This window comes from Pongo abelii, chromosome 6, assembly GCF_028885655.2.
Source record: "Pongo abelii isolate AG06213 chromosome 6, NHGRI_mPonAbe1-v2.0_pri, whole genome shotgun sequence".
NCBI lineage: Eukaryota > Metazoa > Chordata > Mammalia > Primates > Hominidae > Pongo > Pongo abelii.
The window spans coordinates 42,659,591-42,731,679 of NC_071991.2; the positions used below are offsets into that span (position 1 = coordinate 42,659,591).

Consider the following 72,089-nt stretch of genomic DNA (forward strand, 5'->3'; position numbering starts at 1 on the left):
AACTAGACCAAACTTACCAAATATGTCACTGATCATAAGTGGTCTAGATTACTTACTAAAGGATAAATGCTCTTGGGTGAATCTACAGAGAAATAAAATAAAACCCAACACTGTACCTACAACAAGTAAACAAAATAAGCCAAAAATAGAGTCAAGCACTTACACAAGACAAATAGTAATATAAACATCTGAGGTCAAGATAATTCCAGACAATGTATAATTTATGTTACAGGTAGTAACGAGACATAGGGGTCATTTTATATTGGCAAAAGTACAATATATTCATCATAAAGGTTTATGTGACAAATAATCTTATGTCGAAGTATTCAAATTAAAAATGGAAATAAAAAATGACAAAAACACAGTTGTAGAACAAATGAACACATCTCTCAGCCTTTGTCAAGGAAGTAGGCAAATATTTTAAAATATTAATTTTATTAACATAAGGGGTTTGGATCATAATCCTAAAAGACACAATCCAGAATACTGAAATCCTGAAAGATCAAAATCCCTAAAGTCTAAAATCCCTAACAGCTAAAATCCCCAAAATCATAATCACAGGATAGTTGCATCATGTTGGGTGGAACTATCACCTCATTATTGTCTTCATGCAGAAGAAAATGGATTTCAATGGAATCCCCAAACCATAATGACAGATTTGGAATTAGGTGTGATCAAGGCTTCTAAAAGTAAACATCAAGGTGTTACCTATAAAGTTGGTTTTTTTCCATTCACTCCAACGCATTTGGCAGAAAATTCAAATGAGTAGATTGGCCATGCCATATGACAACGACAAAAACTTCAGTTTAAAAATGTGTCATTTGCCTGCATTGCATTCCTTCCAGCTGATGACATTCCAGGAGCTTTTAATGAATTAAAGCTGTATTTACCTGAAAAAGCCAGCGAAGTTACTGAGTGATTCAAAAATAATTATGTGCATGATAAGATAAGAAGACACGAAACATTGTTGCTGTACTATCACCTGTATTGTTTCCACCAAATCCGTGGTCTACAATGAGTGTACCCAGAAGGAATGGATTCACTGGTGTTGGCTTCTGGACATGTTTCAAGTGGCTCTTTTCCCTGAGAGATGACATGTGGGTGCTTCCAAGAGGTCTCATAGAAATGAGTTCCCTGACATGGGTATGAGACGGGCATCTTCAAATGGCTTCTTATACCCTTCTTTTTGCCTCCTAGTTCTCTGCTGACCCCACCCACTCAGACCTTCTCTGTTGAAATCCCATTACCTTTCCTGATGAATGGATTCCCACATACCTGAGACAACATAGAAGCATGGCATACAAAATGGGAAAACGTACTAGAAAATGCTCATGTTGGTGTATGTTGAATCACAGAACAATTTTAAAAAGGAGGCCAGGCGCGGTGGCTCATGCCTGTAATCCCAGCACTTTGGGAGGCCAAGGTGGGTGGATCACGAGGTCAGGAGATTGAGACCATCCTGGCTAACACGATGAAACCCCGTTTCTACTAAATATACAAAAAATTAGCCCGGTGTGGTGGCGGGCACCTGTGGTCCCAGCTACTCAGGAGGCTGAGGCAGGAGAATGGCGTGAACTCGGAAGGTGGAGCTTGCAGTGAGCCGAGATAGCACCACTGCACTCCAGCCTGGGTGACAGAGCGAGACTCTGTCTCAAAAAAAAAAAAAAAAAAAAAAAAGGAGCAGCACCACATAGAAAATGAATGTGAACATATTCTCCCAGGAAAGCCATGTCCTAAAAGAAAAAAAGCCCCTATTCATCCTGATACCAGACTTCAAAATATACAAGTTAATGATAGTGAAAGTCTTATGACTTTCTTATGAAGAAAGATAGTTCCTATGAGAAAGATAGTTCTTTTGGACTATCTCTATGCCCATTATCCATCCCTTTAATACACTTTTTCATATGCAGGATTTTCTATTTAGTTTTTGGGGTTTTTTTTCCTTTATCTTTTTTTAGATTTTTTTTTTTTTTTACTATTTTAAACTGTCAGCATTTTCTTTTACAATTTGCTATGCTGTTTATTTCATCTCATCATTTCCAATACTTGAGGTGTAAATTGTGTAAAGACTTTGAGAAAGTTCCAATTGACTTTATGCAAATGTGACTCTATGGAAGTGCATTATCACAACATTGACTTTGTGTGTAAGCATTGTGTGTATATGTAAAAGTGTTGAAACTTTCTCAATAAATGAAGAGATGTCCTTTATGTACATCTGCAGTTGTGAAAGATGAAATTTCTCGAGATCTCAGGTCTTTGGGCAACTGGTGTGGTGGTGACCTATCAGGTTTTTGTTCAATTTTGTGTAAAGGTTTGGGTTGTTCATCACAGTATTTCAAATGACTGCATTATAAATCTGGGTGCACACAATTACCAACCATAGTGATATGTATTTATACATTTTGCTTTTCAACCTATTTCTTTATTATAAATAGGGTTCATTCGCTCATAGCTGTTTTATCTGTTAGTATACCTGAATGTCGATGCCTGCAAAAATATGTATGGTTTTAGGCCGGGCGCAGTGGCTCACGCATGTAATCCCAGCACTTTGGGAGGCCGAGGCGGGCGGATCACGAGGTCAGGAGATCTAGACCACCCTGGCTAACACGGTGAAACCCCGTCTCTACTGAAAAATACAAAAAATTAGCTGGGGCATGGTGGCGGGTGCCTGTAGTCCCAGCTACTCGGGAGGCTTAGGCAGGAGAATGGCGTGAACCCGGGAGGCGGAGCTTGCAGTGAGCCGAGATCGTGCCCCTGCACTCCAGCCTGGGCAACAGAGCCAGACTCCGTCTCAAAAAAAAAAAAAAAAATGTATGTATGGCTTTATTGCCTATGTTATTGTGTAAAGTGCCCCATGAAGTGGTCATTTGTGTTTTTATATGTTTCTCAAAAAAATCCCCTTTTAAAATGTAAATAAATATCTGTTAAAGAGTTTTTAACTTTTTTCTGTAGTTATATTCTCAGAATTTTAATCTTTTGAGATTGTGATTTTTGAGATTTAGACTGTAGGGATTTTTGATCTTTTGAGACATCAACATTGAGGGTCATAGCATTCAGGATTGTCTTTTGGGATATGATTGGCTCCCAATGTAATGAATAACAATTAGTTAAAATACCTATTTTTGGCCAGGTGCGGTGGCTCATGCCTGTAATCCCAGCACTTTGGGAGGCCGAGGTGGACACATCACTTGAGGTCAGGAGTTTGAGACCAGACTGGTCAACATGGGGAAACCCTGTCTCTACTAATAATACAGAAAAAAAAAATTAGCCTGGCATGGTGGCGGATGCCTGTAATCCCAGCTACTCAAGAGGCTGAGGCACGAGAATCGCTTGAACCCAGCAGGCAGAGGTTGCAGTGAGCTGAGATCACGCCATGGCACTTCAGCCTGAGCAACAGAGTGAAACTGTATCTCAAAAATAAATAAACAAATAAATAAAATACACATTTTTAACTTTTTACCTTACAAATATAAATTATTATTTTGTTTGCAGTGTTTATTAGTAGCTTTTAGAAAATAATCTTATTTTAAGCCACAAATTAAATCTCAATTTATTTGGGAAAAAACAGAATCTCTGCCTTCAATAAAATAAAATTAGAAGTAACAGTAAACGTTTAGATAAAGAATTCCACGAGTTAGAAATTTTACGATGGTCTTCTACAAAACTACTGGGTCAAAGGGAAAATAAAAGCTGTATATACTTGTATAAATAATTTGTTCATATTGGCTTTTAAAAACATCCATATCAATTTCTGATGAAGTAAATATTTTTAAATCACTAAGAGAAAAAAAGAACATTTATATTAATATGATAATGCTAATATTAACAAAAGCAAAAGCAAAATTCAAAAGGTTAAATATTGGAAGATTGAGAGTTTCTCTGCAGCTGACTGTGGATCCAATTGTGATCACTGCAGACAGAGTTAATAAGTGGAAGAAAGAACAAATTACTCAATATAAAGCCAATTAACATCTCATTCAATCAGAATTGAGACAGGACTTCCACACTAGCCTGGATTTGGTTGTGGTTATTTTCACTGATGCCATTTCCAAAGACATATAAAATACTTAAGGCCCAACAGGATAGATTTTCTATGAGTCAGCCAGACCAACTATCTCAGACTCATCACATGTGTGCAAAGGCTTGTTTGCTTGTTTTTAATAGAGTTTATTTTTTTCGAGCAGTTTTAGGTTCACAGCAAAACGGTGGAAAGTACAGAGATGCCAAGGTCAAATGATGTCATCAGGACATGGGCTGACTCCTGTCTCTCAGCTCTACTTTTCTCTTTGTTGGTTTCATGGTCAGCCAAGCTCTTCCCACTTGATAGCAAGAATGGCCCCTAGGGTAGCACTAGGCTACGTTATGCCAGTCCTTTCCTCCTGTAATACCTCTTTCAGAGTAAAGTCTTTGTTGAACAGAACCCTTGATGGGCCATTGTGAGTTGGAAGGACAGCCTGAGGCTTGGCCAACAGGGCTAGAAGTGGAGGGATTATATATTTTATTATCCAGACCATGACACTTTGAAGGGTCAGAAGATCCCTATTAATAATTTCACCAGGACAACAGGCATAAGTTGGTATGGCTCCCTGTAAATCTGAGCATCTGATCTCCTTTTGAAGAAATGAAGCCACTCTGCATTTAAGAGAAAAGGCCTACCATGAGATGGCTAACTTTAAAGTGACTGACTATACATCAAGTGTTGGTGAGGACACAGATGAACTGAAACTCTCAGAAGATTGTATAACCAACCACTTTGGAAATGAGGGTTAGGATGAGATTTGAAAGGTGAATAGGAAATGATGCCCTAATGCCCAATTCTTCAATCCTTATAAAGTAACACCCCATTTACCTAATGAGATTCAGTCAGGCTGCTGACAGTGACCTTTGAACATTGGTGCGTTGGTCAAGCTGGATGTTGTCCTGAATATAGGTGTGATAAAGCAACATCTCCCATTGGTGTTACCTCAAGAGAGAGTTATCATCCTCTTCCAAAGAAGGCTCGCTCCTCGTGTTCCCAAACTGATGAATCTCCAGGTATTGGCAGTCCACTTGCACATTCTAAATCAAATCCTGGTTCATTGGAAGTTGTGGCAGAGGATGGCACAGAATGACCACAGACAGGCACCATGGACAGTGGTAATGAACAGACAAACCTTCAGCCTCCACACACAGGCATGGAATTCTGCTTTCTCTTTTACTCCTGTGTACACTCAGCCAGGAATCCCACCACCAGGAGCATTTCCTTCCACTTCTCTAAAGGAGTCCAGTGATCTGCTGCATAGCAGTGTGTGATAGACTGTACATGGGTGCCCAGTGGGTCCAGCCTCCCCTCACTCTCCTGCCTGTGTTATCCCTCCCTACATTGACTCTGGAGTTGGCCATGTGATTTGTGAGAATTAGGCAAGCAGAAGTATAACAAGCACTCATCTATTCCTCCTGAAATGTTCCCTGTTGGAACCCAGCTGTCACACTGTTGGGAAGTATTGACTCTGCTGTTGTGATTGAGAGGCCACAGGAAAAAGAACTGAGGTACCCAAGCCCTCAGTCAGCACCAAGGCCACAGAGTGTGAGAGAATCCTCTGGGATCTTGCAGCCCAGTTTGGCCCCCAGCTGGATGTCTTCACAGGCCCAGCAGAGACCACAAGGAGCAGAACAACCACCTAACTGAGCCCAGCCATATACAGGATATGAGAGAGTATACACCAGGATTGTTTGAGGCTTATTCACCTCAGAGTGGCTGTCTCACAGCAGTATTTACCATACAGACGTGGCCCTCAGGCCTTGTTTCCCAGCAAGAAGAGCCATCACCACAGCTCCAGAGAAGGCCCCTTTACAGCCATTGACAATTATCTCCTCTCAGGATGCTGTCCCTTGGCTTTGATTTTCCTTGAAGAATGTGTTTTAGAATTTTTTTTTAGAGGGTCACAAAAGAATTGCGAAAGACTTAGGGTCCTTCTCTTGTAAAGTTACAGAAACTGCTTGTGACAACTATAGCAAGGCCTTTTCTTTAACTATTATATTTAAACCTAATAAATTAGCAAATATTTCCACTTATTGATTATGGTTGTTTATTTCTATAGAACCTTCTCCCTTTCCAAATAAAAACAGAAGAGAAGACAGAAAGGAGCAGGGGAGAGGAGAAGAGCCCCAGGGGAAGCAGTCCAGTCTCTGAAGTTCCCCTAGCTGGGGCAGAGAATCTTCCCTCCATGCTTGTCACCAAGGTGGCTTCTGGCCAGGCTTTCAGCTTAGCACCTACCTTGGGAACAATGCTTTCAAAGGACTTGGAGGTATGGGATTTCCTCCTAATCTGATTCTATTGGGCAAAGCCTGGCAGTTTGCACACCTGCACGTCCAGTGCAGGACGTCCTCTGAACCAGGCAGACTGTGCACAGCAGCATGTGCTTCCTGCTCGCTCCCACCTGCAAATGTTTGCATCCAGCACAAGCCCATCTCCTACACCATTTTGGGCTCTCTGGAGCTCAGGACCTCCCTGCTTCATGTAAAGTGCAAGGAGCTGGCTTCACCTCCCCTCATGCTTTCCTGTGTTCATTGCTGCCTTGCTGCCTACCATCTGAGGTTTCACTGTCTCCACTCTGCTTTCAGCCTCATGCTGGTTCTTTCTGGCTGACCTGGAACATAGGCCTCTGCAGAGGAAGGTGGAGAACCTCCCTGTGGCCACTTGCCGGCTCTAGCTGTTTCCAGAAGGAGAGACTGGGGTCATATCTTGAGCAAATGCTGCTGGTCCTGCACCAGTCTGAGCTGCCCAGCATGTCTTGGTTTCATTTGGAGGAGACACCCTGGGAAAAGTTGGCTCCAACTGGGGCTCCATCACTGCTGCAGGCTTGCGGGTGGAGGGGCAGGTTCTAGGGCCTCACTGTGGGGCTGTGCAGGGGTGGGTGATCCTCTCTCCAAGCCAGGTAGGGGACTGGCAAGCTCGTTAACTGTGCTGCTGGCTTCTGCTCTGGCTTCTAGCCCTCCTCAGGCCTCTGACTCCTGTGTCCATAAACTATTCTCAGAGTAGGAATTAAAGGTGGGAATAGCAGGCTCACTGAACCTCTGCTGCTTTGGGTTGGTAGAGATGATATGCTGTACCTTGTGGATGGGGAAGGAGGGCAGCTGGTGGTGGGATCAGCTGAAGGTGGATGCTTCAGGGCAGTGGTATAGCCCTCTAGCTCAGATCTCTTATAGTTCCAGAGCAGATTGGCGGCCAGCCCTTCGTTGCACTTCTGGCCCTGCAACTAGTCCTGGATCTCTTCCTATGCACAATCCATGGACACCATTAATTCTGCCTTCTTAGGGTCTTTGTAGTCAGGAATGACTCAACACAAGGCTTTAGTTTCTCCTTATGGCCCACATTCATCCATGGATTCCTCATACATTCCTCTAAAGAGCCCCTCTTGCTGGATTGAGGATGAAGATTCTCTTGAACAGGTTTTCATACTCCATGGAGAGGTAGAGGGGAATATCAAATGTTCCCCTCAGTTCCCACTACTCCTGCAGCTCCTTGGAGTTCTGTCCATCAAAAGGCTGGTATGCGATGACTAGATATACAGGCTGCCCCTAGGCTCCACGCCTCCCCCCTGGGGCCATTATACTTTGGCCCTAGAAGAGTTCTAGGCAGCTCAAGGGTCATTGCCACAGAAGGTACCCAGTCAGCTTGTTGCCAAAGAAGCCTAAGTCTGCAATCTTGATGTTCATATCATCATCCAAAAGTAGTTATTCTGCCTCCAGCTCCTTATGGGCAATACTTTCTGGTGGCAATACTATCATATAGCACAGCCCGCACTATCTGGTGGAACTTGATTCAGGCCTTTTGCTCTTTCAGGCTGCCACGAGCCACTAGGTACTCAAACACCTCTCTGTCTCTCACTAGCCTACTCTATGACAGGGTAAAGTGTTTCATTGATCTCCATCAAGTAATTTCACATTGTTGGGGTGATTCAAGACCTTCATGATATGGCCTTCACAGGATAGTCTCTGGAGGCTTGAGTTCCAATGAGTCTAGTTAATGACATTCACAGCCATCTCTGTCCCAGTCAGGATGTGCTAGGCCAACTTCACCTTGATGAAGGTACCCTTGGCAATGGTCTTGAGACGTTGGTAGTTGTCAATATGGATCTCCTCCTCAGCAAAGATGGCCCTACAGCATGTTGGATTTACTGCTAACAACACAAATTAACAATGTTAACAAATGAAAAAAATAATGAGAAAAATGAATAAAGCAAAAAGAAATCAGAAATAAAGAAAAATGAGGAAAAGAAAAACTATAGAAAAAGAGATAGAGAATTCCCACTTGTATTATTTTCAGATTTTTTTTCTTTTTTTCTCAGTTTTGGAAGTTTCTATTAACAGATTCTGCAGCTCAGACATTCTTTTCTCGGCTGTGTGCAGTCTCCTAATGAGCCTATCAAAGAGAATCTTCAATTCTGTTATACTGTTTTTAATTTCTAGCCTCTCTTTTTATTCTTTCACAGAATTTCCATCTCTCTGCTTATATTATGCACCTGTTCTACTTTTTCCATTACAGTCCTTAGCATATTAATCACAGCTATTTTAAATTTCTGGTCTGATAATTTCCCATCCCTGCCATATTTGACTCTGGGTATGATGCTTTCTCTGTCTCCTCAAACTGTGTTTTGCCTTTTCATATGCCTTGTAATTTTTTGCTGAAAACCAGACATGATGTAGTGCAGGGGTCCCCAACAAGTACTGGTCCATGACCTGTTAGGAACCAGGCTGCACAGCAAGAGGTGAGCGGCAGGGAGCAAGTGAAGCTTCATCTGTATTTACAGCCACTTTCCATCAGTCGCATTACCGCCTGAGCTCCACCTCCTGTCAGATCAGCGGCAGCATTAAATTCTCACAGGAGCACAAACCCTGTTGTGAACTGCACATGTGAGGGATCTAGGTTGCATGTTCCTTATGAAAATCTAATGCCTGATGATCTGTCACTGTCTACCATCACCCCCAGATGGGACCCTACAGTTGCAGGAAAACAAGCTCAAGGCTACCACTGATTTTACATTATGGTGAGTTGTATGATTATTTCATTATATATTACAATGTAATAATAATAGAAATAAAGTGTTCAATAAATGTAATGCACTTGAATCATCCCGAAACCATACCCATCCACTGGTCTGTAGGAAAATTTCTCCCATGAAATCAGTCTCTTGTGCCAAAAAGGCTGGGGACCACTGATGTAGTGGATGACAGAAACTGTGGTAAGTAGTTATGCTGTGAAAGGAGTTGGGGCAGGAAAGGCATTTTGTAGTCCTATAATTAGGTCTCAAGTCTTTTAGTAAATCTGTGCCCCTAGACTGTGAACTTCACAAGTGCTTCTCAGTTTCCCACCCCAACCTTAGGTGGGGCAGGATGGTGAGAGGAGGCTTGAGTTGGGTGTTTCCATTCTCCCATGTCTGCTGGGCTCTAATAAAACCTGAAAAGGTTAGGCTTTGGTAACACAGTTTCTCTTGAGGGAAGGCCTTGTTAAGAGCACAATACTGTGATGTATTTCAACAGGGGTTACTTTTCCCCTCCTCCTGATGGAAGCACTAGGGAAATTTTCTCTGATCTTCACTGTAAGGACTTGGAAATCTAGAATAAAAGTATGGCTCTGTCCCCTAAGATTGGGCCCCTCTAGACTTCCTAACTCTTGTATTTGTCTACACTGAGCTCCTAGCTATCTGTCAATCACAGCTCAAGTTTTCCCATCCTCATACTGGTTCCCATGGAGGTTTCTGCTCAGGGGTCTCCACTCCAGTCAATTGCAATTCTCTGTATCTGCCTGTCTGTACCTCCAATTTGGGGGCAGTGTTTTTCCCTGTGACCTCAATTCACTGATGAATCTAAAAAGAGCTATTGATTTTTGTCTGTTCAGCTTTTTACTTGATAGGATGGAGTGACAGTTTTCAGCCTCCTTGCATGCCAAACTGGAAACTGAAATTCAAATACTTGTTTTATCATTCAGAGTATGGTTTTTTTGATACATATTTTAAACTATTTGTTTAATATATCAATAGTTGACTTTATTTTTTTTTCTACGGTTTCTTAGAACAATTTTCCTAAGGCTACTATGCCTTCTGGTGCAAATCTTGAGTTGATTATAGGCTTTACCTGAAGGCAGATACCCACCAATTTTAATTCTATAGTTGGAATTTTCTATGCCACAGGAAGCCACTGTGTAAGATGCTCTTTTAACAGATGCAGAATTTGCCAGCCTGGCTAGTAATGTCCTCAAGTGGAAGTGATCAAAATACATGTCTTGCCACAGTACCTACACAATTCTCCCACCTGAAAGTCGGCTTCTATTGCAGGTGCAAATCAGAAATAAGTACAGGTGGATTCCACCCCTTCATCTCCTTCAGCTTCACTAGATGGGATTGGTGGCTACAATGAGGTAGTGTGGAAAGATTCAATCCATCATCTATTTTTTTATTGGCCCTTCTTCCTCCCCCAACTGATTTCTCTGATGAAAAAATATAGTCTCAGAATAACTGTAGAGGTGTTGATGATAGCTTTGGCTTGGGAATAAAGAGATAAAATGACTCCCATTTCTTTGGAAAGTAGAATTTTCACAGGAAGGAACAGGTACTGTTTATATAGAAGTGCAGACTTAAATATCCAAGTATATTAACTAGAGTAATATCAGCTGCCACGAGAGATAAACTCAAAATATTGGATGTTTAACACATTAGAATCTCATTCACAAATCCATTTGACAGTTAAGTGAGGAAGGGAGTGAGGAGGAAAGTTCTGCTCCACACAGTCATTCAGGGACCCAGGCATCCTCATCTTGTGGTTCCAACATCCTCTAGAGACTGAGTCCTCTCCACTCAGTGAGCAAATTGGAGGGACTGGGAAAAGAAAGTAGAGAATCATGCAAGAGGTTTTAACAGGCTAAACTTGGAAGTTGATGTATTATTTCCATCCATGTTCTTTAAGTTAGAATTCAGTCACATGGTCACAGCTAACGAAAAGGGAGGTTGGAGAATGTAGTTTTAATCTTGATGGAAAGAGAAAAAAATGGCTTTGATAAATATCTAATCAGTTTCCCTTATAGCGAGATAAGAGTAGACAGTAGCAGCTGGCCAAAGTCTATTACTTCCTACTTCCCATCAAATTAGCTACTGTGGTTTAGAATATTAGTGTACATTAGTCACTGATTGTATTTCTCAGCATAGCCTTATCTAAACTGTAATTGGTCAAAATTTCCCATGAGAAAACAATGTTAGCACATATATTTTACAAGGAATTTTATCCTGAATATATTAATAACTCCTAAAATCAATAAGAAAAAAGAACACTCATTTTTCTAATCTTCAAAAGATTTGAAAAGGTATTTCATAGGAAATATCCAAATATCAAATAAGTGTATGGAAATGTAGCCAACATCATTTCTTATCAGGGAAATCTAAATTAAAACCAAAATGAGATACTACCATAGACCTCCCCAGAAAGCCTAAAGTTAAATTTTAACTGTTGTTTTGAATTGTCGTTTTTAGACAAATGTCTACCTATGTTGCCCAGGCTGGACTCAAACTTTTGCTCTCAAGGCATCCTCCCACCTCAGCCTCTGGAGTAGCTGGACTATAGGCATGCACCATGCCCAAATTGGTGCTTATATTGTTATTTTTTAAAGACTCAAAATACCAAGTGTTGGAGAGGATGTAGAGTGATTGGAATTCTCATATATGTTCATGGGAGAATAAAATACTGCAACCACTTTAGAAAATATTTTGGCAATTTGTACCAAACATGTATCTAGACTGTAACAGCAATTCCTAGCCTCGGAATTGAGTGGATTCCAATTCCAAAATATTCAAGAGCCTATATGCACAACAAGCCTTGTGCCTGAGTTTTCACAGCACTATATTTATTATAGCAAAACCTGAGGTTAAAACAGTCTCCATTAGTAAGAGAATGAACAAACTAATTGTGAGTGGGGTGGTAACTACACTGAAGATTTGTGTATTTTACTGTATGTAAATGTTTTTAGATGAGAATTTTTAAGTGAGACCTATTGAGAAACAATTTATATATACTAGAACTTTTCCCTTTTGTTCAGTTCCATGCATTTTGACAAACGTGTACACCACTACAATCAAAATATAATATATTTCTATCACCCTAAAAAGTTTTCTCATGGCTCTTTGTAGACAATTCACTTCTTCCACACTCTTGGCAACCACTGATCAGATTTCTGTTTCTATAATTTTGTCTTTCCCGGGATGTCATATAAACAATACCATGCTTTATATAGACTTTTGTGTCTGTCTTCTTTTACTCAACATAATGGCTTTTCAGATTCATTCATGTTGCATATTTTAATAATTTGTTCCTTGTTATTGTTATATAGTATTCCATTGTGCTGTTGCATAGTATTGCATTGTAAAAAGGAACTTATTTAAATATTTTGTTCCTTTTTCATTGTTGTATAATATTCCATTGTGTGGATTTAGGACACATTGTTTATCCATTCACCAGTTGATAGATATTAGAGTTGTTTCCAAACTGGGACAATTACAAGTAAAATTGCCATTAAGATTTACACAAAATTGCCATAAATATTTACATATGACATATGTGTGGACATATGTTTTTATTTCTCTTGGATAAATACCTAGGAGTAAGATTGCTGGATCATAAGTTAAGAGGATGTTGAACTTTATAAGAAACTGCCAAACAATTTTCTAAAGAGGCTGTAGCATTTTTCACTGCCACCAGCAACGAATGAGAGTCCCAGTTGCTCTGCATCCTGCCTAGCACCTGGGGTTGTCAGTTTATTTTAATTTTAGCTATTCCAAAGGTAGGTAGTACCAGTTTGATTTTAAGTTGCCTGTACCTAAAAGTAATGATAATAAACATCATTTCGTTTCACTTATTTGCTGTCTGTAAATTTTTTTGGAAGTGACTGTTCCAATCTTTTGCCTATTATTTATTGAGTTGTTTGATTTCTAACAAATAATACGTAAATGGTCTTACATATTTTTGTAAATAAACTCTTTTTCAGCTTCCGAGATCAGATGAGATCAGACATGTTCAGAATGGTAGACTATAAACCCTTTTTCAGATATGTGTTTTGTTAAAAAACAAACAAACAAACAAAAACTGTCTTTTCATTTTCTTAATAGTGTCATTCAAAGAGCAAAGAATTTCGATTGTAATAAGGTCCCATTTATCAAATTTTTTCTTTTATAATTTGTGCTTTCTGGGTCCTAAGCTAAGAAATATTTGGTTAACCCAAAGTCACACAAGTTTCTTTCATGTTTTCTTCTCAAAATGATAAAATGATACGTCTGTGCCAGTTAACAATTTGTTACCTCTCAGCTTCAAATTCATACTCTTTGCCTGCTCTGTGAAAATGGATCTGAGACCATTTGATATTTTCCTCTGCCTGATGGCACTGGAGCCTTGTCAGGAGAGGGTGCTCAAGAGACATTGCAGGAGGAAAACGCTTTTGCTTTCTGGTTCTAGAGTGCCTGCTCAACAGGCTCCTCAGTGCTGGCCCCTGAAGGGCTCATCGGTCAGAGCTCCCAGCAGCCAACATTGTCCCCTGGCACACCCGGGGCAGTTGTGTAGGAGAGTGCAAGTGAGACGTCCTCCCATGAAAAAGTTCTAGAGAAAGATTCCAGCATGTTTCACCAGCACGCACCTCACTGACTTCTCTGCCATCCAGGAAGCCACAGGCGTGCCCTGTCCAGCGAGGTCTAGCTCTCAGCCCTGGGGACAGGGGCCTCTTTTGGGGCACTCTGTCTTAGCCTTGAGAGTAGCGGCTGTTCTTTATGACTGGTATGCCTCTACTCTTCAGATATTTTATTTTTTACAAGCCAAACCATTGTTATTTTAACCTTCTGTTAGCATCAATAATTCTTTATGTTAAACTTATCTTGTTTTTGTACGATAGAAGACATTAGTATAAAATCCCACGTGGGTATCCCTTGTCCTACAATCATTTCAGAAAAGATTATTTCTTCTCCATTTAATTATCTTGGAATCTTTGTCAAAAATCAACTCACTGTATAAGTGTGGGTCTATTTCTAGGATTTACATTCTATTCCATTGATCTATTTGTCTATTATTTCATTGATACTATACTATCTTAATAATGGTAACTTTATACTAAATATTGAAATCATCTAGAGTGAATCTTTCAACTTCATTCTTTCAATATTGTTTTGAACACATTGACTCCTTTGCTTTTCCATGTGGAATCAGCTTATCAATTTCTACCAAAAAAAAAAGGATGTTGATTGATATTACCTTGAATCTACAGATCAATTTGGGGTAAACTAACATCTTTACAATATTAAGATTTGCAATCCATTAACATGACATAGCCCCCATTTTATTTAAATCTACTATTATTTATTTCATGAATGCTTTGTAATTTTGGCACACATATCTTGCACATATTTCATATAAAGTATTGAGTATTTGAGTTTTAAGAATTTTATGTTTTGTTATGTAAATACGGTACTTCAACATTTTTTAATTTTCAATATTTTGATCTTTTGATGTTTGCTTTGTATCCTATCATCTCACTAAATTTACCTACTTTTAGAAGGTTTTTTGTAGATACTTTGGGGTTCTCAACACAGGCCATCATGTAATCTGAAAATAAAGACAAATTTATTTCTTCCTTTCTAATATGTATGCCTTTTTTTAACTTTTTCTTTCCCTATTGTGTTGGCTAATAACTCCACTAAAAAGGTTGAATAGGTGTGGTAACAGCAAACAACTTTGCATTGTTTACAATCTTAAAATAAAAGCATTCATTCATTAATACATAATCAGAAATATCAGCTATAAGCTTGTACTACATGTCTTTCATCAGGTTATAGAAATTCTTGTTCATTCTCAATTTCCTGAGAGTTTTATCATGGTTCTTGAATTCTGCCTTTTATGAATTTATTGAGATGATTATATGTTTTTCTTCCTTACAGTCTGCTAATAATGGTGAATTATACTTCTTCATTTTCTAAACATTGAACCAATCTTGCATATCAGAGATTGCCAGCCTTTTGCTTAACCTGAAAGTCCTATCTTTTGTTCCCAGGGAGACAGCATTCATATTAGTTATAAACACATGATCAGTTGTTATTAGTTATGATTAGTTATGACACAGACTTCGAAGTTCATTTATTCATTCCTTCAGCAAGTATTTATAGAGACCTGCTATTCTCCTGTATTGGGTAACTAAGGAAATCTATGCTTGGCTTTCTCATAAGGTAGTCTTGGCTCTATCAGTTTTTACCTACATGACCTTCAGCAAGTCATGTAACTCATCAATGCCTCATTTTTTAAAATCCATCAAACAGAAATAATTTCACTTGCCTTTCCCACAGGGCTCATTTCCTCTCTCCTTTTAGTCCTACTTCATGGCTTCCTCTCACAGAAGGCTTCCATTATCACCCCATGAAATCATAGCCCTCTTCTGAGCCCCTTACTCCCTGTTCGCCTTATCCAGGCTTTTTCTATGACACTCAGATATAGTATCAATTCCTAGTTTACTTTTTGAGCCCCTCCAGTGCAATTTAAGCTCCAAAAGTTCAAAGTTGTCTTCTGCCTTGACCACTAGTTTTGCAAAACCTAGAATTATGGCTGATATGGAGATATGATCAAACCGTATGTTGAATGAAGAATAAACTAAATGAGATTGTACAGGTAAAGCATGTAAACCCTGTCTAGCCCAAGGTAGATGTTCATTCAAATTAAGTCTTAATATAAACACATATTCTTCACTGGGCTTTCTCGTACATGTTCCTATCATGACTCATCAGGTCCCAGGAGATGGCTACACTCAAACAGCGTATTTGAGGAGATGAATAAATGGATTCTTTACAAAAGGTAACTTGGGGTGGAGTGGAGTCGGGTTAAGAGAAACTAACAAGGGAAGATGATGCCCCTGGGACTAACAACACTAGGGAGCACTTGTCCTATTGGTCTAAGGGGTAAGGAGAGGTTTCTCTGCATGTAGGTAATGCAGAAGTGGCTGTAGCTGGAGGAGAGGGTTCTTTCACAGGCACTGCAGCTTTGGTGGAGGAACGCTGCACAGAGGAGATGAGTACCCCGATACCATTGTTCTCTAACCATTGGCTGATCCCAGAAGCCAGAGGGCAGGGGAACCCCAGGGAAGCACCCCACAAAACTCAGCCTCTCAAGGAACAGAGCAGAGTGGAAGATAGGAGAACATGGAAATGGTCTAGCTCCCATAACACACAAACCAAAAGCATAAGGTTAAATTCTCAACATGCGGGAAACTTTACAAAGTGCTACCCTTCTAAGCCACCTCCCAGAACCATCTTTTTGTTCAGTCCTTTCCCTTCCTGATCTACAAGCATCAGAAGAGTTGCCTGGCTGCTGGAATGTATGCCTTGGGTGAAAGTGCCTTATACCTCTAAGATTCTGTGAAGAGCCCACTCATGTGGAGTGGGGTAGTGCTCCTGGGCAATTTCCTGATTCAGTTCTCCTGATCTGCATCTCTTGCCATGCAAAATAAAAGAGAGCTGTTAGCCCAGCAGCCTCCTGTGTTCATGCTGCGGTACAGTATGTCTGTGCATTGTTAAGCAGCTGCCACAGTTTCCCCCAGAGGTTGCTACATTTCAGAGCTGGATGAGGTAATGGGGATATTTAGCCCAAGTTAAGCTTATAAAAGTGCTTTGGGAATCTTTGGAATGAAAAGAACCATGCATACCCAAAGAGTTTGTTATTAATTACACAATGTATGCCCAGAGTTGGAAAAAGATCTCCATTTGGGTATCTCCAACTATTAAAAATTACTACCTCTTTGCATGGACAAGATTAATCTGAGAACTGAAATGCAGTAAAATAAACTTCAGGCAATGATTAATAGTGGAAAAACTTCAGATCATTTCCCTACCTATAAGATGGGAATACTGATTATTATTACATCATCAAGACGGGGGAGGGTGTAATGGCAATAACGTGTGTGAATCAATTTATAAGAAGTCCTTTTGAGGTGTCAGATAATCTTCTTGGAATGGTAGCTTGATTGTTACAAGGGTTCTTAAAATGCAAGGCTGGTCACAGAGCCATCCCTGTGCAAACTAAATGCAACTTCTCCCCCTGTCTGGGCTATATCTTGGAATACAGCCAGGCATGACTCAATTAATTGAGTAGACTGAGGAACCTGAAGACAGTGGGACGGAGGAGGGGCCAAGACCTTAAAACCAGCCCTTCCCTCCTGGGGTGGGACAGGTGGTAGGCAGCTTGACCCAGCTGCTGATGCTTGGAGGAAGTCCAGGCCAACAGGCAGAGTTTAATAGCCAAGAGAGATGCAAGAGAACAGGCCAATAGTCAATTTCAGACAGTCTAACAAGAAGTGTCCTCATGGGGTAGAACAACAGAAGAAAAAAACTTAGGAATGGCAGATACATGGATGTCCAAGCAGGCAAGAGCCACCATGGATATCCTTCAGCAAGGACTGTGGCTATCAACATGGGACTCAAGCTCAGATTTTTACTCTACAGAAGGAAGATTAGCACTTGCCAGCCAGGGACTGGGATAAGAGGCAAAAAGTCGATTGGAAAAGACATGGTTCAGTAAACGGGCCCAAGCGAGAGGTAATTCATGATTCCAGAATTTCTATATAAAGAATATTTGGAGAAGGCAGTATGGGTGGCAGGGCAAGAATGAAACCATGCTGACACAGAACTTTGCCTATGATTGATAAGATAACAATTTTTTTATGTAAAAGAATGCAGTAGTTACAGAAGAAAAGGGACTAACACCCTTCTCACATACACGCAAACACACACACTCAGGCAACCTCCACACACCACTACTATTGGCCCCAAACTAGCCATCAGAATTAAAGTCCAAAATTAGAGCAGACAAGCAGGCAGCAAGATTGTGGTCAACATCTCAGCCTAGTCAGCTCAACCAAGCTCCAGGTTTTGTCTAAAAGGCCTATCCTAATGCAGATGCTCCTTGACTTCTTTTGGGGTTATGTTATGATAACCCATCATACATTGAAAATAACCTACTGAACATCATAGCTTAGCCTAGCCTACCTTAAATGTACTCAGAGTACTTACATTAGCTTACAGTTGGGCAAAATCACCTAACACAAAGCCTATTTTATAATAAAGTATTGACTATCATGTAATTTATTAAATACTACAGGTGAAAAATAGAATGGTTGTGCAGGTTCTTAAAGGACAGTTTCTACTGAATGCATATTGCTTTTGCACCATTGTAAAGTCGAATCATTATAAGTTGAACCATTGTAAGTCTGGGACCATCTGCACACTCTTTGTATTTCTGAAGTTCACTCCTGAATGGCCCTTTTCATTCACATACACAATACAAATGAAAGTCTTGTCGAATTGTCATCTTTCCGGCATGTTCTGAGGCACAGTGCCATGAATACGGTAAGTGATCAATAAATATCTGAAATTACATACTTGAACAGAATAATGCATTCAAGGTTCTTCACATCCAATATACCCCATCAACCTTCTCCCTTTATCACTTTCCCCAGTAATCAATGCCAAATGGCTTTTTGGCCTGAGGATGTTTCTTGAACTCCATTCAGTCTAATGTTGTTGGTTTGGAGTTTTTGAGTTTTCTTTTTCCAGAGTGACTAGCAAAACATTTCTGACCTCAGTGTCTCTTTTCACAGGTTGAATCAGTTATCTGCACAAGCATTTTGGCTGAGGGTTCAAACACTGAGCCTCAAGAAGTTAGAAAACACCAGCTCCTGTTTTTGAGCTGGTCTAATGTTACAGTGTATATTGGCATGTTTATCTCCTACAGAATTTTACTGAGCTCCCATAAAACACTTCCAGGACATTCCTAAATCATGGACTGTGCCTGTGCACCAAGATTACCTGTAGAGCTGGAGATAAATATAGGTGTCTCACATTTGGAGACTTGATTCTGTAGACCTGAGGTTGTGTCTGAGCACTGTAAAGTGATTCTTATGAACCAGAGGTAGGAACGCAGTCAAATTCCAGGTGACAGCCATTTAGAAATGAAGATTTCTGAAAGCTCCAACAAACTGTATTTGTTCCGATAAAACAAAGAAGAGAATCCAAATCCAGAGAACATGTCCCTCCCATGGTATTATGTTCCATATGCAAAATTGTGTAGCCCTTCACACCATTGCATGTTCTTAGAGATTTTCCCTCTCAGTGTTTGAAATCCCAGCGACTGGGATGTGATTAATATCCGTTGCTGGCTTGGCAGAGGCCCTCCTTAACAGCAGCCCTAAACAAGAAGGCTCTGGCCCCGTGTTGTGTGCAATTTCAGGGATCTATCCTGAGTGTCAACTAAATTCATCTTGACCTTAGAACAGATGTTTCCACTTAATTTTTCAGAACCATAGATGGTAATCAACTTACAGCAAGTCTTTGACTCAAATACAGCCACCTGGCTTTCCAAAGCAAACCCAGCAGCATTTTAGCAAATCTCTGGGCAGAAAACTGAGAAAAGCGAGAAATGGAATGCTTTGTAAATGCCAGTTATTATAGGTGCACAGAAAGAAAACTTGATTTAGATCAGAAAGATTAAAAGATACAGTCTGTAATCAAGGACCTTAGAGGCCAAACAGGATTTGCACATCAGGATCCCCTCAGGAGATAAAGTTCAGACACTCGGCGATAGTGTTCCTCAGATTTTAATGTGCATACAAACCACATGCAGCCTCCTAAAAATACAGATTCTAATTAAGTGGGGGACCTGAGACTCTGCATTTCTAAAAGTGTCCCAGATAACACTGGTGCTGCAGGTCCAAAGGTCATGTTTTTGGGTAGCAAGATCCTGTACTGCCATGGGCCTCTGAGCTGAGCTCCATAGATGAATTATCAGCTCTGGTCAGAGCAGGGCTGCACCAGAAGCCATAAGGACTTTAAAGCACAAGAGAAACTTGACCCTCATCAGGTCATCCAGGGGACACTGACCTCTTATCCACTGAGATGTGAAGTAATTTTATATCTTCTCTCCCTCTCTTTCTGATGAGACCCCTAGGCAACTTCTCTTGTAGACTCTGGGGTGTTTTGCAATTGTGATTAAGTGAAGGTGATGCTGAGATGATTCCAAGTGAGGAATAAAAATGATGTCTGTTTCTTATGCAATGTTTAATTCACACTCTCTCAATTGCTTTGTGGGGGTTGAGGAAGCAGAGTTTGGAATCAGCAACATAGTCACTGTCACGCTTTTTACATTCAAATGAAATTAGATTTTAGTGGGAACTGGGTGAGTATTCAGCTCCGTGTCTCTGCCATATTCTGTACTCAGATCTGCTTGTGACAAAGGGTGTGTGTTTTCAAGGGGGCTGCCTCAGGTTAGGACAGCTGCCTGTGCTCACAAGCCCGGACAGGGCTTAAACCCATGACTGGGATGCATGAGATCAGCCATGGTAAAGCAGAGCTATCAAATAGAAGTGACTGACAGGGAGAGCCAATTCGGTTGAAGCAGGGCCTCAGATCCCGGGGCTGAAAACCTGGTGTTTAACACTACCCAAATATGACACGCAACTGCTCAACCCATTTCTGAAAGTGTGGAACCATGGCAGTGGCGTTTATGTGCCTACCTGGGCCTCTCCCTCCTCCTGCTGTGATAATACGCAGACTGTGTTATCCCCCTTACCATGGTATTTTTAAAAAACAGTCAACATTTAATACATATTTGTTCAGCAGCTTTTTCACTGTCATCATAAAGAGGAAAAATGATTCTTTCCCAAAAACCTCACTAGGATTTATAAGTGGAATCTGTGATTTATCAGAATCAAGCTGGTAGAACAGACCACGTGGCCCATCCGCCCTGGTATGGGCATGACTAATACTTAAAAACCCCAGATTATTAAGACTTTTTAGGATATTTTTAATAAGCATTAGAGAAAAGAATTCTCTAACCTTCTTAAAGAATATCCCTTAAAGTTAAAAGCATTCACAGTAAGGAAATGCTTCTGCCACCTGACTGCATTTCTTTGTACTAAGAGCTTAAAAAGAAAAAAGGAAACAAAAGGTCGCAATCCAGCTACCGTGAATCCCTCTTCCAGCATCACACCTGTTAGTGCATATCTTTCTTAGTATATTCCCTTGTGATCCTAGGACAAAATGACAAAACTACTACTAGGTATCACAAATAAACTCTGGTGAGCAAAGCCACCAAGTTCCTGGCACTAACAGTTTTCAGGCATTCCTTTTGACCAACATAAATGTGGTTTTAAAAATTCTATACGTATATATTGGAAATGTAGGCTTGCATATTCAAAGAGATAGACCTGTGCTTCCTAATACGCCAACCACAGCATCATGTAGCTTTTTGCATATAAATCTAATTGCAATTACATTATACTAACAGTTCAATTCTTCAATCACACTAGCCACATTTCAAGAGTTCAATAGTTACAAATGGCTAGTAGAAATTAGCATAGCTACAGAACATTTTCATTACTGCAGAGAGTTCTGTTGGATGATATTCGTCTAAAAGGATATAACCGAGATTAACAGTAGTAGCTGTCACTAGAATTGAGATCAAACGGTGGTAGAAAGGGAGTTACTGGTTTTATTAGTTTAAGTTACTTCAGTTTTTTTTTTTCAGAGTGTGATTTACTTTCTTTTTTTAACATGAAAACCATGGAAAACTTGAAGTATTGGCTGGAAATCTTTTAACTAAATATATTTTGGGGCCACATTTGGTCAATGTGTCCTGTTAGTATACATGCATTTAGGAATCAAGTTATGAAATATTTAATTAAAATATTATGAAATTCATTCACATGAGCACTGTTCCATAATCAGAGCAAAATCATTCTCTGTTTTTTTTTCACATTTATAGATAAAGGAAACGAAAAACATGAACTTCAAAAGTACATCTCCAAGTCAACTTAAGTTTAGCTTAATTTAATAAACACATATGGAGCTTCTATGGTGGTCAGACCCTATGTGAGGTGCTGGAGGAAAAGGATAAACATAACCCTCCAGGAGCTTACAGTCTAGTAGGAGGACAGATCTATAAATAGATTATTCCAAGCCAGGGAGGCAGGTGTGATGAAAGAGCTGTGTTTAGCAATCGGTTTGGGAATTCAAGAAGGTCCATTAGCCCAGCTCTGAAGACGAGAAAAGTCACAGTTCAACTCACTTAGAAAAGAATGAGTACATCTTAATCAGGTAAAGAAGGAATACGGGGAGATTGAAGAACATGCTTGGAAAACAAGAGCAAAAGCAGCTTAAACCAGAAGGCACGTTGTGCTTTCCCCAGAGGGGGGCCAGTAGAACAAGCCACACCTCAGCTGATGGACTAATTTTCTATGGGACTTGGGAAGGGGATGGGTGCTGCACTCTTATAGGAAACAGCAAGAGCTGCCATGTGAGACAGCCCTGGGTCTGAATCCTGGCTCCTTTGCTTCCTAGCGATTGAATATATAAGCCACTTCACATATGCCAGCTCCCTTTCTCTCTGAGCAGAATGCCTAACAATACCCACCTGGCAGGATGGGGTGAGGATTGAAGGAGCTATGGTATAGTAAGCCCAGAACACTGCTGCTCCTGATGCCCCTCAAGGCTCTATCACTTTTCTTCTTTATCACAACTATATTATTTAATAAAGTGTTACTATCAACACCATCAATAGCTGCCTTATACTGAGCACTCACTGAGTTTATTGTCCCTGTGCCAAGGACAATTGCAGTACCCATTTTCATCCACCTAACAAACCCCTGAAATAAGCATTATTTTCCCCATTTTGTGGAAGAGAAAGCAGAGGCTTGGAAAGGTGAAGTATCTTTCCCAAGATCCCATGCCCATATAGAAGCCCAGAACTTGACCAAGGCTGCAAAGCTGCAAGGATGTCTGGCAACCTCTCTACTCCATGTTTCTCCAAATGGAGCAAATGAGAATCTTTGTGATGTGGCTGCTGATCCACATTTCAGCAGAGTTTTTAGGAAAAATTTGAACAATGAAGAATTATCATTCACAGTCTCAGTCTGTAGAAGGCCTGCACACAGGACTCTGTTTTGAAAGAACACAAAGCTTTTTTAAATAATATGCCCATGTAGCTTTATTCTTTCCTAATCCAAAGAGCGACCTTATTCAGGCAGTGTCCCCGAGCAGTTATACTCCAGCAAGCCTTGCTAGACTCCTGCTCAACCCTTCCAGCCTCCAGGGGCTCTAGGTGACTGCAATGTGACTCTAGGAGACCAGGTCCAGACTGAAGACTTCAGTCAGTCAGATGCTGATCAAGGAATAATTTAAACAATCATTATTTAAATGATAACTGCAAGCAGTGGCTCCATTCAATCGTAGCCAACACGTGCACATCTTCAAACCTCCAATGCCCAGCCTCAGACACTGACCCAGGCCAGGTATGGCCAAGTCAAAGTGCTGATGGGCTCTGGGCCCACAAGGTCTACAACCAAAGAGTAAGGATGGTGCTCCTCAAGTTCAAGCACCAGTCTGTGCATAACATCTGAGTCGGCAAGACAGGGCTCAAGTTGAGCTAAAATACACACTGCCCATCCCCACCCCTACTCTGCTCCTGGGCTGCCCTTTCCTGTCACCTCCCTGAGGCCCTCTGCTTCCGGCCATTTCCTTGTTTAGAGAGAGAACAGAAGGAGCCGCAAACTGGGAAATACATTTTTAATCAGTTACCAGACTCCTTTGAACTTCAACATGAGTACCCTCAAGGAGGGCTTCAAATTTAGAGTGGAAGTTGCCCAGAGAAGCCATCTGAGATAATCCAAACCAGAATGGCAGTGGCCAAGTTTGCGAGTGTGTCGGCCAGGCCCCTGAGCCCTGTCTTACTGACTGAGATGTTATGCACAGACTGGTGCTTGAACTTGAGAAGTACCATCCTTACTCTTCGGTTTGCCCTGTAACTCTGGTTACAGAGGTGGGCACTCCCACTGGGTCCCTACTGGGACCAACATAGTTCTGGGACCCCAAACTCAGTGGGTTTCTCATCTGCAAGCATGAAATTCTGATTATCATTCTTAATATTACTGTTTATTATTTGCATTCCTGTGCTAAATAATTAATCTGTGCCAGCAAGCAATGTCCTAAGACTTTACCAATAGTACCTCATTTAGCCTTCACGAAAACCTTGGAAGGTTAGATTTCTTCATCTGTCACCGTACAAATTAGGAGACTGAGGTTCAGAGAAGTCAAATTGTCCCAGGATAAACGGTGGTGAGAGGTGGGACGGGGATTACTAAGGACATGTTGGGATTATTAGGAATAAGGGCTGGAGAGCAGAAACCTGGCTTTAGAGGAAAGGATGTTAATTACTTTTAAGTGACATCTGTGCAATTAGCCCATATGCTGAACTGATCTTAATTTCCTCTGGGCCACAAATCTTCCATCAGGAAAATGGGACTCATTGCTCTGCCCAATAAAGACTGCCTCACTAATTAATTGACTCATCTATATCCCCTAGGTGCTAGGTTCTGACTCTTAATTGTGAAGCACTTAAATCTATCTGCTCCACATTACAAAGAACGCTTTACAAAAGGCACGCAGGCTGTGTGGCGTGCCTGTGCACATGGGTTAAAATGCAATGTCTGTTTAATGAGCATTTTCCAACTCAGGCATTGTGCTGGATAGTCTGGAAGCCAAATTTAAACAAATGATGGGGAAGCTGAAGAGAATGCATCTCTTTAGAACAAACAAGGAGATCTTTTTCTAATTGCTTATTTATCACAGACTTTATCTCAGTCTGCTAACAAGTAAAAAGGAAAAGGTGGCAACTGAGTTAGCCTTGTCCATCTACAACTTTAGCCAGCATGTGCTTCTAATGAAGCCAAGCCTTTCTGCTCACAGAATGTTCTATCACCTCCCCTAATTGAAAAGTAATAAAAACATCACAAACAGTGTCAATTACCCATTGAAGGGTCTCTTTCCTACTACTTACTTTTTCAGACATTAAGTGGTTCTGGAAAATACTCCGGGCTGCTTCCCCACTTCCCACTCCCGTAATATTTCTTTCAGAAGTGACGAGAAGAGACAGCATCCCTTGTTGGTGTCAGATCATTAAGTATCTGTCGGAAAATATGACTTAGGTTGGATCCAGACATTCAAACACAGAATGGGGGAAAAAATCAAAATAACTGCAAAAAGTGAGTGTTGGTTAATTACGATCTGAAGTCAATAAAGTCATCTGATGGCAGATTTAGGGGAACTCATTAGAGAGTGGAATTCAATTGTGGAGAACTGCAAGCTGCTACAGCTCTGAAACCAGCACATTTCATTAGGGTCTTCAAATGGGATGAGAGAAATACCTCCAGGGCAGGAGCTCTCCCCCTTCTCTGCAGCCTCACAGTGGAAGATCTGTAAAGCATTTGCAGCAGTAGTAAATAAAGAATAAGATATCCAGGTATCCCACAGAAGCCACTTCTTTTGCATTTTTCAGAAGGAAATCGCAGAAACTCTCAGCTTACTTTTTAAAATGCCAGCCAAACTTAAGAGCCATAAGGATTTCACCGGACACGGCAGCCACAGCCTTCTGCTCAGCTGGCCTCAGACATTTGAAAGTCGTAGGCTCTAGAGGCTGAGTTGTAGGACCATTTTGAGCATGGCTATTAATAGGAACTTGAATAGTGTTCAGCTGCAAGCGATGACTGTGAAAACTCCTAGTGAACCATACAGAATATATTTAAGTGTGGAATTAGCTCTACCTGCCCTGAAACTTAAGTCTCCTGAAGTAAAGCTATAAATTAGGCAATGTTTACCTGTGTTTTTTTAAACTTTAAGTTCTAGGATACATGTGCAGAATGTGCAGGTTTGTTACATAGGTATACATGTGCCATGGTGGTTTGCTGCACCCATCAACCTGTCATCTAGATTTTAAGCCCTGCATGCATTAGGTATTTGTCTTAATGCTCTCCCTCCCTGTGCCCCCCGCTCCCCAACAGGCCCCAGTGTGTGATGTTCCCCTCCCTGTGTCCATGTGTTTTCATCGTTCAGCTCCCACTTATCAGTGAGAACATGTGGTATTTGGTTTTCTGTTCCTGTGATAGTTTGCTGAGAATTATGGTTTCCAGCTTCATCCACGTCCCTGCAAAGGACATGAACTCATTCTTTTTTATGGTTGCATAGTATTCCATGGTGTATATATGCCCCATACCTGTAGTTTCTTACAGGCAGAATACTTCCCTTTTGGGGGCCCTCTGTCCCCTGCTCATTTGTCCTCATTGCTTAGGACATGCTCCTCAGTCTCTTAACACTTACCCAATAATCTCTTACATATCAAGCCCCTATTTGTGACACCTTGCTAGGCCAGGGTTTGCTAATATTGTTGGAAAAATTAAAATGAACATACGACAAGCATCATCCTATTCTTTAGGAGGTATTGCCTAAAAGAAAAGTGCCCACCACGTGAAAACATAAGAAGACAGCCATCTACAAGTCAAATTAACCCTGCCCTGATACCTTGATGCCAGACTGCCAGCCTCCAGAACTGTAGGAAAATTAATTTCTGTTGCTTCTTTTTTTTTTAAGTGTCTTGTTCTCATTTATCAGACAAGGTGATTTGATGTGAGGTTCACAAAATACGACCCCTGTACATATACCCAGATACGCATTCTAAAAAAAAAAATCAAAAAATAACAACAACAAAAGCTAAACACAAAATAGCATGAAATCAGAGCATCTCTTAAAACAATCAGACCCAGAAAAAGGATAAGGAAGAAGGCTGCGAATTATACTGGTAAGTTTGTACCGCGGGACTTGTTTACATGGGTGCATTTTTATTGTTCAACCCCTAGAAACCAAGTTTACTCTGCCTTAAAACATTGAAAGGAAGAATTGGGATCGCATTCTTTCTCCGAAAGTGTTACCTTCCCTTATAGACAAGAGTCTCACAAATCAATATGAAATGGATGGGCCCCAAAATGAAAAAGAAAAATGGGCAAGGGAAATTCAAAAAAGAAGAAATATATGCTAATGTCTAAAGCATATTAAAAGAGAGAAGAATTCAACTTTCTTAATACTCAGTATAAATTAAACAACTATAAGTTGTCATTTTTCATCTGTTGTTAATGTCCGACACTGGTGAGGGTTAGTGAAAAGGGGACTGCAGTTTGCTGTTTAGTGGAGGTGTAAACTGTTACAATCTTTTTGTGGAGCAATTTTCTAATTAGTAATCAGAAAAATGTTCACAGTTTGGGGCCTGATCATTCTCTTTTCAAGAGTGTATCCTTAGGAAATAAGCTGAGATGCATTTGAGGCTCTGAGCACAAAAACATTCATCACCCGCTGCCCCTACCCGCGTCCCCGTCCTGTGGCATGGCTGGGTTACCGTCAGGTTTCGGGTTAGGTGGTTGGGCTGTGGGTAAGCCCCATTGCAATAGCTTCCCCCCCCCGAGCAGCTCACACTTTTCAAACAGGATGAAGGATTCCAGATGTTCTCCTGACCTCCTGATGGTCTAACCTCATGTCCAGCTCTTGCTCCTTTAACCTAAGGGCTATTAACAGGGTTCCATCTGTGTCTCTGCACTCACTTTGTCGGCACACTGCCCCTCTTGCACTTAGGGTGAGTCATAAGTTCGCCTTTTCTTTCAATTCATTCTCATCTAACAGAAATTGTTGGAGATTCGGTGTGCAAGTTTCAGGCTTCCCAAGTGTCAGCACTGGAGCAGTATTTTTTTTCTTATTTTTATACCTATCGGTCATTTTAATGGGGATCTGGAAGGAGAGGAATTAGACACTTGTGCTGACATCACATTCTTACCCAGAAGTCCTAGGTTGCTTTTTTAAAACAAAGGAAAATCAGAGGCAGAGAAAGGAAAGGAGTAAGGCGGGAGAGAGAGGGCCCAGGGGAGGGAAAGATCCGTTTGTGAAGTGCCGCTCCGTAATTGTAGATAACTCCCTGCAAGTTTGTCTTCTAGTGTGAATTATTTTAAACAGTTTGCCATTTGCCTGAGTCTTAATGAGTGAGGATTTTGTGGGAATGGAATTGGGGGTAGGAAGGAAAATTACTGTAAAATAGCAGATTTCTGGGGGAAGAAGAAATTTAAGTGTGATACTATAGTACAGGAATGGGCCTGGCCTGCCTAAGGACTTCTAGAATCTGCAGTCAAGATAACTGGCATCCTGAGAAGCCAAAAGGGAGTGAAGTGCACCAAAAAGTAGAATAGGAGGAAAATTCTAATTGATTTTGTACTCTGTGCAATTTTGCCTACAAATTTGGTGACAGCAACTGCCTTATTTGCAATCCCTGAATCAAATGGTTACCTTGATGAATTGCACTGAGATGTTTGGCTACACAAAAACCATTTCCTCATGCAGTGTTTAATTTAGTTGGCTGTTTCAAAAGTGAGTATTGAATAGTCACATGCTTTCAAAGTCATGTGTGGATTTGACAGAATACAACCACAGTTTTTTAGTGCCAGAGTTGGTATCACAAAGCCCTTTGGAATATACTGAACCATGCGGTTGTAGTAACTGTATTAACATTCATCTGAGAGCGACAGCTCTCTCCTCTTCTCTGTCTTCAATGTGGCATATATTTGTTATTCTCCAGGTGCTCTTTGATTCTATACAGCACGTCATAGTGAAGACATCCATGCAGACATGGAAAATTCAGGGTTTTTCTGCTATTATTTTTGAATCACTGATAATCCTCACAAAATTGTCATTCAGTTCAACAAAATTTCTTGTTATAACATTCATAAGATGAGTGTGTGTGTCTGGTGTGTCTGCATGTGTGTATGTGTGCATGTGTGCGTAAGAAACGTTTCTCAAAACTGGGCTAATTGTAATTGGGAAATGCTTAAGGAAAAAAAGAAAGCTGATCAAGGAAATTTTGGCGATGTTTAACAGCTGTTTTGTGGGTACATATCTGTTATATTTTTTAGACCACAATTAAATGTGATTTTAATAGTCATTTGGTATTTAAATAATATGCTATGATTGTCATATGGAATTTTAATTAAATGCACATTTTCTTCTAAAATATGAAGCGTTACCACTGTGAAAAGACCTTTTCTCTCTTAAGAACATATTTAAAAGTAATGTTCCCTGTGATTCAGTAAAGAAAAAATTCTTTTACAATATTATTTATTCTTCTACATTACTCCAGCGTTCAATGAGTCTTGAGGGAATGAAAGGCAAGAATTTTAAACTGAGTAAATGTTCCCCTAATCTCCTAATGAGGATAATGAAAACAGCACACAGAAGGATATGTTTAAGATAAAACACACTTCAAGTAAATAGCATCTAAGTAGCAGCAGTGACTCCTATTCCGTCTCTTTTCTGGGCATTTCCTGCATGCCATGTTTGTGAGGCAGCCTCATTTCATTTCTTTACCTTTGTTCTCATTTTCTTTAGAAAACTTTATATCTCATACTCTCCACCCCTCCTCCAGCACGCAAAGGCTGAGAACTTAGATTTTAGTTAAAAGAGAGCTTGTATTAATACAAAAAACTTTGCAAATCACCATTCATTCTTTCCACAGACTTTGGGGAATTTCAATGTTTTGGTGCTTACTCAAGTGGCATTTTAAAGACCTCTTTGCCTGCTATCATTTTATAACACTGTTTTTAAAGCATCCTTTCTCTAGTGTTTTCCTTGTATGACCTCTGCTGCCTGTTCACTTATTCTGACCTGTGTTCTCCAAGTGTCTCCTTGTGACCACAAACTAGGATAGGCCCATGAGGGAAGCATTGCTGTTCACAAGCCAAAACCCTCATACACTCAATGGTGTTTGAAAAATTAAAAACTAAAACCCAAAAATGTGCAGCCCTGCCCCTTCATTCCACCACAACAGCTCTGGCAGCTGCTTTCTCTTTCTGTCTCTGTTAGCTTTTCATCTTCCTGAGAGTCCAGAAGCCTCCCCGTCAGAAGTGTGTTAACAGCATTTCAGCCCATTTCAGGGTGAAGGACAGTTTGTCATCTAAGTGGTGAGTACAAGACAACTTCTGGTTATTTTTTAAAGCCAATTGTTAGCATAATAAGGGGGAATCGTTGAATCTCTAGTTGTAATGAAAATGCCAACGAGTTTCTCTCAAATATATTTAACCTTTAAAAGCCATCAGAAGGTCACCTCGGTTTCTAATATTTCTGGTCACCATTTTCTAGCAATAAAAAAGTGTATTTTCTAAGGGTTGTGGGAATTACATAACATATAATTGATTGATTGATTGATTTTTTTTTCTGCCCTCAAGTTTTAACCCTCTTAGGGAGAAAGTACATAGACTGAAGAGAATTTGACAGAACGAAGACTCAATCACACGCTGTGTACCCGACCCTGTGTAGGTGAACTCAGTGCAAATATCTAATTGGAATCCTGAATGACACCAAAACCCTTTGCTGGAGCTGGGAGCAGAGAGGGAATTATGAGGGGGAGGCAACAGGAAGCGTCACCTGGTCAGGAAGGATTCCCTGAGCCTCAGGTCAGGTGAGAGAATGTCTCTTCCCTATGGCCTAAGGAGTTCGACACAGGCTGAGCTGAGAGAAAAACAAGAAGCTGGTGTCTGTGAAGCATGGAAGGGTTGCCCATTGAACTAGCAAATGGAGGGGACATAGCAGATATCATGGGGTGGGGTGTGCAACCAAGGAGCAGAAAGCCAAGGAGACAAGGTCATGGAATCCAGTGCCAGAGCTCTCCAGAAGGGAAGCCAGAGCCCTTATGATGCCCTCCAGGCTACTGCCATGGCCACCAGGGCTGAGGGCCAGGGGGTCATGGAGGGCAGTGTCTGGGAGGCAGTGGCGAGCACAGAAAGCTGGGTGGGAAGGTATCTCTGGACCTGCAGGGACCACAGAATCATATGTGGGGCATGGGCAGACATGCATAGAGGTCAAAGGAGAGTGAAATAGATCCTGTATATTCCTCTACTGCTTAGATGGTTATAAAGGGGATGCTTTACAATATAAATATGCTTATAAAGGGGATGAAAAGTGTGTGGAATAAAATATAATATGCCTTCCTTCTTAGCCCTTAGTGAACATTAATAATAGACTATAGAACTCTCAGAACAGAGTTTCAGAATTCTTTTTTACACAGCCAACTAAATCACAAGCAACTGACAAGAGATGGCTCCCAAGTTAAACCAATTTGCCATCTCTGCTTCCTCTGTTCTTTGATGTTTAGGAAAGTAGCCCACGCATCCTTACCACTTCCAGTTAGTGGCTACCCATGAGTGAGACAGTCACCCTGTGCTGAAGCATTTCCAAGACTCAAAACTCACTCCTTCCTAATTATCTTACTATCATTTATGCCTTGGGGTTGTTTACATCTCCTGTCTCTGTCTGCTGGAAATACTATTCAACCCTCTGCCACCACATGGCTCTTCTTCAGTCCACACCTAGTGGCAGCGCTGGTGGTTTGAAATTAGCCAGCGTGTAAATATCCTGAAATAGGGAAACACTATGAATCAGGGCTTTCTCCCCCACCTGACCCTCAGGAGAGCCAATTATTAAACATTTACCGATACATCACTGGAGACAGTAGCACTTTGAGGCATGGAAAAAGTTGAAGAAGTAGAAGCCAGACATTTGAAAAGATACTATCTGAGGGGAGGAGTGCAGTAAGACTTTCTGAGAGGACTGGCATTTATATGCTCATCTCTGAGTGCTCCATGGGCACATCAGCATCATTCGCAGGGTCAGCGAAAGGGTAAATTGTCAATGCTTCCGAAAGCACCATTAATCTTACCAAATGAAGAAATAAATGCATCTCAAATGATGGATTTTTCTGTAAACTATCATGGAGAACCCTTGAGGTGATTCTCACAGGAGATATGAATACAGTACAGGTGGCCAGGAAAGGAAAAAAATAATATAAATCAACATGCAGGAACTACAAGAAAAAAAGGAATGGAGGTACTACCCATGATATTAAAAAGAGGTCCTTGGAAGATTTCAAAAGTAAGTTTTTTAGAACAAATATTAATGCAAATGAAAAAATTAAAGCCATGACATCACTCTTTTTTATAAACAATGTTTCATGGGTTAGGCCAGTGAATTTCAACTGTGTCTCCTATATAATTGGGAATCTAGATCAGATACTAAGAAAGGGCTCAAGCTGACAGAAGACCGGTTTCCACTACCCCTCACCAGGGCAACTAATTTTTCTTGTTTCACATTTAGTTTTCTAATAAGATTCCATTTGAAGAAAGGCTACCTCCGCTTTCAAAATGTGGGAGAAAATAATAAAAAGAAAGATTGGTCTATCTGTTTAATTGAAATATAAGTTTATAATCAGTCATTACAAGAATACCATCAAGAATTGTCATTGAAAATATATTGAAGAATTTATTTTAAACACAATAATTCTAAATTACCTACCTATTCATGAAATCTTGAAAAATGTTGTGCTTCATGTATAGATATTTGTAAGAGACATTAAAACACATAATCGGTTTAATAATTTTTTGCTATCTACTTATAATATTTGTTGACTTTTTTTTTTTTTTTTTTTTTAGCAGAAATCAGGTGTGAAAGGTTGAACAAGCAGAAAGGGGCCAGAATATGTAGGATCTTCTGCAATTTGAGTCTACAGGTTAGGTTGAGGGTGACATGATTGGATTAGCATTCTGAAAATGCACCCTGATTTAAAGTGGAGAAGGTGGAGATTTGAAAAAGCTGTGAATGGATATGGGAAGATTAGTTAGGATACTATTAAAACGGTCCAGATTTACTATGGTGGTGAGGTAGAGATGTATAAAAGTGGATAAAAGAGATGCCTGGGAAGTAAGATGAACAAGTAGTTAAAAGGAGGGAAGTTTAAAGAATGGCTCTCAGGTTTCTACAGTATGCAACTGAATGACGGACTGATTTTTGCAATTGAGATAAGGAATTCTGAAAGACGGATGAGGGGAAAAGAGGTAGATGATGAATCCAAATGGAATATACTGTTGTTGAGATATCTTTGAGGTATCCAAAGAAGATTTCAGGTAAGCAATTGGATAGTATGCCTATGGAGCTCAGAAAGAGATATGATTATCATGGCACATTTATATTTACATACCATAATTCACCCATTTAAAGTGTACCATTTAATGGTTTATAGTACATTGACAAAATTGTGCAACCATTACCACAGTCAATTTTAAAACCCTTTCATTACCACAAAAAGAAACCCTTTACCTATCAACAATCACCCTTTACCTATTAATCAATTTCTCCTGCACCCTATCCCTAGGTATTACTAATCTACTTTCTATCTCTATGGATGTGCATATTCTGAACATTTCATATAAAGAGAATAATATATTATGTGGCCTTTTGTGTTTGGCTTTTTTTACTCAGCATGTTTTCAAGATTCATCCATGTTGTAGCATACTTCCTTCTTTGTTATAGCTGAATAATATTCCATTGGAACATTAGATATACTAGATATACCATATTGTGTTTATCCATTCATTAGGTGATAGATATTTGGATTGTTTCCTCTTTGGGGCCATTACAAATAAGCTGATATAAGCATTCATGAACAAGTTTTTGTGTGTATATATGTATTTATTTCTCTTCATGATATAGTTAGGACTGCACTTTCTAGGTTAATGACAACTCCATGTTTAGCATTTCAAGAAACTGCCAAACTGTACTCCATAGCAGTTAAACCATTTTACTTCTCATTAGCTGTGTGTAAGGGTTCCAATTTTACCACATCCATGCCAACACATGTTACTGTCCATTTTAAAAAGTATAGCTACACTAGTGAGTCTGAAGTGCTATCTCATTGTGATTTTTGATTTGCATTTTCCTAATGATTAAATATGTTAAGCATATATTCATGTTCTTATTGGCCAATTGCATGTCTTCTGTGGAGAAATCTCCATTCGATTTTTTCCCATTTTTAAATTGAATTATTTGCATTTTTATTGTAAACATTCTTTGCATAGTCTGGATGCATGCCCCTTTATCAGATATATAATTTACAAATATGTTTTCTCATTCTCTATGTTCTTTTCACCTTGATAGTGTCCATTGATGTGCAACATTTTTTAGTTTTGATGAAGTCAAATTTTTTTTCTTTGGTTGTTTTTCTTTTGGAATCATATCCAGAAAAAAAAATCGCCTAATCCAAGGTCACAGAGATTCACACCTATGTTTTCTTAAGAATTTTATAGTTTTTGTTCTTATATTTAGGTCTTTGATCAATTTTGAATTAATTTTTATATATGATGTGCAGTAACAATTTAACTTTTTTTTTTTTTTGCATATGACTATCAATAGTTGCCCAGCACTATTTGTTGAAAGGACTGGACTGTTTTTTCCCCATTAAATTATGTTGATACCCTTAAAGTAAACCAATTGACCATAAATATAAGATCTTTGTTTCTTGATTCTTAATCCTATTTCATTGTTCTATAAATCTATTCTTATGCCAGTACCACACTCTCTTCTTATGAAGCTGACTATCATGGCTTAGTAGTAAAATTTGAAATCAGGAAGTGTGCATCTTCTGTGTTCCTTTTAAAGACTGTTTTAGCTATTCTGGGTTCCCTACATTTCTCTATGAAGTTTGGAATCAGCTATTTATGTCTGCAAAAAAAGGCAACTGGATTTTTATGGGGAATTCATTAACTTGGTATATAAATCTGGGGAATGTTACCAACTTAACAATATTAAATCTTCCATGAACGTGAAATGTCTCTCTATTGGGTCTTATTTAATTTCTTTCAACAATGTTTTATAGTTTACAGTGTGCAATCCTGCATTTCTTTTGTTAAATTTATTACTAATTATTTTATCCTTGTTGATGCTATTTTTAATGAATTTTTAAATTATACTTTGGATTGTCCATTGATAGTGTATAGAAATATAATTTATTTCAAGATGTAGATCTTGTATCCTGCAACATTGCTGAGCTTGTTTATTAGCTAGCTCTAATAGTTGTGTAATGGATTCCTTAGGATTTTGTTTATAAAAAGATAACATAGTCTGAAAATGGAAGTATTTTTACTACTTCATTTCCATCTGAATGCATTTTTTTCTTTGCTTAATTACCTTGGCTAGAAATTCCAGTACAATGTTGAGTGAAAATGATAAGAGCAGATATCCTTGTCATTTTCCTCCCCTTCATTTTGAAGGATAGTTTTGCTGCATATAGAATTCTTGGTTAACAGTCTTTTTCTTTCAACACTAAATACATCATTCCATTTCTTCTGGCCTCCGTGATTTTTTGGTAAGAAATCAGCTATTAATTTTATTAAGGCTTCCTTGTACTTGATGCTTCTCTCTTGCTGCTTTTAAGATTCTTTCTTTGTCTCTTGCCTTTGACAGTTTATGATGTGTCTGGCCGCAAATCTCTGATTTAGTCCCACCTGGAGTTCATTGAACTTCTTGGATATGTAGATTAATGTTTTTCATCAAATTTGGTAAGTTTGGGGCCATTATTTCTTTACTTATTCTTTTTGCCCCTTTTCCTGTATCCTCTCCTTTTGGGACTTACACTGTGCATATATTGGGACTCTTTATAGTGTCTTGCAGCCCTCTGGGGGTTTTTTCCTTCATTCTTTTATTTTTCTTCAGACAGCATATTCTCCATTGACCTGTTTTCAGATCTGCTGATTCTTTTCTCCATCTGTTCAAAGATACTGCTGAGACCCTCTAGTGAATTTTTTATTTTCATTATTTTACCTTTCAACTGCAGATTATTTTTGATTCTTTTTTTATCATTTATAAATTTTATTGACATTCTCTATGTGGTGAGACATCATTGTTACACTTTCCTTTAGTTCTTTAGATGTGGTTTACTTTAGTTCTTTGGACATATTTAAAATAACTGATTTAAAGTCTTTGTTGGCCAGGTACAGTGTAATTCCAGCACTTTGGAGGTCCGAGGCAGGAGGATCACGAGGCCATCAGTTCATGACAGGCCTGGGAAATATAGCAAGACTTCATCTCTACCAAAAAAAAATTTCTTTAATTAAAAAATTAGCCAGACATTGTGGTGTGCACTTGTACTCCCAGGAGTTTAAGGCTACAGTGAGCCATGATTGCACCACTGTACTCCAGCCTGGGTGACAAAGTGGGACCCAGTCTCTAAAAAATAAAAATAAATAAATAATAAGGTCTTTGTCATGTAAGCCCAATGTCTAGGATTCCTTGAGGAATTAACTGGTTGTATTGACTCTTTTTGTTTTCTTGCATAGGAGCCATATTTTTTCTTTCCATATCACAATTTTTGTTGGAAAAATTGGACATTTTAAATCAGAAAATCAGATCTTTCTTCCTCTCCAGGGTTTGTTGCTGTCTCTATTGCTGTTTATTGTTGTTGGTTTTGCTCTCCTGTTTTCTGGTGAATTCCCTGAACTAATTCTGTAAATTCTGCATTCTTTCTCACGTATGCCACTGAAATCTCTGCTTGGTTGGTTTAGTGGTTAGATAGTTATTGGAAAGAGGATTTCCTTAAATGCCTGGAACTAATAAGTCTCCCGGTCTTTGTCAAGGACCTCTGTATGTATGTTGGAGTAAGCCTTCACTACTTAGCTAGGCAGTTTAGAATTGTGCCTTAGCTTTCACTTCCTGCTTGGCAGAACCTGAAGGTTAGCCAGAGGGCAGAACTTAGATTTTTTGCAGATATTTTCAGAGCATGTACACAGCCCTACACATGCATGTGGCTTTCTAAATTCCCAAGAATATGTCAGAACTTTTTAAAACCTCCTGTAGAATTCACTACCCAGTATTTCCTTTTAAATTTTCTGAATAGCTTGTTGTTTACCCCAAATATTTCCACCTCAGGTAGCTCTGATGATAAGCAATCACTATCAATTATTTCTGATAAATGCCCCCATAGAAAAGGTTATTCCAGTGGGTGAGTTTTAAGTCAGGTCAAGAGAAGACAAACTGTAAAAGTGGGGTTTCCAGGGAACTATCACACAAGTCAAATAATGATCCTGCTCTGAAATGGAGCTTTGAAAGATCCCTAACACTTTTCTGACCACTCCAGTATCTGCTAGACTGCTGGTTTTCCAGTGGTTGTTTGTTTGTTTGTTTGGAGACGGAGTCTTGCTCTGTTGCTAGGCTGGAGTGCAGTGGGTCAATCTCAGCTCACTGCAACCTCCGACTCCTTGGCTCAAGTGATTCTCCTGCCTCAGCCTCCTGAGTGGCTGGGATTACAAGCACGCACCACCATACCCAGCTAATTTTTGCATTTTTAATAGAGACAGGGTTTCACCACGTTGGCCAGATGGTCTTGAATTCCTGATCTCATGATCCGCCCGCCTCAGCCTCCCAAAGTGCTGGGATTACAGGTGTGAGCCACTGCGCCTGGCCCCAGTGTTTTTAAAAAGTTAATTTTGACCATGTTTTTCCAGCGTTCTCATTGGTTTTATGGAGAAGAGGCTTTTCAGATGTTTTTCTTCCACCATTTTTCCTGACAACCACAAGGTCATTCTTAAATCATAAAGCCCTTTGGGCATATTTGCTTTAAAAATAGAATATTTTGGTTGGGCACGATGACTCACGCCTATAATCCCAGCACTTTGGGAGGCTGAGGCCAGCGAATCACAAGGTCAGGGGTTCAAGACCAGCCTGACTAACATGGTGAAACCCTGTCTCCACTGAAAATACAAAAATTAGCCTGGCGTAGGAGTGCGTGTCTGTAATCCCAGCTACTCAGGAGGCTGAGGCAGGAGAATCGCTTGAACCCGGGAGGCAGAGGTTGCAGTGAACCAAGATTGTGCCATTGCACTCCAGCCTGAGCAATAGATCGAGACGCCGTCTCAAAAAGCAAAAATAAATAAATAAATAAATACAATATTTTTTCAGACTTGTGAAACATTTCTCTTTGAGCCTGGGCACGGTGGCTCATGCCTGTAATCCCTGCACTTCGGGAGGCTGAGGCAGGCAGATCACTTGAGGCCAGGATTTCGAGACCAGCCTGGCAGACATGGTGAAACCCTGTCTCTACTAAAAATACGATAGCCAGGTGTTGTGGTGGGTGCCTGTAATCCCAGCTACTCAGGAGGCTGAGGCATGAGAATCGCTTGAACCTGGGAGGCAGAGGTTGCAGGGAGCCAAGATTGTATCACTGCACTCCAGCCTAGGTGAGAGAGTGAGACTCCATCTCAAAAGAAAAAAAAAAAAAGAAGAAAGGAAGGAAGGAAAGGAGGGAGGGGAAGAAAGAGAGAGGAAGAAAGAGAGATAAAGAAAGAGAGAGAGAGAAATAAAGAGAGAGAAAGAAAGAAGAAAGAAAGAAAGAAAAAGAAAGAGAAAGAGAGAAAGAAGAAAGAAAGAGAGAGAAAAAGAAAGAAAGAAGGAAGGAAGGAAGGAAGGGGAAAGATTTCTCTTTATATGTAATACACTATCATGTTTGTTGAATAACTAAAAACTTAAATGCCTTTTAATGGACTTTATATTGGCAGGTCTTCCTGTGGTCCCCTTTGGGTTTAGAGAGCACATTTCTATATTTATAATCTTAAAATGGACCTGATTCATTATGACTTCTCAAATATTTTGCGAGATTAATAGTAATAAGTAAATAAATGCAAACATAGCATAATTATATTAACTCAGATATTTGATAATCTAATTTCAATATTAATTTATTATTAAGAAATTATAAATACCAAATGTGAAAAGAGAAGAGAATCTGGTAATAGAAGTGTTAATTATAATTAATTAATAGTTGTGCCCTTTGTAGATAAGCTTGATCCAGATTATTTTATTTGCCACATCTAAGGTCCAGGATCCAGTGGACTTTTGTTGTCATCTTCATTTTCTTTATTATATCAAATCTGCTATGTCAAATGTAGAATTTGATCTTGGCTTTTAATCAGGTTCTTCATTTAATAACACTAATAGTGGTTTGATTAATTAATTGATTTGTTGGCATTATTTTACCCTCACAAAACTTCTCTGGGATGATTTTACTTTCATTCTGTGAAAGCATATTTTACCCTTTTTTTGTGTGTTAAACACTAATGAGTAAGATGCACTTGTGAAATGGTTAACTTTAAAATATAACATTAAGTTTGCTATGAAAATCTCATATATGGAACATTATAGCTTTCTTAAAGAAAGATATATGAAACACCTACTTTAAAGCCTTCCTACCTAAAAGGCTCTCTCTTTTCAATCTTTCTACGGCTTGAATTTCTCATTCATTTGGTAGCTTAGAGTCCCAGGGTTAAGACATGGTGATGCATGGAGGGAGAACCCCACTCTGGGAAGAGAAGAGCAACAGCATCTCCTGTCTCCCTCAGTCCAGGCCTTGTACCAGATTATCTCACGAATCCTCACAAGTACACAGCCTAGGATGGTATTCTTAATACGGTTTTCAAATAGGGACACTATTGCTCAAAAAGTTGTATACACTTGGAAAAGTTCAGTAAATGGTGGATATAAGATAAGAACTAGGAATTTTTTACTTCATAGTCTTCAAAAACATCACACATATTTCAACATTAATCTGCAAAAACCAATGAAGAAGGTAAAGAAGTGTCTATACTTGTTGAGGCCCCGTTATGCCACATATTAGTCAATATTTGACACGTTATGTCAGTCCATCTTATCAACAACATTGTGAGGAACCAGAAATATAAAGAAGTTAAGTAATTTGATAAAAATCACACTTCTAGCAAATGCCTGGCACATAAAAGATGATTAATATCTATTTATTAAGGAGATAAATGAAAGTAGGAGAGGCTGATTGTAGTTCAATGGACTGCCCTCCTGTACCTCCCTAGATTTCCTTAGACAACTTTTTTACTTTTTTTGGCCTACTCAAGAACCAGATCCTAAAATAATTAGATCCTTGCTTTTGTATGGAAAGGAGATCAGGGAAAAAAAAGGATATTGCAGAGCCAAGAGCAATAAGCAGGATAAGAGCTTGAAAAACCCTATGAGGTAAAGATAGGGTCTGTGGCAGGCAAAGTCCATGCTTTCCACCTACATCTACAGACTCCAAAAAAATCACCATTTTCTTAGTCCTAAATTCGACTGGTGATTTTGCAAAAATATTTTTTACTTTCATGATCTCAAAAGATTAAAGATTCCAGAGAAGGTGGGGAGAGAACTTCAAAAGTTTGCCTCACACCTCTTTTGAATCAAAGGGATTTTATTTTCCTGGCACTGAAGAACTAAAAGATACATAAAACGGCACAATATTTTATAGGGTTCCTTATGGATGGGCTATTCTTTACATGCTGAGGAAGGAAACAAATAATGCACCAGACTATTTAATTAAACTGTGTCTAAAACCTGCACTCTGCTGTATTAGAGGCACCTTCTCAGACTTGTAAACGAGTGGGGCCAAAGTCAATTAAGAAGGACACGTCTACAAATGTTTCAACAATTACCAGTTACTTGCCTCTGACGCCCTCCCTTAATCTCCAGGACATAAATGGTGAACGAAAAATCAGTCACTTGATTTACCTCCAAGATCAATCTGAAGGACAAGTTTAGCACTTAAAACAACTGGTTTTGAAGAAGTGGTGACTTTCAGTAAGTAACCATATAGGATAGCATGGTGAAGAAGGGAGAGAAACCAACCCAGGATCAGAGTCAAAGCCTTTCAAAGCTGGTCCTTATCTACCTCCCTGGCCTGTTCCCTACCACCTGCCGTGTACACTTTCTCTATCTTCTGTGGTTCCCAAGCCAGGGACAGCCGTCACAAAACACTGCCTGCCTTCGCACGCAAAGTTCCCTCTGGAATTTGAGGATGTGACTTTCTTCCAATGATCTATTCTAGTTTGTGCTCCCTTCCTCCCTTCCATGAGCCCTCTGCTCCCCAAACTATAAAAATGCCTTGTCCCTCCTAGCCTGGGTCTTCGTAGATGAGGCTGTCCATTCCTTTCAGCCTCTTTACTCTGGCCTTATCCCAGAATAAGAACCTAAGACACTTTCTCCCTAGAAGTCTTACCAAGTAAGTCCTACTCACTTGCCTTAAACCTTTAACCTCTGAGGACACAGGGCATTTTCTGTTTCATCCGTACAGTTTCCTCTAACCATTTTAATTCTAGTTGCATGCTTCCTTACTATAGGTTTTAGGCACAGATTTAACACCCTGTCAGTTCTTCTATTGCCTCTTTCCAGGGTCTTATGTTAACTTTCTGTGATTTAAAAACTCACTCTTTGTCATTCTGAGCCCATGTTTCTTCGTATAAGAATTAATTATGAGAAATGACTGATAAAATCACTTATTTTTGAATGATACAATGGTAATTTATAATCGTGGTTGAAATGTTTGAGGTCACATTCTACTCCAGGCTGCAATGATCTGGTTCTTCTTAGCATATTTGGTTGCGTAATTAATTTTATTTATTAGGCTTATGATGGTAAGTTATATTTAAAAGTAAATGATTAAAACTTACAATAAAGTCTAGAACTGACAGCTATACCAAGAAACCATTCTGTGTTATACCTGCAATAGATGCTAGGGAAGTAAAGGAATGTAACACTTTGACAAAACTAGAAATGCATCCATCTGTTCCAGCTGGAGTTTTAGAGGAATCCAATAAACAATACTTGTTGTGGACTGAATTGTGTCCTCCCAAAATTTGTCAAACTCTTAACCCTCAGTACCTCAGAATGTGACTGCTTCTGGAGACAAGGTCTTTAAAGAGGTAATTAAATTAAAATAAAGTCATTAGGGTGACCCTTAACCCAATGTGACAGGTGACTTAAAAGAAGAAGAGATTAAGACACAGACAGATACAGAGGAAAGATTACATGAAGACTCAGGAAGATGACACCATCTACAAGCGAAGGAGAGAGGCCTCAGGATAAACCAACCCTGCAGACACCTTAATCTCAGATTTCCAGCCTCTAGACTTGTAAGAAAATAAATTTCTGTCGTTTAAGTGATCAGTCTGTGGTGCTTTTTGTTATGGCTGTGCTGGCAAACTAATACAGTGCTCCTTCTCTTCTTTCAAGTTCAATCAAGTGGAAGACAGACATAGGAGTCAGTCGTATCAAGAGGAAAGCACTGTGTCCATGTAACTGATTGAAGTTCATGCCTTTAGTTCTATGGTCCAATGGGCTAGCCTATACCTCCTTTCTAAATTAGACAAACTTTCCTACTCAGTTACTCATGGAGTCAGGTAACATCAGGCCAGAGTCAGGTCCCTTACTGTGTGGCAGAGAACAGACCAGAATGTGTTCCTGGAAGATACAAAAGAGAAGGATGTTGTTGAGCTCACTTTCTTCTAGCAAGTTTACCATTGATATGGGACTGAGGGGTACAGAGAGAGGCCAGGAGTGTTACTAGCAGAAGTGACTAAGAATGGAAGCTCCATTCTTAGTGGGGGATAAGTGCCAACCATCACAATCCGCAGAGCTTTTGTTCTCTTAAGTCATTTGATGTAACCTCAGTGACTGTGGTCACCCAGGGATATGACTCTTCTTCTTAGAAGAAGAAAAGAGCAATCTAACTTCCCAGTGCTGATTTTATCTGCATATGATCTCATTCCCATAAATTCTATAGAAGGTCATCCGCGTTATCTGGAGAAAGAGAAGACATTCTGTCTCACCCAGAGGCCAGTTGATGTCTATGGTTCAGAATGGAAAGCAGGAGGTTAATTGTGGAATTGTGTTCAGCATATCTGAAGGGGGTAGGGAGAGTGAATCCTTCTATGCTACTCTCCCAGTGAAGGGCAGCTGTGATATTTTAGCTTTCTTACATAACTCAGAACTTTGTATCAATGGCGTCCCACAAGTTTAAGGTGTCTTTCTTTCCCACCTGCTGAATCCAAGACCATTAATGCTCATTCCATTTACAGTTTTCTATTGTTGGTCCTGAGTGCAGGCTCTATCCAGTGATTTTATTTCCTATGCTCTGGAGTTACTTATGTCCACAAAGCCTACTTCCTGGGATAATTTTGCACTGGTCCCTACATTTGCTTCATGGGGTCAATCGCCTCAGCAGGTTCTTAAACTGAAGGTGCTATTGGCATTCCTGCACCTGCCCTTCTGAACGCCTAGTGTTGACCACTACATATCTCTGCCACATGTACCTCAGTTTTTAATATTACAGTAATTAAGTAACATAAATTTCTGTTACTCTTTTTATGCAGTAGAGTCCTGTGTGTTCAGTGTGAATTTCTCCAATTTTTTAGGAGGAACTTTATTCGAACAACTAAGTTTGTTGCTATCTTTTTTCTCTAGCATATCTCTAGTTAGCACGTTCGATGGATCTGAGTATTTTTTTTTTAATCTCTCTGTTTTTTCTCCCTTTGCTATCAGACTGAGACAGTGAGTTTTTGCTTGCTTATCTATTCTTTTTTAAATATGCTGGTTTTTTTGTTGTTGTTTTTGTGGTTTTTTGTTTGTTTTTTATTCAGGAGGTACATGTGCAGGATTGTTGCACTGACGCTGAGGTTTGGGCTTTAATTGAACCCATCTCCCAAATAGTGAACATAGTACACGGTAGGTAGTTCTTCAACCTTTGCCCTCTCTCTCCCTCTTTTGGAGTCCCCAGTGTTTATTGTACCCATCATTATGTCCATGTGTACCCAATGTTTAGCTCCAAATTATAAGTGAGAACATGCAGTATTTTGTTTTCTGTTACTGTGTTAATTCACTTAGGATAATGGCCTCCAGCTGCATCCATCTTGCTGCAAAGGATATTATTTTGTTCTTTTTTCTGGTTACATAGTATTCCATGGTGTTTATGTACTAAATTGGATAAATTTTCTTTATCCAATCTACTGTTGATGGGTACCAAGGTGGATTCCATTCCTTTGCTATGTGAATAGTGCTGTGATAAACATGTGAATGCATTTGTCCTTTTGGCAGAATGATTTACTTTCCTTTGGGTATATACCCAGTAATGGAATTGCAGGTTGAATGATAATTCTATTTTTAATTCTTCAAGAAACCTCCAAACTGCTTCCACAGGAGCTGAACAAACGTTTGCCTGAGAGCTAAGCTAAAGATAAGCCCTGCCCACAAACACAGAATTAGAAGTTGAAAATTGAGGGAAGATGGTGATTGGGGAAAAAAAAACGTGTAGAAAGTCATATAGGAAACCTTTCATAAGGTTTCAAATGGACAATAAGATAACAAAATATTTGAAAAAAATCAAATACAAAATAAAAGACAGATATTCATATGCAATTATCGATTCTATGAGAAATATGTATTTATTACTCAAATATAGGATGAAAACATTTTAGAAAATATAACTAATATCATCAGGAAATGTCAAATATAATGGATCTGTAAAATAGAAAGAGATTTCCTTTTTTTAAAATGAGCATCATAGTATCAGAAAGAGTTTATGGAAATGCAAGTATAATCCCTGAAGTCCTAAAATTTAAAGCCAAAGAAAATACCCTGAAACTAAAATAAAAATATCAGAAAAAGAAAATATAAAAGAAGAGTTAAGAAACATCAGGGATAAAACCAAAAGTTCAACTTCTGTCTTATAGGAGTTCCAGAAAAAGAAAACAGAAAGGAGGAAATATAAAGAGGGAGGAGGAAGAGAAGAAGGAAGAGGATGTGGGAGGACTAGAAAAGGGGGGAGGAAAAAAGATTTCCTAAAGCTTAAGAAACATGCTAGTGTTTACATCAGAAAGATAGTAGAACAAGAGGTCACCAGCCCATGTCCCACCAAAAAAAACAAATATTTGGCTGCTATCCATGGAATGAACTGTCTTTTTGGAAACTTTGGAATCTAGGTAGAAGGTTGCAAAAGCCCAGTAGAGACCAAGACCAAGGAGGGTTGCTTTGAGAAAGCAAGTCCATGCACCACTAGCAGGCCTGTCATCTATGGTTCTGGCTACAGACCAGAAGCCGTCATATCCCCCTGGCCAAGGGATCCAGGAGTATCCAGGCCTCTAGGTTACAAGCATGCTGACTTCAGACCCAACTGTGTTGTCTGAGGCAAGTCTCATGACTTTACTCCAGCCCCACTCTACATGGATCACAAAGAACCAGGCAAATGTGACACTACCAAAAGAAACTAATAAAAGCTTTAGTAACCAACCCTAAAGTAAAGGACTGATTGACAAAGAATTCATGAACTGATTGACAAAGAATTCAAAATAAATGTGTTAAACAAGCTCGATGAGCTACAAAAGAACAGAGATAGACAACTAAGTGAAATTAGAAAAATAACACATGAATGAAATAAGAAGTCTGTTGAAGAAATAATAAACATTGAAATGATCCAAATAGAAATCCTAGAGCTGAGAATAAAATGATTGACCTGAAAAATGTAATAGAGAGTTTCAACAGCAGACTCAGTCATGAAGGAAAATAAACAATGACTGAACTCAAAGACAGATTATTTGAAATTATTAAGTTAGAGGGAAAAAGGATTAAAAAGGGTGAGGAAAGCTTATGTGACTAATGGGAACATTAAGTGAACCAATATATATACATTATGGAAGTCCTAAAAGAAACAGAGAAACTGAAGGGAAAAGAAAGCTTATTTAAAGAAATAATGACAGGAGACTTCCAAAATCAGAGAAGAGAGTTGAACATCCATAGTCTTAGTGCCCAGAAAATCCCCAATAGGCTAAACATTAAGAGATCTGCAGATATAATGCAATTCTTATGAAAATTGCAGTGGCATTTTTCAAAGAAATAGAAACAAGAATCATAAATTCATAAGAATCAGAAAGACCCCAAGTAGCCAAAGCAATTTTGAGCAAAAATAACAAAACTAGAGGCATCACACTTACTGATTTTAAATTATACTATAAAGCTACAGTAATCAAAATGGTACAATACTGGCATAAAACCAGACACATAGATCAATAGAATGAAATTAACCCAGTCAACTAATTTTCAACAAGGGTAAAAGAATATACTGTGAGGAAAGGATAGTCTCTTTAATAAATGTGCTGGTAAAATTAAATCCACATGCAGACTAATGAAATTTGACCCTTATTTCACACACAATACACAAAAATCAACTCAAAAAATGAATTAAAGACTTACACATAAGACCAGAAACTGTCAAGCTCCTGGAAGGAAACAAAGGGGAAAACATTGGTTTAGGCAATGATTTTTTGGATATTACCCCAAAAGCACAGGCAACAAAAGCAAAAATAGACAAGTTGAACTGCATGAAAATAAAAAGCTAAGCACAGCAAAGGAAAAAAATCAACACAGTGAGACAACCTACAATATGGGAGAAAATATTTGCAACCTATGTATCTGATAAGGGCTTACCATCTTAAGTAGATGAGGAACTCCCACAACTCAATAGTAAAAATTTTTTTTAAAAATTAAAAAGTGAGAAAAGGACCTGAGTAAACATTTCTCAAAAGAAGATATACAGATATGAAAAGGTGCTCAGCACCAATCATCTTGGAAATGCAAATCAAAACCACAGTGAGGTAATAACCCACACTTTCTAGAATGACTGTTGTCAAAAAGACAAAAGGTAACAAGTGTTGATGAGAATATGAAAAAGGGGGAACCCTTACACATTGTTAGTGGGAATGTATACTGTTACAACCATTACAGAAAAAAATATGCAGTTTCCTCAAAAAGTGAAAAATAGAACTAACATGATCCAGAAATCCCACTTGCGGGTATGTATCTAAAAGAATTAAAACCAGGACTCAAAAAAATACCTGAACTCCTAAGTTCATTACAGCATTATTCACAATAGCCAAAATATGGAAACAACACAAATGGCCATCACTAGATGAATGGCTAAAGAAAATGTGACTTATATATGCCATGCAATATTATTCCACCTCAAAAAAGAAGCAAATCCTGACATATGCGAAAACATGAATAGACCTAGAGGATATTATGCTAAGCAATGCATGATCTCACTTATACGTGGAATTTAAAATAATCAAACTCATGGAAGCAGAGAGTAGAAAGGTAGTTGACAGGAGCTGGAAGTGGGAGAAATGGTGAAATGCTAGTCAAAATGTCAGCTATACTGAATGAGTAAGTTCTGGCGATCTGCTGTATGGCATGGTGACTGGAATTAACAATACTGTATTATATACTTGAAATTTTCTAAGAGAGTAGGTCTTAAGTGTTTTCATCACCAAAAAAAAAGTGATATTATGTTAGGTGATAGGTACATTAATTTGCTTGATTGTGGTAATTATTTTACTATATATGTCTGTCAAAACATCACATTGTACACCTTAAGTATATATAATTTTATTTGTTAATTATACCTCAATAAAGCTGGAAAAGTAATTTAAACAAAGAAAGATGCTAGTCTCCAAAATGCAATCAAATCCCACTCTTAGACACATCTTAGACTTCGGATAACAAAAGTTTTGAAATATCCTGAAATCTTCAGAAGAGAAGGGGTGTCCATGTTTATTTACAAATGAACAGCAAGCAGATTACTAGTGTCCTTATGAGAATGCTAGATGGAAATAAGCCAATTTCTAAGAGATATGAGTTTTGTATCTAAAATTCTATGGCCAGCATAACAGTCAGATTTTTGTTTTATACACCCTTTCTGAAAAGTATTCATGTGAATGAAACTGGATCTATGAAAAAAAGAAGCATGAGGTCCAAGAAAGAGATAAACTATGCTACAAGGAAAATGAAATCTCAGGGCAACAGCTGTTTAGTCAGTCAAAACCGGAAATGAAGACTAAGGGTTCTGAAAAAGTCACTTTAAGAAGAAAGTGGATATTATTCAACAAGCTGAGAAAAAAGTGATATGCCAAAGTTTATTTTTAATAAGTGAACATTCACTGGCAGAGACTGTTTTGTTATCCGAACAGAAAAGATCTGAGTGTGGGTATGTGCACGTGTGTGTGTGCATGTGTGTGTGTACACGTGCATGTACGCACACTTCTCAGAATAACAAAAGAACATGCAAAGTGTATCTGGGAAATCAGTGCTAACATTAGATTAACCTGTAAATTTTATTATGTCCTGTAATCAGTGTAAAACTTGAAGCTTTAAAAACGGACTTAAAGTGGTAGGAAAATGAAATGGCATAATAGCACACAAAAGCAAAAAGTAGAAAGGAAAGCTAATAAGAATTTTCATGTAGGCCCATGGGAAAGTTGTTAATATTTGTTGAGCATTTGTGATTTATTGTTAGTTATCTTATGAGCTGTTTTTCAGTCATCATCAGTTTAATCTTCACAACAATATTTTGTGGTTATGATTATCCCAGTTTTACTTATGAAGTGGTTGAGTAACTTGCCCCAGGTCACAAAATGGTAAGTAGCAAAATCAGCCTTCTTGAACAGGCCTGATTATTATTAAAAATTCCAGGCTTTCTCTTCTCCATTCTACTTGCATAAGGGATACATAAACTTAATTTAGCACATGGGAGGCTTTAATTATGACTGAGGAAGGACACAAGAGTCATTTCAAATACTTCCCTAATAGTTTGAAATCCAATATGACTCATGCTGGGGCATCCTCAGGAAAAAGAAATATTTCCTTTCCTTTGTACACAGCAATAAAATTTCATCTACAATTCTTATCCATATACCTCGGGAAAAACTTTATAAAATCAGAGGAAGATCAGGAAAAAGCAATTAAAATGACCAAAGGGCTAGATGGGCCATTATATAAAGTTAGATTGAAAGGATTGTGAAATGATTGGTATAAAGGAAATCATGAAGACTGTAAACAAGAATGTTCATTAGATCAAGCAGATGTCTCAAAACGCTTTTCAAAAGGGAAAATTTAGAAAAAGTAAAGGAAGAAATCACCCAGTTTTAAAAGGACAAATGACTTAGCATCGTTCCAAAGTTACACAAATGACCAAGAAACCCATGACAACATGTTCAACATCATTAGTTTTCAAGGAAATGCAAATCCAAGCCATAAGGAGATAACACTTCATAACCAGTAGGATGGCTATAATAAAAAAGACAATAACAGGTGTTGGCAAAGAGGTACAAATATAAAGACCCTCATTCTTTGCTTGTGGGAAGGTAAAATGGTGAACTCACTTTGGAAAACAGTTTGTCAGCTCCTCAAAAACATAAACATATAATTATTATATTACTCAGCCATTCCATTTTCACATATACATCAAAATGAAATATGTTCACAAGGAAAAATTACACATTAATGTTCACAGTAGCATTACTCATAGTAGCCAAAAAGTGGAAACAAGCCAAACATCCATTAACTGATAAATATCCCCTTTACTCTTCCCTTTGCTTTTTTCAAGTGTGACTGTCTCCACATAGCCCCCACAACTGGGAACGTGCTGGATCACACTCGAAGTCAGCATGTCTCAGAGTCTCTTTCAAGGCCCATGGCAAGTACTACCTCATTACTGCTGCTGATTATTCAGGACCCAAGGGCTCTTTACTTACAAGGTTATGAATCCTGCCAGGACTGGGTCCTCCCCTTCAAGGAAGTAGGTTCTCTAATGTCCCAGGGTGTGTCTCGAAATATTATCCAGGAGCTAGGGTCTGGAATAGGTGCCTCATGACTCTGCCCAGTGCCCTATCCCACTGTGGCTGAGCTTGTATCTAAGTTGCAAGATAAAGTCCTCTTTGCTCTTCCCTCTTCTCTGCTTAAGCAGAAGGAATGAGTCTCTTTCAGAGGTGTGAGCTGCACTGCCTGGGTTTGGGAGTAGGGTGGCACAAGCACGCCCTTAACTGCCCCAGTTCATGTCTCACTTCGGAAAATATGCCCCCCAAGTCCACTGGCTCCAAGCCCAGCACAACACTAGGACTTGCCTAGGAGTTGCAGTCCTTGTGGCTTAGACTGCCTTTCAAGTTTATTTAGAACCCAGAACACTTTAGCCCACAGTGGCGAGGCTTGCAAAACTGAAGTTACAATGGCTAGGATGGGCAATTCTCCTCTAGTAGGGCTTGTCTAAATGCTCCCTCCTTAAGCATCAGCTGTGTTCTGCCCAGTGTTGGCAGCAGTGAGTTCTAACGCAAAGTCCCACAATCACTGCACTCTCCCTCCCCAAAATGCATAGATTCTCTCTCCGCACCACATGGCTGCTGCTGGGCGTTGGGAGAGGGGTAGTGTTGGCAATTCAAGGCTGTCTTTCCTACCCTCTTTAGCATCTCTTTCAGCGCTATGAAGTTAAAACCAGGTAGTATGGTCACTTACCTGATTTTTGGTTCTTATGATGACGAACCAAATATCACCAAAATATTCAACCTAAATTTGTTGTTTCTGCAGGAAGGATGACTATGAAGGCTTCCATTTGGCCATCTTTCCCCTCTCCATTTTCTGTTTTTAGTTTTTTGAGAAATCTTCTTACTTTTTTCCATACTGGCTGTACTAGTTTAGATTTGCACCAACAGTGTATAAGAGTTCTGCTTTCTCCATATCCTCCCCAACATCTGTGATTTTTTGTGTTTTTAGTAATAGTCATTCTGACTGCAATAAGATCTCTTCGTGTTTTGATTTGCATTTCTCTGACAATTTGTGATGTTGAGTGTTTTTCCATATACCTGTTGGCTATTTGTGTGTCTGCTTTTGAGAAATGTCTATTCATGTCCTTTGCCTACTTTTTAATGGGATTATTTGGGATTTTTTTCCTGTTGACTTGAGTTTCGTGTGTATTCTAGATATTAGCTTGGATATTAGTTGAATTAAGAGTTTGTGAATATTTTCTCCCATTCAACCAGTTGTCTCTTCATTCTGTTATTTCTTTTGCTGTGCAGAAGCTTTTTAGTTTAGTTAGATCCCATTTGTTTATTATTGCTTTTGTTGCCCATGCTTCTGAAAATTTAGTCATAAATTCTTTGCTTAGACCAATATCCAGGAGAATTTTCCCTAGGTTTTCTTCTAGTATTTTTATAGTTTTGGGTCTTATGTATAAGTTTTTGATCTGTTTTGAGTTGATTTTGGTTTATGGTGAGATAGGTGTCCAGTTTCATTTTTCTGTGTTTGACAAACTGATTCCAGAGTACATATGGAGAGTCAAGAATATCCAACACAATATTGGAGGAGGAGAATAAAGTTGGAGAACTGACATTACTCAACTTCAAGACTTACTATAAAGCTACAGTAATCCAGACTATAGGGTATTAGCAAGATAACAGATAGGTCAGTGGGACAGAATAGAGAGCCCAGAAATAAATCCACATAAATACAGTCAATTGAGCTTTGACAAAGGAACAAAGGTGATAAAATGGAGCAAATGTAGTATTTTCAACAAATAGTGCAGAGACAACTAGGCATCCAAATGCATAAAAATGAATATATTCACAATAGCCAAGATATGATATCAACCTACGTGTATATCAGTGCATAAATAGATAAAGAAAATGTCGTATATATACACAGTGGAATACTATTTAGCCTTTTAAAAAAGAAAAACCTGTAGTTTGTAACAACCTGGAAGAACCTGGATAACACTATTTTAGTGAAATAAGCCAGGCACAGAAAGGCAGTTAACATATGATCTTACTTATATGTGGAATCTAAAACAAACTCATAGAAGCAGAGAGTAGAATGGTGATTACCAGAAGCTGGGAGTAGAGGGTAGATTGAGGAGATGTTAGTCAAATGATATAAACTATCAGTTAGACAGGAAGAATAAGTTCAAGAGATCCACTGTACAACATGGTGACTATAGTCAATAACACTGTATTGTATATACTTGAAAATTGCTAGGAGAATAGATTTTAGGTGTTCTCACCATAAACAAAAAAATAAGTGAGGTAATGCAGATGTTAATTGGCATGATTTGGCCATTCTACAAAAAATACATATCAAAACATCAAGTTGTACACTGTAAATATATACAATTTTTGTCAAGAAACATAAATATATAAGGCAAATCTAGATATAGAGCATGCACCCATCACAAAAATTAATGCAAAATGGATTACAGACCTAACTGTAAAATATAAAACTACAAAACTCCTAGAAGATAACACAGGAGAAAATCTACATGACCTTGGGTGTGACAATGACTTTTTAGATATAACATCAAAGGCATGATTCATGAAAGAATTTATATGCTCTACTTTATTAAAATTAAAAACTTCTCAGCAAAAGACTACCAAGAAATGAAAAGACAAGCCACAGACTGGGTGAAAATATTTGCAAATACTGAGAATTCTAAAAGTATTTACACATAGAATTCGCAGCAAAATGAAAACTATCGCAATGCACGTAAAACAATCAAAAGAAATATTACAGTCCTTACTCCTAACAAAAACAAAACTCCCACAAGCACACACCCAAGACAAATTTTATGTGAATGGAAAATCAGTTGTTCAAGTCTTTTTTTTAAAGAAAAAAAAAAAGAAGTCATTGCAATATTATTTCATTGATGTTGAGAGATGATGAGCAATTGTTTGTTCAATGAACATTCAAGTAGCATAGTCTATCAAAGAGTCTCACCACAGCGCAGTTTTATGTGTGCTGCACAGCTGGAAGTAAAAATGCACACAAAAGAGAAAAAACAAACCACAGAACTATTCAGCTGAGACAGTCAAGCAGCAATGAAAGCAGTCTGGATTTTTTTTTTTTTCCTTTTCCACATAAAGATACCATTTGGTTGAATAAACAGGGCATTCTCTGCATTTAAAATAAACTTAATTTTCAAACAGCAGAGGGAAAGGGGGAAATGAAACTAAACCAAACATAAAACAAAACCAGAGATTGCTAAGAAAGGGACTTCAAATCAAATTTTTATTTTAATTAAGACAACACCCAACAATAGAAATCTGAGAAGGATGTTGATACAAAAAACACCTTTTTCTTCAAATTCAACTAATCAATTCATGAGAACGGCATCCAACTACCTATATATGGAAAAGATCTTTGTGTGCCCAAGTGGACGATGTGACAAGGGAAGCTTTTGTTGTTGAGGAGTTGTGGTGGTTACTTACAGAAAACCTAAAAACAATGTGTGCTTCCCTTCTCTCTAACTCATAACTACAACCCAGGAGGTTATAAAAACAAATGCACATTCTTCCGAGTCTAAACAACTCCTTTGAAGTTATCTTGTGCCACAAGAAATGTGCCTCTGTCCCATTCTGCAAAGAGGCATAGGAAGATTACTGGAAGGACTCCTCTGAGGAGGGAAAGACTTTCTTGCATATTTTAGAAATCCGTGGCTGCCTCAAGGGATGTCCATTATTCTAATCTTGCCAAAACCTCAGTTGCTTCTCAGGCTCTGGCCAAAAGGCAAAGCTTCTCCAACATGTTCTGATTATTGGATTAATCTTTGTTCACTCAATCTTTGTTGATTCGTCACCTTCTTTAGCAAAGGATATCAGCACTAATCAGACCAAACTATGACCACAATCTGCCTCTTTTACCTTAAGGAAATGTAACTTTCCAAAGCTAGACAGTGGGGGATAAACAGGAAATATGACCAGCTTGAAACTGGGAGGTGAAGCACTTCCAGCAAGTGAGCTAAGATCTTCATGACTGCCCCAATTCCTATAGCAATGAGAGGCTAAAGAGAAAGCAAGAGCTAGCCCAAGAAAAGCAATGCTCAGATTTCTCCTCTTCTGGCTGTATGAACTTCTTTGAAGCTTTAGGAATTAGGTAGAACAAAAGGTAATGGCTCTGAGAAGTGGAGATTTTTCTGGCAATAGGAAAAAGAAAAACTGAGCCTAAAGAACAGATGAATTTGTGAATGATTTGTTTCTAGGAATATAGACTTAATGATTCCTTCCCTACTCTCTATCTACATTTCTCTTTTGCTTATGTAACACTGAAAGAAGGAGGAAGAGCTAAGGATTTTTTAAATTAACAATTTTTAAATTTTTTAAAACAGAATATATTTGCTTAAAATGGGGGGAACAGCTTAAAGGTTCTGTAGTATTTTTAATAGTCTTACAGAATTAGTAAAACAGAGATTGGAATCTAGGGCTCAACAAAATGAGATGGCCTTGGCAAACCCCCAATGCTTTGTTTGAGAACTCAAAGAGTTAATCCTAGAATTAAAAATAAAGGGATGTAGTCAGGTTCTTGCAGAAGATTTGTCTCAGCTTGGAATCATCATTATATTAAGATAATCCCATTTTTCTAAAGTATCAGGCTTCCTAGAGTGATGGCCTCACACATCTGACAAACATAAATTCTCTGTGGGAAAGAATAATCTTATGGTAGGCTTCAAATTATTTTTATAAACTACTTTAAAACTATATTTTTCAACATAGTTCAAAGTAACCAAACATACCAGGAGACAAGTTATCATAAAAAGAAAGGAAGCAGGAAAAAAATGATAGAAAGGCCAGGTGCGGTGGCTCATGCCTGTAATCCCAGCACTTTGGAAGGCTGAGGCAGGCGGATTGCTTAAGCTCAGGAGATCGAGACCAGCTTGGGCAACACAGTGAAACCCCGTCTCTACTAAAATACAAAAAATTAACCGGGCATGGTGGTGTGTGCCTGTAGTCCCACCTACTCAGGAGGCTGAGGCAAGAGAAATGTTTGAACCCAGCAGGCGGAGGTTGCAGTGAGCCAAGATCGTGCCGCTGCATTCCAGCCTGGGCGACAGAGTGAGACTCTGTCTCAAAAAAAAGAAAAGAGAGAGAGATCAAGGCCATCCTGGCCAACATGGTGAAACCCATCTCTACTAAAAATACAAAAATTAGCCGGGCGTGGTGGGGTGGTGGTTGTGGGCGCCTGTAATTCCAGCTACTCTGGAGGCTGAGGCAGGAGGATTGCTTGAACCTCGGAGGCAGAGGTTGTAGTGAGCTGAGATCACACCACTGCACCCCAGTCTGGTGACAGAGCGAGACCCCATCTAAAAAAAAAAAAGATAGAAATAGATTATATATGTTGGAGTTATACAAGGCGGATTCTAACATAATGCTCCTTAATAAGCTTAAGGAGATAAAAGTAGGATAACCAATTCATTCCAATTTGTCTGGAATTTTCTGAGTTTTGGTATTGAAGGTCCTGTGTCCCAGGAAGTCCCTCATTCCTGGTAAACCAGGAGGGTTGGTCACCCTAGAAAAGAAAATGTTGAGAATTTCAGCAAAGAATTAGAAAATATAAGAATATGGAAACTCTATACACGGAAAATACTATAACTGAAATTAAGAACTTGATAAATGGGTTTAATAGCACATTAGGCACACCGAATAGAGAAATAGTAAAATGAAGACAGATCAGAAAAAATATCTAGAAAGAAAAAATATCAAAAAGGAAAATAAAAGAAACAGAAATACTAAGAAGAGGACAAGGAGTATAGAGAAGAGGCCTAAAATACATGTAATTTGAGTTGCAAAAGAAGAGCGGAGAGAAACTGGGTCAGCCTCAATATTTAAAAATATAATGGTTGAGAATACTTATGGCTTGATTAAAGACATCAAGCCATAAATTGAAAAGCAGCATGAACCACAAGCAGGAGGAAATGGAAGGCCCATCATAGCAAAAGTGCTGAAAACAAAGGAGAAGAGAAAATTTTTAAGTTGCCAGCAAAAATAAGAGAGGACTTACTGTCAATAGATAGGCACTTTACCTGATATCTAACTTCTAAAAAGAAATAATAAGATTCAAAACAATTTTAAAAACATCCCTGAAGAAATAAAAGATAAAAACCTCCAGGACATCTATAGGACAGTATCGGTCACCTACATCTAAATCTTTTAATAAATCCTTCTAAAACTATACAGAAAAACAAAGAGAGCAAATGAATTCACATGTAACTATGCTTAGTGCATGACAGAGGATATTACAAACATAAAGTTCCATGCGAGTTGGAAAACAAACACTTCAAAACCAGCAGAGCCAGCTTCAGTGCACGTACTACAGCAGCAACAAAGGAAGTCTGAAAAAATAAATAAATAAAGTGCATTATGATGTTAACAGTGATGAAAATTAAATCACACAATCTTCCAAAAATGAATTCAACACTGAATGGAGAAATTCTTAGAATAGGTCTGAGACCTGGCAGATTTCCCTGAAACGGGGGTAATAGAAAGAGAAAAGAGTGTTGAATCAGGGGTTGGGTTCTCAGGAAGGTACCACTCTGGGGTCAGAAAGAACTTCAAAGTGGTGATAGTACTTTTTAGTCTTGGTGATCATGGGAAAGAATTATAAGCAGTGAAAATTAAGGTCATACCAAAAAAAAAATTCTCAAATTCAGAAGACATACACACTTTTCCAACCCACAACCCCTCCCCCACAAAAAAGAACACCATCTTTTTTAAATTGCACTTTATTATACCAACGAAGGATGTTCATAAGAAACCTGGCAATCCACCTAGACCCATCATATCTGTCTACTATTGTTTGGCAGAAATAAATACATTTTAAAATGCACAGAAAATAGCAACAATATCTATGCAAGTTAGTATTAGAAAAAAAACAGAAAGTGAAAATCAAGTATTTCAGCTGATGAAAATTCTCACCACAAGACATGCATAAAATACAACACCTTAAACTGAAATAAATATCATTAAGTGAGTATTTTCAGATGTTTTAGGTTGTAGTAGAACATTTTAAAAACATAAAGTAAAAAAGACATAAAAACATAACCATAAGAAACAAGAGTTGACAGAACTCAGAAGAAACTAAAAAAAGACAAAATTTTCTGAAAATGAAAAAACTGGAAGATGTCAAAGGGAGAATAGATCCAATGAAGCTATAATAAGAGGAATTGAGAAGAAAAATGAAAACAACTCAGTAAAAAATAACATAATCATGTCAGAAATACATTGAATCAAGCCAGACATGGCAGCTCACACCTGTCAGGCAAAACCCGGTCTCCACGAAAAACAAAAAATAGCCAGTTGTGTTGACACACACCTGTAATACCAGCTACTCAGGTGGCTGAGGTGAGAGGATCACCTGAAATTGGGCAGACTGAAGCTCCAGTGAGTTGTGATCATACCACTGCACTTCAGCCTGGGTAGCAGAGTGAGACCGTGTCTCAAGAAGAAAAAAAGAAAAGGCAAAAAAGAAGGAAAGAAAGAAAGAAATAGAATCAGACTGAAAGAATTGGATATAAAAGACAGGCAAAGAAGATCCAACAGATATAATGGGAATCCTAAAGAAAAAGAAAATGAAAACTATGGAACTGAATAAATATTTAAAACCACAATAAATAAAATTTCTGTAAAGAATACGAATCTATACATTGAAGGAGCCATCCATGTTCCTAAAAATTTTACTTGCCAAGATATTCCATAATAAAATTATTAGACTTAAAAGAGAAAAGTGATTCTGTACCAATAGACAAAAGACCAAGTGACTTACAAAGGAAAGATCTGTAGGTTATTGAAAGATACTGCAACAGAAATATACAAAGCAAGACATCAGTAGTGTAATATTTTCAAGAAAGGAGTAAAGAAAATGTGAATGAAGAACTTTATATCTGACCAAGCTGTCCATGAAATACCAAGGCTATTTTATATGTGCACAATCTCAGGATATATTGTACTCACAAGCTATTCTTAAGGAAGCTACTAGAGGACAAGCTTTATATAATCAAGAGATGGCCAGATAAGCTTTAGCAAAGGGGTGATAACAATTGAATATGTTTAAGTCTAAGGCTAAAAGAAAGATGGGGACAAAGAAGAAAGAATAGTATAAAATATTATATGTTATGACAAAGTAGAAACAGCTAAAATAAATGGAAACATACAGAAGATAAAAAGAATAAATTAGAAAAAATAAAACTATTTCATAGATAATTTGTAGGACTCAAATAATATCATTTAAAATAGACAAAACTGAATAGTAGAAGTCTAAGTAAATAAAACTAAGTACTAAGGACATTATATAATATAATAGCAATAGTAATAAGATAACTAATATGACAAATATAACACCAGACACCAAAGTTGCCAATACCTTCATCTTGGACTTCCCAGCCTTCAGAACTGGAAGAAATGAATTTCTACTATGTATAAATTCTTGAGTTTATGCAATTTTGTTATATCAGCAGGAATGGTCTAAAATACAGCCTGAACTGAATAAAACAATAAGTAAAGTTATAAAAATCCTAAACCATAATCATTAAGGTAGTACACTGGGGGTATATATTGAAACTTTCATATTTATGAAGTTTTGTTAACTTTTTCTAAAGCATAAATGGACCAATCACAGAGACATACTGTATTTTATTAGAGCACAAAGAAAATTTCAATACATTATATGCAAGTTCTAAGGAAAAATTAATAGCAAAATTCTAAAGCCATTAAAAATGTTTTTAAAAACCTCTCTACTAAACAACTCATGTGAAAAGTGAAAAAGATTGAAATTGCAGAATGTCTAGCATATGATAATAACACTAAATATTGGATATATAGAATACAAATAAATAAGGAAAACTGATAGCCTTAAACAATAGCCTTACAAAAATAAAAATTAAAGAATAAAAGTATAAATATTAAATCATAACCTCTGCTGAACTAAAGAAAAATGTAACCCAAAAATAACAGAAATAAAATAAAAGCAGAACGAATATGGTAGAAAATAGAGAAATAGTACAACTAATGAATAAATGAAAATGCTCTTTCATTGAGGAAAAATATCATCAATATAGACAAACTACTGGGACATGTATTTAAGAAAAAATAAGAAATGGGCCGGGAGCGGTGGCTCACACCTGTAATCCCAACACTTTGGGAGGCCAAGGTGGGTAGATGACAAGGTTAGGAGTTTGAGACCAGCCTGACCAATATGGTGAAACCCCATCCCTACTAAAAATACAAAAATTAGCTGGTCGTGGTGGTGTGCACCTATAGTCCCAGATACTCAGGAGGCTGAGGCAGAAGAATCTCTTGAACCCAGGAGGCGGAGGTTGCAGTGAGCCGAGATCATGCCACTGCACTCCAGCCTGGGCAACAGAGCGAGACTCCATCTCAAAAAAAAAAAAAAAAGAAATGACAAAGGACCAATAACCATTAAAATAAATAACATTTTCAAAATCATAGGCACTACTTTGCACAACTCTGTAAATAAATTTGAAAACCAAGATGAGCTGAAATGAATAATTTCCTGGCATACAATGTACACTTACCCCAATAGAGATAGAAAGTATAAGCCAACCAATTTCCATAGAAAATAGTGAAAAGTGGTCAAATTGTTGTTTCATTTTTTAGAAGTTTCAGACTAGATAATTCTAACAAATATCTAAAGACCTGATAATCAAAATGCTATATATATTATTCCAAAAAACAGGAGGGTAAAAATGAAAACCTTGAAATATTTTTATGAAGCTAGTATAACAATGATACCTAAAACTGATAAAGATGGCATAAGCAAAGTCTATATGTCCACCTTATCAATACTGATGAGAAATCCTAAATAAAATATTAGTAGTCCACAACACACAAAAACATTAATGCATCATGAACAATTAGGATTTATTCCAAGAATGTAAGGATGGCTCAATATAAAGAAATTTATTCATATATTTTAATGTGTATTAAAGCATATGGTTACCTGCATATATTTGGGAAAATCCTATGATAGATAATATTTTATAATCATTCATTAAAATAAATACTGATGGATATATATAAAATACTGGTCTTAGAACTGGAAAAACTCAACAAAAGAGAGAAATAAAACTACTGGGTAACTCAATTCTAAACCATCACATTATTTAATAAGAAAACATTAGAAGCGTTTGTACTAAGGTAAGAAATAAGAAAAATATGTATTGCATCCACTACTACTTAACATTCAATTGGATACGTTAGTCAAGGGAATTAGGCAAGAGAAAACAATTGAAGACCTTAAAAGTTAGCAATAAAAATGTAAAATTCTCTGTTTACAAAATATGTAATTGTATACCTGTTAAAACCCAAGAGAATAAATAATAAAACATGCTTAAACAAATGAGCAAAAGGAAATAAAGTAGGTATCATATCATAAAATTTACATTCAAAAAGTAATACTTTCATGTACCCAAGCAATAACTAATGAAAATATATAGTATAATACAATGGCCAAAAAGAGATAAAATACATAAAAGCAAACAAGAATAAATAAGAAATGTGCACCTAAAAGACATTTACAGAACATTTCACCCAATAGTGACAGAATAAACATTCTTCTCAACAGCACATGAAACATTCTCCAGGATAGACCACATCTGTATGCCACAAACAAGTCTTAACAAATTTTTAAAAATAAAATAATATCAAGTTTCTTTTCTGATCACAATAGAATCAAATTAGAAATCAATAATAAGAAGAACTTTAGAAACTGTACAAATATATGAAAATTAAACAACATGCTCATCAAGAATCAGTGGATCACTAAAGAAATTTAAAAGAAAATATAAAAATTCCCTGAGACCCATGAAAATGCAAAACAACATACCAAAACCTATGGATACATCAAAGCAATGCTAAGAGGAAAGTTTACAGCAATAAACACCTACATCATAAAAGTTGAAAGATCTTAAATAAACAACCTAACATTACACCTCAAGGAACCAGAAAAGTAAGAACAATGAAGAAATGAGAAAAAAGAAGGAAATAAATAACAAAGGTTAGAGCATAAACAAACAAAATAGGTTCTAAAATATGAAAAAATCAATGAAACGAAGAGCTGGGTTACTGAAAAGATAAACAAAATTGACATAACCTTAGCTAGCCTTAGAAAAAATAGAAACTAAACTAAATAAAATTAGAGAGAAAAAGGACACATTGCAGCTGATATCACAGAAATACAAAGGATCACAAGAGATTACCATGAACAACTAACTATACACCAACAAATTGTAAAACCTGGAAGAAATGGGTAAAATCCTGGACACATACAACATGCTATGTTTAAATCATGAAGAAATAGAAAACCTGAACAGACCAGTGATGAATAACAAGATCAAAGCAATAATATAAAGTTTCCCATCAAAGAAAAGCTCAGGACTTGACAGATTCACTGCTGAATTCTACCAAATATTTAAAGAATACCAATTCTGCTTAAACTATTTCAAAAAATTGAGAAGGAAGGAATACTTCCAAATTCATTCTATGAGGCCAGCATTTCCCTGATACACAAACCAACAAGGAAACAACAAAAAATAAAACTACAAGCTAATATCCCTGATGAGCATAAACGCAAAAATCCTCAATAAAATACTAGCAAACTAAATTCAACAGCACATTAAAAGGATCATTCACCATGATCAAGTGTGATTCATCCAGGATGCCAGCATGGTTCAACATATGCAAATCAATAAACATGATACATCACATTAACAGAATCAAGGACAAAAACTGTATGATTATTACAATAGATGCTGAAAAACGTGATAAAATTCAACATCACTTCATGGTAAAAATTATCAACAAATTGGATATAGTAGGAACATACCTCAACACAGTAAGTCATATGTGACAAAACCACAGCTAACATCACACTGAGTGAAAAATAACTGAAAACTTTTACTCTAAAATATTGAACAAAACAAGGATGCCCATTTTCACCACTTTTATTGAACATAGTACTGGAAGTCATATCCAAAGTAATTACACAAGAGAAAAAAATAAAGGGTATCCGAACTGGGAATTGGAAAGGAAGAAGTCAAATTGTCCCTGTTTGCAGACAATATAATCATACATATCAATATGATCATTGACAAGCCTAAAGACCCACAAAAAATTGGTTAGAACTAACAAATAAATATAATAAAACTGCAGGATACAAAATCAACATACAAAAATAAATAGCATTTCTGTACACCAATATCAAATTATCTGAAAAGGAAATCATGAAAACAATTCTACTTACAATAGCTACAAAAAGAAAAAAATGCCTATGAATAAACTTAACCAGTGAGGTGAAAGAACTATACAATGAAAACTATGAAATACTGATGAAAATGAAGATGAAAAATTGAAGAGGAAACAAATAAATGGAAAGATATCCCATGTTCAGTGATCAGAGAGAATTAATATTGTTAAAATGTTCATATTACCCAAAGCGAGCTACAGATTCAAAGAAATTCCCATCAAAATACCAATGGCATTCTTCACAGAAATAGGAAAAATAATCTTAAAATTCATATGCAAATGCAAAAGATCCTAGACAGGCAAAGCTACCTTGAGCAAACAGAACGAAGCTAGAAGCATCACACTACCTGACTTCAAAAGATAGTACGAAGCTATAGTAACCAAAACAGCATGATACTGGTATAAAAATAGACACATAGATCAATGAAAGAAAATAGAGAACCCTGAAATAAATCCGTTCATTTACAGCCAACCAATTTTCTTTTTTTTATCTTTTATTATTATTATTATTATTATTATTATTATACTTTAGGTTTTATGGTACATGTGCGCAATGTGCAGGTAAGTTACATATGTATACATGTGCCATGCTAGTGCGCTGCACCCACCAACTCGTCATCTAGCATTAGGTATATCTCTCAATGCTATCCCTCCCCCCTCCCCCCACCCCACAACAGTCCCCGAAGCGTGATGTTCCCCTTCCTGTGTCCATGTGTTCTCATTGTTCAATTCCCACCTATGAGTGAGAATATGCGGTGTTTGGTTTTTTGTTCTTGCGATAGTTTACTGAGAATGATGATTTCCAATTTCATCCATGTCCCTACAAAGGACATGAACTCATCATTTTTTATGGCTGCATAGTATTCCATGGTGTATATGTGCCACATTTTCTTAATCCAGTCTATCATTGTTGGACATTTGGGTTGGTTCCAAGTCTTTGCTATTGTGAATAATGCGGCAATAAACATACGTGTGCATGTGTCTTTATAGCAGCATGATTTATAGTCCTTTGGGTATATACCCAGTAATGGGATGGCTGGGTCGAATGGAATTTCTAGTTCTAGATCCCTGAGGAATCGCCACACTGACTTCCACAAGGGTTGAATTAGTTTACAATCCCACCAACAGTGTAAAAGTGTTCCTATTTCTCCACATCCTCTCCAGCACCTGTTGTTTCCTGACTTTTTAATGATTGCCATTGTAACTGGTGTGAGATGGTATCTCATTGTGGTTTTGATTTGCATTTCTCTGATGGCCAGTGATGGTGAGCATTTTTTCATGTGTTTTTTGGCTGCATAAATGTCTTCTTTTGAGAAGTGTCTGTTCATGTCCTTTGCCCACTTTTTGATGGGGTTGTTTGTTTTTTTCTTGTAAATTTGTTGGAGTTCATTGTAGATTCTGGATATTAGCCCTTTGTCAGATGAGTAGGTTGCGAAAATTTTCTCCCATTTTGTAGGTTGCCTGTTCACTCTGATGGTAGTTTCTTTTGCTGTGCAGAAGCTCTTGAGTTTAATTAGATCCCATTTGTCAATTTTGGCTTTTGTTGCCATTGCTTTTGGTGTTTTAGACATGAAGTCCTTGCCCATGCCTATGTCCTGAATGGTATTGCCTAGGTTTTCTTCTAGGGTTTTTATGGTTTCAGGTCTAACATTTAAGTCTTTAATCCATCTTGAATTGATTTTTGTATAAGGTGTAAGGAAGGGATCCAGTTTCAGCTTTCTACATATGGCTAGCCAGTTTTCCCAGCACCATTTATTAAATAGGGAATCCTTTCCCCATTGCTTGTTTTTGTCAGGTTTGTCAAAGATCAGATAGTTGTAGATATGCGGCGTTATTTCTGAGGGCTCTGTCCTGTTCCATTGATCTATATCTCTGTTTTGGTACCAGTACCATGCTGTTTTGGTTACTGTAGCCTTGTAGTATAGTTTGAAGTCAGGTAGTGTGATGCCTCCAGCTTTGTTCTTTTGGCTTAGGATTGACTTGGCGATGCGGGCTCTTTTTTGGTTCCATATGAACTTTAAAGTAGTTTTTTCCAATTCTGTGAAGAAAGTCATTGGTAGCTTGATGGGGATGGCATTGAATCTGTAAATTACCTTGGGAAGGATGGCCATTTTCATGATATTGATTCTTCCTACCCATGAGCATGGAATGTTCTTCCATTTGTTTGTATCCTCTTTTATTTCATTGAGCAGTGGTTTGTAGTTCTCCTTGAAGAGGTCTTTCACATCCCTTGTAAGTTGGATTCCTAGGTATTTTATTCTCTTTGAAGCAATTGTGAATGGGAGTTCACTCATGGTTTGGCTCTCTGTCTGTCTGTTATTGATGTATAAGAATGCTTGTGATTTTTGCACATTGATTTTGTATCCTGAGATTTTGCTGAAGTTGCTTATCAGCTTAAGGAGATTTTGGGCTGGGACAATGGGGTTTTCTAGATATACTATCATGTCATCTGCAAACAGGGACAATTTGACTTCCTCTTTTCCTAATTGAATACCCTTGATTTCCTTCTCCTGCCTAATTGCCCTGGCCAGAACTTCCAACACTATGTTGAATAGAAGTGGTGAGAGAGGGCATCCCTGTCTTGTGCCAGTTTTCAAAGGGAATGCTTCCAGTTTTTGCCCATTCAGTATGATATTGGCTGTGGGTTTGTCATAAATAGCTCTTATTATTTTGAGATACGTCCCATCAATTCCTAATTTATTGAGTTTTTAGCATGAAGGGTTGTTGAATTTTGTCAAAGGCCTTTTCTGCGTCTATTGAGATAATCATGTGGTTTTTGTCTTTGGTTCTGTTTATATTCTGGATTACATTTATTGATTTGCGTATATTGAACCAGCCTTGCATCCCGGGGATGAAGCCCACTTGATCATGGTGGATAAGCTTTTTGATGTGCTGCTGGATTCTGTTTGCCAGTATTTTATTGAGGATTTTTGCATCAATGTTCATCAAGGATATTGGTCTAAAATTCTCTTTTTTTGTTGTGTCTCTGCCAGGCTTTGGTATCAGGATGATGCTGGCCTCATAAAATGAGTTAGGGAGGATTCCCTCTTTTTCTATTGATTGGAATAGTTTCAGAAGGAATGGTACCAGCTCATCCTTGTACCTCTGGTAGAATTCGGCTGTGAACCCATCTGGTCCTGGACTTTTTTTGGTTGGTAAGCTATTGATTATTGCCACAATTTCAGCTCCTGTTATTGGTCTATTCAGAGATTCAACTTCTTCCTGGTTTAGTCTTGGGAGGGTGTATGTGTTGAGGAATTTATCCATTTCTTCTAGATTTTCTAGTTTATTTGCATAGAGGTGTTTGTAATATTCTCTGATGGTAGTTTCTATTTCTGTGGGATCGGTGGTGATATCCCCTTTATCATTTTTTATTGCATCTATTTGATTCTTCTCTCTTTTTTTCTTTATTAATCTTGCTAGCGGTCTATCAATTTTGTTGATCCTTTCAAAAAACCAGCTCCTGGATTCATTGATTTTTTGAAGGGTTTTTTGTGTCTCTATTTCCTTCAGTTCTGCTCTGATTTTAGTTATTTCTTGCCTTCTGCTAGCTTTTGAATGTGTTTGCTCTTGCTTTTCTAGTTCTTTTAATTGTGATGTTAGGGTGTCAATTTTGGATCTTTCCTGCTTTCTCTTGTGGGCATTTAGTGCTATAAATTTCCCTCTACACACTGCTTTGAATGCATCCCAGAGATTCTGGTATGTTGTGTCTTGGTTCTCGTTGGTTTCAAAGAACATCTTTATTTCTGCCTTCATTTCATTATGTACCCAGTAGTCATTCAGGAGCAGGTTGTTCAGTTTCCACGTAGTTGAGTGGTTTTGAGTGAGATTCTTAATCCTGAGTTCTAGCTTGATTGCACTGTGATCTGAGAGACAGTTTGTTACAATTTCTGTTCTTTTACATTTATTGAGGAGAGCTTTACTTCCAAGTATATGGTCAATTTTGGAATAGGTGTGGTGTGGTGCTGGAAAAAATGTATATTCTGTTGATTTGGGGTGGAGAGTTCTGTAGATGTCTATTAGGTCTGCTTGGTGCAGAGCTGAGTTCAATTCCTGGGTATCCTTGTTGACTTTCTGTCTCGTTGATCTGTCTAATGTTGACAGTGGGGTGTTAAAGTCTCCCATTATTAATGTGTGGGAGTCTAAGTCTCTTTGTAGGTCACTCAGGACTTGCTTTATGAATCTGGGTGCTCCTGTATTGGGTGCATATATAGTTAGGATAGTTAGCTCTTCTTGTTGAATTAATCCCTTTACCATTATGTAATGGCCTTCTTTGTCTCTTTTGATCTTTGTTGGTTTAAAGTCTGTTTTATCAGAGACTAGGATTGCAACCCCTGCCTTTTTTTCTTTTCCATTTGCTTGGTAGATCTTCCTCCATCCTTTTATTTTGAGCCTATGTGTGTCTCTGCACGTGAGATGGGTTTCCTGAATACAGCACACTGATGGGTCTTGAGTCTTTATCCAATTTGCCAGTCTGTGTCTTTTAATTGGAGCATTTAGTCCATTTACATTTAAAGTTAATATTGTTATGTGTGAATTTGATCCTGTCATTATGATGTTAGCTGGATATTTTGCTTGTTAATTGATGCAGTCTCTTCCTAGTCTCGATGGTCTTTACATTTCGGTATGATTTTGCAGTGGCTGGTACTGGTTGTGCCTTTCCATGTTTAGCGCTTCCTTCAGGAGCTCTTTTAGGGCAGGCCTGGTGGTGACAAAATCTCTCAGCATTTGCTTGTCTGTAAAGTATTTTATTTCTCCTTCACTTATGAAGCTTAGTTTGGCAGGATATGAAATTCTGGGTTGAAAATTCTTTTCTTTAAGAATGTTGAATATTGGCCCCCACTCTCTTCTGGCTTGTAGGGTTTCTGCCGAGAGATCCGCTGTTAGTCTGATGGGCTTCCCTTTGATGGTAACCCGACCTTTCTCTCTGGCTGCCCTTAACATTTTTTCCTTCATTTCAACTTTGGTGAATCTGACAATTATGTGTCTTGGAGTTGCTCTTCTCGAGGAGTATCTTTGTGGCGTTCTCTGTATTTCCTGAATCTGAATGTTGGCCTGCCTTGCTAGATTGGGGAAGTTCTCCTGGATAATATCCTGCAGAGTGTTTTCCAACTTGTTTCCATTCTCCCCGTCACTTTCAGGTACACCAATCAGACGTAGATTTGGTCTTTTCACATAGTCCCACATTTCTTGGAGGCTTTGCTCATTTCTTTTTATTCTTTTTTCTCTAAACTTCCCTTCTCGCTTCATTTCATTCATTTCATCTTCCAGGGCTGATACCCTTTCTTCCATTTGATTGCATCGGCTCCTGAGGCTTCTGCATTCTTCACGTAGTTCTCGAGCCTTGGTTTTCAGCTCCATCAGCTCCTTTAAGCACTTCTCTGTATTGGTTATTCTAGTTATACATTCTTCTAAATTTTTTTTCAAAGTTTTCAACTTCTTTGCCTTTGGTTTGAATATCCTCCCGTAGCTCGGAGTAATTTGATCGTCTGAAGCCTTCTTCTCTCAGCTCGTCAAAGTCATTCTCCATCCAGCTTTGTTCCGTTGCTGGTGAGGAACTGCGTTCCTTTGGAGGAGGAGAGGTACTCTGGTTTTTAGAGTTTCCAGTTTTTCTGCTCTGTTTTTTCCCCATCTTTGTGGTTTTATCTACTTTTGGTCTTTGATGATGGTGATGTATAGATGGGTTTTTGGTGTGGATGTCCTTTCTGTTAGTTTTCCTTCTAACAGACAGAACCCTCAGCTGCAGGTCTGTTGGAGTACCTGGCCGGCCGTGTGAGGTGTCAGTCTGCCCCTGCTGGGGGGTGCCTCCCAGTTAGGCTGCTCGGGGGTCAGGGGTCAGGGACCCACTTGAGGAGGCAGTCTGCCCGTTCTCAGATCTCCAGCTGCGTGCTGGGAGAACCACTGCTCTCCTCACAGCTGTCAGACGGGGACATTTAAGTCTGCAGAGGTTACTGCTGTCTTTTTGTTTGTCTGTGCCCTGCCCCCAGAGGTGGAGCCTACAGAGGCAGGCAGGCCTCCTTGAGCTGTGGTGGGCTCCACCCAGTTCAAGCTTCCAGGCTGCTTTGTTTACCTAAGCGAGCCTGGGCAATGGCGGTCCCCCCTCCCCCAGCCTCGCTGCCAACTTGCTGTTTGATCTCAGACTGCTGTGCTAGCAATCAGTGAGACTCCGTGGGCGTAGGACCCTCTGAGCCAGGTGCGGGCTATACTCTCCTGGGGCACCGTTTCCTAAGCCTGTCGGAAAAGCACAGTATTCGGGTGGGAGTGGCCCGATTTTCCAAGTGCCGTCTGTCACCCCTGGAAAGGAAACTCCCTGACCCCTTGCGCTTCCCGAGTGAGGCAATGCCTCGCCCCTGCTTCGGCTGGCACACGGTGCGCTCACCCACTGACCTGCGCCCACTGTCTGGCACTCCCTAGTGAGATGAACACGGTACCTCAGATGGAAATGCAGAAATCACCCGTCTTCTGCGTCGCTCGCTCTGGGAGCTGTAGACCGGAGCTGTTCCTATTCGGCCATCTTGGCTTCTCCTCCGACCTCCCTTTGAATCACAGCCAACCAATTTTCAACAAAGTCACCAAGAACACGCAATGAAGAAAGGGTATTTTCTTCAATAAGTGGTATTGGGAGAAAACTGGATATCCATATGAAGAAGAATGAAAATAGACCTCTATCTCTCACCATTTACAAAAATCAACTCAAAATGAATTAAATACTTAAATGTAAGACCTGAAACTATGAAACTACTAGAAGGAAATGTTTTATGAAATTGGATTGGGCAAAGAGTTTTTTAATAAGACCGCAAAAGCATAGGTGAAAAAAGTAAAAATAGACAAATGAGATTACATCACACTATGATACTTCTTCATAACAAAGGAAACAAACAGTAGAGTGAAGAGGCAATATACAGAATGGGAGAAAGTATTTACAAACTATGCACCTGACAAGGGGTTAATATCTAGAATACATTAGGAACTCAAACAACTCAATAGCAAAAATGACAACAACTGCAACAATTCTTTAAAATTTTATTTAAAAATGGGTGAAAAGCCTGAATACACTGGATGCAGTAGCTCATGCCTGTAATCCCAGCACTTTTGGAGGCCAAAGGAGATGAATCACTTGAGTCCAGGAGCTCAAGATCAGCCTAGGCAACATGGTGAAACCCTGTCTCTACAAAAAACACAAAAATTAGCCAGACATGGTGGTGTGCAGGTGCAAGGACTGCTTAAGCTCAGGAGGCAGAGGTTGCAGTCAGCCAAGATAGCACCACTGTACTCTAGTCTGTGTGACAGAGTGAGACCCTGTCTCTCAACAGTGGGCTTAAAATATTCAGTAAACCATACTGTAAACCGACATGCTGTCATACAGACTCTTGTGGTTTCAATTATAGAGCACAGGCAGAGTAGATTTGGCATAATTCTATTTTCTTGTATTAGCCTTGAGGGTCCTACCATTCTGATTTTTCAGAATGGTAAATGAGCATTGGCTTCAACTTAAAGTCACCAGCTGCATTAACCTTAACAAGAGAATTAGCCTGTCCCTGAAGCTTTTGAGCCAGACATTAAAAGTCCTAGACAGCATCTTCTTCCAATATAAGACTATTTTGCCTGCCTTGAAAAACTGTTGTTTACTGTCACCACCTTCATGAATGATCTTAGCTAGCTCTTCTGGGAAACTTACTGTGACTTACTGAATCAGGACTTGCTGCTTCACCTTGCACTTTCATCTTATGGTGATGGCTTCTTTCCTTAAACCACATGAACCAGCCTCTGCTAGCTTCCAACTTTTCTTCTGCAGCTTCCTCACTTCTCTCAGCCTTTATAGAAATGAAGAGAATTAGAGCCTTGCTCTGAATTGGGCTTTGAGTTCAGGAAATGTTATGGCTGGCTTGATCTTTTATCCAGACCATGCAGACTTTCTCCATATCAGCAATAAAGTTATTTTGCTCTCTTATCACTTGTGTGTTCACTGGAGTAGCACTTCTAATTTCCTTCAGAAACTTTTCTTTTGCATTCACAACTTGGCCATTTGGTGCAAGAGGCCTAGCTTTTGGCCTATTTTTGCTTTAGAACATGGCTTTCTTACTAAGCTTAACATTTCTGGCTTTTATTTTAAAATGAGAGACAGGCACCTCTTCCTTTCACTTGAACACTTGAAGTCCACTATAGGGTTATTAACTGTCTTTTTTTTTTTTTTTTTTTTTTTGAGACGGAGTCTCGCTCTGTCGCCCAGGCTGTAGTGCAGTGGCGCGATCTCGGCTCGCTGCAACCGCCATCTCCTGGGTTCAAGCAATTCTCCTGCCTCAGCCTCCCAAGTAGGTGGGACTACAGATGCCCGCTACCACGCCTGGCTAATTTTTTGAATTTTTAGTAGAGACGGGGTTTCACCATGTTAGCCAGGACGGTCTCGATCTCCTGACCTCGTGATCCACCCTAATTTTTAAATATTAAAAATATTTAATATTTAAATATTTTTAAATATCGTGTATCAGGCAATAGGGAGGACAGAGAAAAGGAAGAAACAGTGAACAGCCAGTTGGTGGAGCAGTCAGAACACACAACGTTTATCAATTAAGTTTTCTAACTTCCATGGGCAAAGTCCCCCAAAACAATTACAATAGTAACATCAAAGGTCACTGACCACAGAACATCATAACAGATATGATGATGATGAAAAAGTTTAATTCAGTGAAAAGAGAATTACAATTCTTGCAATATTCATGTGACACAGATTCATGTGTCATTTTCCTGTGACACAGAGACATGAAGTAAGCACATGCCGTTAGAAAAATGGCACCTGTAGACTGGCTAGATGCTGGGTTGCCACAAACCTTCAATTTGTAAAAAACACAATATCTGTGAATTGCAATAAATGAAAGTATCCCTGTATGTAAAATCTCCATAAGGAAAATTTCAAAATATGTATAAAATACAAAAGTGGACATGAATAAATGGAAGGACATCTTTTGTTCTTGGGGAGTATAAATCAAAATTATAAACATGTCAATTCTCCCCAAGATGATATGTAAATTTAAAATGATCCCAATACAAATATTAACAATTTTCTTTCTGGAGCTAGATAAGTTGATTCTAAAGTTCACATGAAAAATTCAAAATGCAAGAAATGCTTGGAACTGTTGGAAGAAAAGAGAACAATTGGAGAGACTATCCCTGCAAGACAATAGGGAAAATTAAAACAGTGTCAAACTGGTATAGATCTGGTTCAAGATCCAGAAACTTACCCAAGAGCATATGAAAACAAAGAATATGATAAAGGTAGCATTTCAAATTACTAAGAAAATATTAAGGTTTGAGTAAATGGTTTTGAAACAAATGAATGGTCATTTGGAAAAAGATAAGATTGAATCTATATATCATACACAAGAATAAACTCCAAATGCATCAGATATCCATACATAAAAGAAAAAATCTTCAGTAGAAATGCTAGGAAAAAAAATTGAAGAATTCCTTTAACACGTGGATGTGGGAAAAGCTGATCTAACTATGACCCAAAATCCAAATGAAGTTTTAAAGAAAGGATGATATATTCTAATACATTTTTGAAGAAAACTTTTGCATTATAAAAACAAAAAAGAAACCATAATAAACAAAATCAAAGAACAAATGACAAAGTAGGAGCAGATATTTGCAAAAGATAATGAGCTAATTTCCCTACAGGAAATTTTTAAAATCAAATAAAAACCAAACACTATTTTTTTTAAATGGGTAAATGACATGAACAGAGAATTTATCCAAACAGATATACAAATGGCCCTTAAAACTAAAAACGTGCTCAACTTCCTTCACTGAGAAAATGCTAGTTAAAACAATACTGAGCTGTCATTTTTGTCAAACCACTGGATGGACAAAATATTCAAGTCTAACACTATTAGCAAAGCTGTGAAGAAACAGATACCCTCACAAATTGACAGTAGGAAGGGAAAAATCCTTATGGTAAAAATTTTATCCTTAAGGTAAAATCCTTATGGAGGAGTGTTTGGCAATACAGAGTACTATGTGCACATTTACTCTTTGACCCAGAAATCCCATTTCTAGGAATTCATTCTAAAGTTATACCTTGACAAACACAAAACAACATGTACAAAATTATGTCAATGTCTATTCAAGAGAGAAGTTGAGTAAACGATGAGGCACCCACACAATGGAGTTTTATGAAGCTATTTAAAAAGAACAAACAAGACCTTTATAAACTAATGTGGAGTGTTTTTTTCAGGTATATTATGTGAAAAAACAAGGTACCAAAGAATAAAGAATGTAGTATGCCACCTCTTGTATAAAAAGGAGATATTCTACATAGAAATAGGAAAAGAAGTGAGATTTTGCAAAGTTTTGACTTTTGAATCAGGTAAATATTTGCATATTAAAAATTAAATGTAAAAGGATAAAAAAATTAAAATTATCTGTAAGGAGAACTTGACTGATTATGAATTTTATAATATAACCATATAGGAAAAATATTATTTCAAGTAATACATATTTTAGCAACTGAAAGAACTGCACAGAAATCTTGAACTTTGTTTAGTAAACTTTATTAGTGGGTGGTAGTTTGGTGTCATAATTCTAAAACCCTTGTTTTATATTGTAGAATGGAGTTCACAAGTCAATACACAGATATGGT

General features: G+C 38.3%; 1 long non-coding RNA gene across 1 annotated transcript; it reads left to right on the forward strand.

Annotated features, from left to right (window-relative positions):
* Positions 1–30,160: 30,160 nt before the first annotated feature.
* Positions 30,161–40,352, forward strand: LOC134761721 (uncharacterized). Its single transcript, XR_010140785.1, has 3 exons — positions 30,161–30,360; positions 35,193–35,287; positions 40,251–40,352. It is a non-coding gene; the product is annotated as an uncharacterized LOC134761721 (long non-coding RNA).
* Positions 40,353–72,089: the final 31,737 nt, after the last annotated feature.